Source organism: Pelobates fuscus, chromosome 1, assembly GCF_036172605.1.
Source record: "Pelobates fuscus isolate aPelFus1 chromosome 1, aPelFus1.pri, whole genome shotgun sequence".
In the NCBI taxonomy this organism is placed as follows: Eukaryota; Metazoa; Chordata; class Amphibia; order Anura; family Pelobatidae; genus Pelobates; species Pelobates fuscus.
The window spans coordinates 218,497,221-218,558,785 of record NC_086317.1 but is presented as its reverse complement, the minus strand read 5'-3'; the positions used below and the strand labels follow the sequence as shown (position 1 = coordinate 218,558,785).

Sequence of the window (61,565 nt, the reverse complement as noted above, 5' to 3'; positions counted from 1 at the left end):
AAAAAAAAAAAAAACCTCAATTCTACAATTAACAGTCAGTGTCAGAATCTTGGATCTATGCATCTCCCGACCTGGTCTGTGGACAATGCCACGGTTTCATGGAATCCCCCATAGAGCTCACTGTTGTAATCCCACGCATTTACGAGAGTACAGCAGTGAACAAGCTCCTGGTGGATGAATCACCGAAAGCTGAAGAAATACGTTGGCAGCACTCTTGGGGGTGAACTTCAGACAAGTATAACTGCCTTCTACTTTACTCCCTGGCCACCGTACACAAAATGGAGATTTCACTTCACTTCTTTGCAAAATATGCAACTTTAAAACTTTTTTTTTTAATGATGCTCCATCAGATTTTTGCACCTTCAGAGATATTCGAGTGCTTCATATTTAGGTAATGAGACACCCCAATGTCAAGTATTAGTTCAACATACTAATAGATGGCAATGTCAGGGGGTTAACATTTATATGGCCTGGACCAGTGTCACATTAACCTTCCAGGGATAAAATGATCAAAAATTAATTCACAGCAATTGATTACAATAATTCATTACTGAGAAACATTTCCAAATACCGTAATACAAATGAAAAATGCCACTAAGTAATAAACTTTGTTATACAGTAATCTAGGTTAGATTGACACCATCAATGTTAACATTTCACAATTCTTTTTATGCTGTTGATCCAAAAGAGGAAGAAAAACCCAATTTGAAGCAATTGAAAGTGCACGAAAATCGTAAAAAAAACAAAAAAATCCTTACAAACTCCAATGGCAGCCAGATTTCTCGTTGCATTATCAAGTTGTTTCATTCATTTTAATTTTACACCCCCTACCCCCTCCCAAAAAAAAACACCTCAACACACCATTGCTTTCATTTTTCAAATAACAGGAACTGAAGAAAACAAAAATCTTGCAGGGCAGAGGATTTTATACCTTTATTTTTCCTACTGTAAAGCATATTTTCCTCTGCTACAAGCAAAAATCACATTTCTTGACTTCTCAATAGAGGACCTCTTGTGTATTCCTGCCAGTTTAATACATCTGTATAGCCCTGTCATATCCCCTCTGAGACAAATATAAAAAAAAACATTTATATTCAGGGCCAGTACAAACCACTTTCTAATAACCTGTTTATTAGCAGGGATATACAACAGACAAAGTTTGCTTCTGTGGCTGCAGATGAAGGGAGTCCCTGTAATTTACAGTGCTTTGGTAACAACAAGAGGCTTTTTGAGATTTTACTAGCCTCATATGTCACTGGCACAAAGCAATTTATTTAAGCTAGTTTCAAAAAAGTTATAGAAATTGATGTAAGAAAAAAAAAAATAAAAAAAAAAGGGAGGAGGAGAGGGTTCATCTGGGAAAGGGTAAAAATCACACGCTTGCGGCAGGAATACTGTCCAGATCATGGATCCCATCCTTATCAATAATCCTCACTGTGAATGATGGTAAGCTCAGAATGAAGCGCTTCTCGAGCTGGAAGACAGGGAAACAAAGAGGTGCGTGAACAATCTGCTCTTTCCAAAAGGTGTCAGAATAAATTAAATTAATGCAAGTGATCTGATGAACAAGGCTAAAAGGCTTAAATTAGCAGTCTGCCGAGTTGAAATTATGTGGGCAAACACACAAATATTGTGACTATTCTTAAATGGATCCAGCTCAGAAATTAATAAAGGACATACTCAAAAATGTTCCTTTGTATTTAATATACTGCGCCAATGTTGATGCAGTATGCACTTTTACACTTAAAGGCATAGTGCACTTTTTTTTTTTTTTTTTTATGCTTTATTTTGGTTGTGCACAGGATGAACAAACAGCCGGCTTGTGCCACAACAGCACATTTTTATAGTATTTATATGATCTCTAGAACAGTAGTTTAGATTCACGTTTGGTTTTGAATATGGTAGCATAATGCACATGTCATGGAGAAATAGGTAAATAAGAGACATAGGAGGAGAGCATGGCTTGTGCATAAGAATGTACATATAAGGTTAAGTAATAATAAAATAAAATTAACAGGAAAACAGTACTCATTACTAGCGTATATGTATGTATGTTAGTGAGTTGAATGCTGTAGTCTAGGAGTGTGCAACACATAATGATTATTAGGTTAGGCACATCTGAAGTTTACATGCTATGTTCGTCTGGGGTTATGATTGCAGGCACAACTATATATATTAGTTCAAAGTAATGTTCCAAGGCACAGTTTTCTGGCATTTATATAGCATAGGATAGTCCGGTGTGATGGCTACGGGTTTGGAAACCCAGGTCAACCTATGCCAGTCACCAACATAGCCGAGCCTCGCCATGGGAGGTATAGAGGTGGGCCCGCAAGTGCAGCAGTAGCCATATAGCGTGTGGGGGTTTCCCCAGGTACCTCCAGCGCTTTAACCGGGGTTGCTGCATCGCTGTTGCGTGTTCGGCGTCCTTTCATTGTCGAGTGCTTGCTGGATTCGGGTCTCACGCCTAAGGTCTGTTTCAGCTGGGTAGAGCTGCGTCGTCCTGGGGGTGGGAATCCTCCCTTGCCCCGGAGCCGTGAGAGGGTTGGTGCTTGTAGGCCACGAGCCTGGGAGCCTGTGCGGCCCAGGGTCGCCCCTTGCAGGGTGCTGTGGGGAGCTTTAGTCGGTCGCTTGTGATGACGGTGTGCTTCTCTCCACCATTTATTTATTTTATTTATTTATTATTGCCATTTATATAGCGCCAACAGATTCCGTAGCGCTTTACAATATTATGAGAGGGGGATTTAACTATAAATAGGACAATTACAAATAAACTTACAGGAACAATAGGTTGAAGAGGACCCTGCTCAAACGAGCTTACATTCTATAGGAGGTGGGGTGTAAAACACATTAGGACAGGAATTTACAATCAAATAAGGTGGGCTGCCCTTTAGGAGAGGGCAAGAGACAGGTATGTGAGGTAAGGGTTAGTCTTGGAGGCCATAAGCTTTCCTAAAGAGATGGGTTTTAAGGCACTTCTTACAAGATGCAAGACTAGGGGAGAGTCTGATGGCGGTAGGCAGGCTATTCCATAGGAAGGGAGCCGCCCGTGAGAAGTCCTGCAAGCGCGAGTTGGCCGTACGAGTGCGGACAACGGACAGGAGGTGGTCACGGGCAGAACGGAGAGACCGAGAAGGGACATACCTATGGATCTGTGAGGAGATATAAGAGGGGCTAGAGTTGTTCAGTGCTTTATAGGTGTGAGTTAGTACCTTGAATTGACTCCTATAGCATACAGGAAGCCAATGTAAGGACTGGCAGAGGGGTGAGGTGTGAGAGAAACGACTAGAGAGGAAAATCAATCTAGCAGCAGCATTCATTACGGACTGTAAGGGTGCAGTACGGCTATTGGGGAGACCAATCAGGAGAGGGTTACAATAATCCATGCGGGAAATTACTAGAGCATGGACAAGCTCCTTGGTAGTATCTGGTGCAAGAAAGGGGCGGATGCAGGCTATGTTTTTAAGATGGAATCTACAGGATTTGGCAACATGCTGGATGTGAGGCTCAAAGGTGAGACCAGAGTCAAGTATGACGCCAAGACAGCGCGCTTGCAAGGATGGACTGATGTTGGTACCACAAACTTGGAGGGAGAGCGAAAGAGGAGGATCAGTATTAGGAGGAGGAAAGACAAGGAGCTCAGTTTTTGAGAGATTGAGTTTCAGAAAGCGGGAGGACATCCAGTCAGAGATGGAAGAAAGGCAAGCAGTGACACGTTGCAGGACGGCAGGGGAGAGGTCTGGGGAGGAGAGATATAGCTGGGTGTCATCAGCGTACAGGTGGTAGTGAAATCCAAAAGAGGTAATAAGTTTGCCAAGAGAGGCAGTATAAAGAGAAAATAGAAGGGGACCAAGGACGGAGCCTTGGGGAACTCCAACTGAGACAGGGCAAGGGGAGGAGGTATCATTAGAAAAGGAGACACTGAATGAGCGTTGGGAGAGATAAGAGGAAAACCATGAGAGGACAGAGTCACAGAGACCAAGCGATTGAAGAGTTTGAAGAAGGAGAGCATGATCAACGGTGTCAAAGGCCGCTGAGAGGTCAAGAAGAATTAGTATGGAGTAGTGGCCTTTGGATTTAGCTGCGATTAGGTCGTTAGTAACTTTGATAAGGGCAGTCTCTGTAGAGTGGAGAGGGCGGAAGCCAGATTGAAGAGGGTCAAGGAGAGAGTTGGAATTGAGGAAATGAGACACACGGGTAAAGACAAGTCTTTCCAGAAGCTTTGAGGAAAAAGGGAGCAGGGATATGGGACGGTAGTTAGAGGGGGTGGATGGGTCGAGGGATGGTTTTTTTAGTATAGGTACTACAGTGGCATGTTTAAGGTCAGCAGGGACGATGCCAGAGGAGAGCGAGCAGTTGAAGATGTGTGTTAGAGAAGGCACGAGACAAGTGGAGAGAGATCTAATAAGGTGAGATGGGACAGGATCGAGCGGGCAAGTGGTGGGGCGAGAGGAGCAAAGAAGAGCAGCCACCTCTTGGTCAGTAGCTGGGGAGAATGTCTGAAGGGTAGGAAAGGCATGATCTATGTGTGATTGAGAAACAGAAAGGCAAGGTGGGGAGAATTCTTTCCTTAGCTGTTCAATCTTGTCAGTGAAGTAACATGCGAAGTTATCAGCAGTAAGGTTAGTTTTGGGGGTGGCCACAGCAGGGCGAAGAAGAGAATTAAAGGTGTGAAAGAGACGCCTGGGGTTGCGGGAACATGAACTAATGAGAGTGGAAAAATAGGACTGTTTGGCAAGGGCAAGGGCTGCACTGTATGAACACAATATGAATCTATAATGGAGAAAGTCTGATTGTGTACGAGACTTCCTCCAGGAGCGTTCAGCACAACGGGAGCATCTTTGCAGGTAGCGCGTTGATTTAATATGCCATGGTTGGGGGCGGGTCCTCCTCGAGGTGCTTGTTTGGAGTGGCGCTGCAGTGTTCAAGGCAGATGTAAGAGTAGAGTTATATATGGAGATGGCCTGTGAAGGACAGGAGAGGGAAGGGATGGACAGCAGTTGTGAATCAATGTCAGCTGACAACTGTTGGAGATCAAGAGAATTAAGGTCCCTCCTGAGTTGAGGGGGGTTAGACTGAGGTTTTTGGGTGAGGGGGTATGTGAGGGTAAATGATAAGAGGTGGTGATCAGAGAGTGGATATGGAGTGTTGCAGATATTAGATACTGTACATGCATAAGTGAAGATTAGGTCAAGGGTATTGCCAGCTACATGGGTGGGAGAATCTGCCCACTGCGATAGCCCGAGGGAGGAAGTCATGGAAAGTAGTTTGGTGGCTGCAGAGGTCAAAGGTGGGTTTATAGGAATATTGAAGTCCCCGAGAATTAGGGATGGAATGTTAGAAGAGAGGAAATAGGGTAGCCAGGCAGCAAAGTGGTCAAGGAAGAGAAGAGGGGAACCAGGGGGGCGGTAAATAACAGCAATGTTAGCAGAGAAGGGTTTGAAAAGGCGAATTGAGTGTATTTCAAATGATGGGAAAGAGAGAGAAGGGGGGGTGAGAAGAGGTTTAAAAGAGCAGTGAGGGGAGAGGAGAAACCCAACACCACCACCTTTACATTCAGAGTTTCTTGGGTTGTGGGTAAGTTGCAGGGGTGGCAGTGTCAGAGGGGGAGAGCCAGGTTTCTGTTATGGCTAGTAAATCTATAGAACGAGAGATGAAGAAGTCATGGACAGCAGTGGATTTAGTTATATTGCAAACAGAGCGTGCGTTCCAGAGGGCAGTATTGAAGGAGGATTTAGAGGAAGATGAGATGGGTATGAGATTAGTGTGGATCCTTGGGTTAGTATGTGCTGAGTTTGTTGCGAGGGGGCCGGGGTTAGGAGAGACATCACCAGCAGCTAGGAGCAGAAGGATAGAAAGGAAGTGAAGGTGGGAGTAGGATTTGAAAGTTTTGTAGGAGGGTATGTATGTAGAGGATTTGGGAGGAGTTGGTGGAGATAGGCTGGAAAGGTATGTGTAGAGTGCATGGGATGAATAGAGAGGGGAGGGGAGTAAGGTGGAAGTAATAATTATGGTGTTGACAGGTGAGTGAAAGGATAGGGATATTTTAGTGATGAGAGAAGTTAGTGTTAAAGTCAAAAATAGAAGGGAGAACATTAGAAAAAGTGTATTATATAGATATGTAGATCATATATACAAACACACAAATATCAATGAGTGATTAAACCAATGTAAGGATGCAGTGTGTTAAATAAATTCAGGTGAGGAGAGGTTTAGTGATTTGATTGGTGTGTTAAGGAAACCAGCTGATGTGCACTATCTATAAGTAAGTTGTCGACCATGGGGTGGGATGGTGTGGGGAGGGGTGGGTGGGCAATCTTCCAGAGATGATACCTCTGCTCTGAAGATTCAGCAGGACTTGGTTGCTTGGGAGTGCTGGGTGTTAATGCTGTTTTAAGGGGCCCAGTCTGAAATATAAGGTCTGAGGTTAGAAAAAAAAAAGAAATAAAACACACTATTATGGGTGGGGAGACATGGGGCTATTGAGGTAATTAATTAGAGATGAAAAACTAAAAGGAGATAACATTTGGGATAAAAAGATAGGAAGGATCAGATAGGTGAAAGTCATAAACCATTGTGGCTGGCACCTCTGGGGCATGCCCCCATTTGCTCTCGGCCCGCCAGGGGTCTGGACTTGAGAATTTGGAGCTTGGGTCTTGGAGTTGCCCTGGTGAGTATCCCCGTCCTCCGTCCGCTTCCGGCTCTGACCCCCGCGGGGGTTTTCCGACGTGGTGCTTCAGACGGCATGAGAGCCTCTAGTTTGGCCCAGAAGCAGTCGAAGATGATTGTAATAGAGTCTTTGGTGTGGTCATCGGCTTCTGTTATGATATGGAGAGTACGTTGCTTGTCCGACACTCTTGTGTCGGGATGATCCGCCATCTTGGGGGCCCCCTTCTCCGCTTTGTTTTGGGAGGTCGTCGTGCCTGATGCTTGGTGCGGAGTCTGGAACACTCCATCTGGCGGGGACCGAGATATCCCCCATCGATCCATGGGGAGTGGGGGGGTGGGTGGGTGAGTGCGTTTCTCTCGCTTGATGCGGTCGGCATCTGGCAGGAAGGCGGCCGTCCGTCCCCAGTGCCGCCGCTAGACCTCATGTTGCTGCTGCGGTTCCCTGTCGAGTTAGGTGCCATGGGTAGTATCGGCATATCCACGGCTGCTTCCTCCGTTCAATGAGCTTTGTTGTGGGTAACCACCAGCTTTCAAATTCGAGGTATTCAGCGTTTTTAAGCCCTCGCTGCGGGAGCTCATGCAGTGTGCGACTAGTCTCTTAGCCAGTTCGGCTCCGCCCCCCCACAGTGCACTTTTTTTTTTATGAGAGTGGATATACTCATGAAAGATTTTTACAGTTGCAGCACACCTTAATTTTGTTTTATGCTATTGTAGTTTATTTCATGAGCTATTGCACTTTGATAGGTGCTGCTACATTACTTATATTTTAATTTTGTAAAAGAAATAAGCGCCATTATCACTTGGAATTTTTGTTATTAGCATATGTAATTGAGCTATCATGGACTCCTGTACCACATAAAGTAGTGATTAAGTAAACATACAGTTTTTCTTTAACGAAAAACATAGCTGGAGTTGGAATATTGTAATGATGACTGGACAGAAGGTACTTTAAAGAACGTAGCTGGATGTGAAATCTTTAAAAATGTTACCTCTGCTACGCATTTCTTAAGCAGCTGTATTGCTTCCTCTCTTGTCAAATCTGAAACACAAGATGATCTAAATCACTTTTACATCAATTAAACAAACAAACAATACAAAATAAATACAACTGGTAAAAAAACCAAAACAAAAAAAAAACCACAACAACAACAACACTTCTCTTAAATCTTTTAACCTCAACAACGAGATGTAACCACTGGCGGAGCAGACTCCTTACAACCTACTTCTAAGATCACAACACTTATTTTCCTGTTGAAATGCAAATCTCACTCTACATTAACCAGTTTAAAGTAGTAGTGTTTGAGAATGTAGATGTATGCATACATGTTCATGCATACTACACACAATTGCTGAGTAATGGAAAGGGGTAGAGGTGTGGGAGGAAGCAATGGAAATGGAGACATATTGCGTATTGAAGGATAAAGATACACCTAAGTTTAACCCTTAAAGCTCATTCTAACAATGTACTCCTTTACTGTAAAACAGTATTTTGGCTTAGCAATAATATCTAAAATGTTTAACATTAAACAGATTACTTTGTAGTTGCTTTGTAGATGATAGATCTACTAAAAAATAGGACTACTGCACATATCTTAATTGGCAGGCAGAGTACCATAAAAACATCCATGAATTATTCAGGATTTAACAAACAATAAGGTTTAAGTATGACAACGATATATTGTGTATGTACATGCAACTTTAATTTTCATGTGCAAATTCAAAGAGTACACCAACCTGCACAGTTTTATTATTATTATTATTTTTTATTTTTTTTAAACCAGACATGATTCGGGGGTGAAGCATTCATTTTCTGAATAAATGTTTAAACAAGTTCAATAAAGTTGCTCCGCCTTCTTTCTGTAACATCCCTGGGAAAGAAACATGTTCCATATGTGACCAATACCACTAATAACAAGGCTGCTAATCGGTTTGCTACGCTGGGGAGAAAGGCGTGACGGAATTTAAGGGAAGGGGCTATGAGATGAGGAGAACGTGGCCTTCCTCAGAAATTTATTAGGGGGAATGAGCTGCAACTGCCCTGGGCTACAACGGCTGCTGTTGGGGGTGGTGGAGTTGGCTTAAACCTGGGCCTCTTGCTGGGTAATATTGGTTTTAGACCTTTTGTCATTGTTTTACAAGCCGTGCATTCAGCAGGTATTAAGGTGCCATTTAAAAAATAATGGCTATGGAGCCTGCTGCTAAGAAGTTAATTATTCCAGTTAGTTTTTGGGAGGACAAGTAGATCAAGATATTTATGTAACAGCAAGTGTATGTAGGTAGAGTTTTAGAATTTAAAGGACCACTATAGTGCAAGGAAAACAAACTTGTTTTCCTGGCACTATGTAGTCTTTAGGTACCCCCCACCCTCATGGCCCCCTCCTGCTGGGCTGAGGGGGTTAAAAGCCCTTCAGCCACTTACCTTTCTCCAGTGCTGGGCTCGAAGCTGGGGAACTCTCCACCTCCTGCCGACATCAGCGCCGAATGCGCATGCGTGGCAAGTGCTGCGCGCGCATTCAAACCGCCCATAGGAAAGCATTACTCACTGCTTTCCTATGGACGTCAGTGTCTTCTCACTGTGATTTTCACAGTGAGAATCGCCGAAGCGCCTCTAGCGGCTGTCAGTGAGACAGCCACTAGAGGCTGGATTAACCCTCAGTGTAAACAAAGCAGTTTCTCTGAAACTGCTATGTTTACAGCTACAGGGTTAAAACTAAAGGGACCTGGCACCCAGACCACTTCATTGAGCTGAAGTGGTCTGGGTGCCTTTAAGCCAAATAGACTAGTTGGAAAAAAAAGAGTCTCCTAAATGGTTATTACGGCTTACATTTTGCCAATCTGAGGTAAACAATCCATCAGAAAATGTCTAGTGAATTAGGAGAAAACACTTCATGTCCTATAGAAAGTATATCAAACACATCCTAGGTTTAAAAAAGATATCAAATGATACCCCTGTGAAACTGGTAAGACAGCACAGAAATCTGCATATCAGAATAGCACATATACAGAATAATATGGACATCCCGATTTCGTGTTGAACTTGTTACAAATATACTGATAGAAGTAGCAGAGGGGAAGATACAAGAAGGTGATCATTGTCCCACTCACATGTACATCCGTAAGGAATAATACAATTTGACCACATTCCAAAAAACAAATACAAGGGGAGATCGTATTGTTATGTTCTAAAAAGTGGTCTAAAATACTAAAAGTGGGACAACCACAAAGGAACCAACAGCCACAGTCCACTAGTAACTCCTCCCCTTACAGATTTTTGCACTTTTTAGAACAGAAAACCCTGCTAAATCTTCCCCAAAATCATTTATGAAAACATTTTTTCCGAAATGACTTAACTTAGTTGTAATCTATTCTACAGACCCATTATATGAATTAAGTAAGATGTCTTCTTCTGTGACTACGGATCATAATGTAGTGTTACACATCGATAGCGACTGGCCTAATGGAAATATTTTAGTGTGTAGGTTTGAAAGAACAATTTATCTTTGATATGTAGGAGAGGCATCAGTTTATAGTCACAGAGATAAGGTGTTTCCTGTAACGCCTTAACAGTAGGACAGGGGTTCCTGGACAATACGACTAGCAGTATCGTCTAGGTGATGCCAGTCTGCCTTTTTACGGACAAAGTATAATGGATGACTAGCAGATACTTACTAGTGTGATGCTCTCCTGCCTGCTTTACAACCTGTGTCTAAATGTAGAAACCGGAAGCTGTCTGCCCCGACAGCCTTCAACTACAAGTCTAGGGACCCACATCAATTTATGATGCAACAAAGCTCTACTCTGCAGGATATATCCAGCCTGGAGTTTAGAACAATGCATGAACACACTGGAAGGAACATTTTAATTGTGGTTTTCTCTGCCCCAAAATAAGGATTAGCAACATGTTGGCTTTAAAACAGCGACGACAACAATCAATGAAAAATAAATTTCTTCAAATGTGGATCCCTAAATACCAACCAGACCATGAAGTAGGCTGCTGTTAGATTAATTTTTTTCCTTATTCACTTTAACTTTGGGTCATGTAAAGATATATATCTAATCTAATTGACATGTAATAATCTAAAGCACTGACAAGAAGGTCAGACTTTTTAGATAAGGCTAGAAAAATCGCCTTTATAATTTGTTAAACTCAAACCCTGGCAGAAGCAGTACACAATCCTAACTTTAGCATTGAAAGGGTGTATAATATCAGATAAGTGATTGATTGACACTGCCATTTATAAAGATCCTGGAGGACTGGGGAATAAGGGTGGGGGTGAGACTGGATTCCCACCAGGGGGTTCTCTGCTCTCTGTGTACCCCTGCAAGGTGTGGGTGTTATCACACCAACATCTCAGCGCTGGCATAACATGTTTAGAGGGCTGTATAGCAATGCAAGCACTTTGATCTGACACTACAGTGTAACCTTCTCTGCCCTTACCTCCCCCCAAGTGCAAAACAGCTCAGAAAAAAACCTAAAGAGTGCCAGTCTGGTAATTTGTATTTCACTTTCTGCACACCATGCAAAAAAACAACCTCAAAAGAGTTCCTTCTTTGTCACACATAATAAAATAGCAGTATTATAGACACATGTCAGAGTCTATGATCTCTGAATTTTTGATCATATGAAAAGAGATCTCAGAATAATGTGAACATACTTACTGTCAGGCATTTTACTTTAGACTACCACTCTGCATGTTTAATCACCTTTCTAATACATAATTCCATGTGAAAAAGGACAATGTCTCTTAAGACAAGAACACAATGTGGCAAATGTTTTTTATTTAGACTTTCTTGTTGTGCAACAGGTCATACCTGGTTTATAGTAGCGGTCTAGGATGCTCAGAGTGAGAAAGGCTCCATAGCCATGTGCTGCAAAGGGTGCCTTAGCCAACGCAGCCATATAATCCATGTAGTACAGAGAGGGTCCATCGTGTTCGTCATAACCAGCCAACAATAAGTTAACATGGTATGGAGTCTGCAAGACAAAATTCCATTGCATTATTTTATCTCTGTAAAGGTCTGTGTGCAAAGAGGAGATCCAGCCACACAGGTGCACTGATGCACATAGGCACCAATGTGGGATGATACATTGCTTCATGAAATAATGGTGATGCAAAGGGTGCAACTGGCATACTTTCAATCTCAAAGTTTAAACATTATAAAAGTAATCTACAGAAATTACATATATATTGGATTTCAACATTGATTTGAACTGCAAATAATATAACTAACAGAAGACAGGCAAGATTTGAGACATAAATAAATGGAGCATGTAAACCTACTTATACACATAGGGCAGTAGGTCACATGCACTTTAATCCTACTTTCATCAGGAGCACTGAATTGGTTAAAGGACCACTATAGGCACCCAGACCACTTCAGCTCAATGAAGTGGTCTGGGTGCCAAGTCCATCTATGGTTAACCCTGCAGCTGAAAACATAGCAGTTTCAGAGAAACTGCTATGTTTACAAATGTGTTAATCCAGCCTCTAGTGGTGCTTCCCACTGTGATTTTCACAGTGAGAAGACGCCAGCGTCCATAGGAAAGCATTGAGAATGCTTTCCTATGGACTGACTGAATGCGCGTGCGGCTCTTGCCGCCGCATGCGCATTCAGCTGATGACGACCGAAGGAGGAGGAGAGTCCCCAGTGCCAAGGGAGCCCGGCGCTGGAGAAAGGTGAGTGTTTAACCCCCTTCAGCCCGGCGGGAGTGGGACCCGGAGGGTGAGGGCACCCTCAGGGCACTACAGTGCCAGGAAAACGAGTTTGTTTTCCTGGCACTATAGTGGTCCTTTAACCCCTTAAGGACCAAACTTCTGGAAAAAAAGGGAATCATGACATGTCACACATGTCATGTTTCCTTAAGGGGTTAAGTTAAAATGTTTGTCTGGTTTTTAGTTTGTCTATGTTGTAAACATACTGACAGAGGCAGCACAAGGGGAGGTAAAAGGAGGTGATCCACTCCCAAAAAGTAAAAACCAAAGCAAGAGTTGTTTTGTCATATTAAAATATAATATAAAAAAACAAAACAAAAAAACAAAAACACTTTAACAACAGCTTAATTCTCAGGCAATTCATTTTACAGGTAAATGTGAATGGCAATATCAATTGTCAATATAAAATAAGAAGAAAATCTGTCAGGCACTTGAACCTGGATAACGCAACCCAAGACTTACATTGCCCTGGAGGTTCATCTTTCATGAGACTTCTATTCTTGCTCTCCCTCTCAAAAAAAAAAATAAAAAAAATAGAGGAAGCCCACTTCAGGTTTTTTTGATAATATTCTGAACAAAATTCAGTACACAATTCGAGGTTAAGAGCAAGTTTGATATTTAGGTGACATAAAAACTAGAGTTTTGTTGATAGACTCATGGAACATTTTTCAGTGGTTCAAAAAAATCCCAAAATGAAACTATCCTCCTTCAAAATGTAGGATAAAAGTCCCAAATCTGAAATTGCAGGGAAGCATGTCTTGTTGAAGTGAAAGCACGTTTGCATTTAAAACTAAAGTATATATTCAAACATTTTATTCAAATATATTTAATTTACCGTATATACTCGAGTATAAGCCGACCCGAATATAAGCCGAGGCCCCTAATTTTACCCCAAAAAACTGGGAAAACTTATTGACTCGAGTATAAGACTATGGTGGGAAATGCAGCAGCTACTAGTAAATTTCTAATTAAAATTAGATCCTTAAAAAATTATATTAATTGAATATTTATTTACAGTGTGTGTATATAATGAATGCAGTGTGTGTATGAGAATGCAGTGTGTGTATGAGTGCAGTGTGTATATGAATGCAGTGTGTGTATATGAATGCAGTGTGTGTGTGTATGAGAATGCTGTGTGTATGAGTGCAGTGTGTGTGTATGAGAATGCTGTGTATGAGTGCAGTGTGTGTGTATGAGTTCAGTGTGTGTGTATGAATGCTGTGTGTATGAGTGCAGTGTGTGTGTATGAGAATGCTGTGTGTATGAGTGCAGTGTGTGTGTATGAATGGAGTGTGTGTGTATGAATGCAGTGTGTGTGTGTATGAGTGCAGTGTGTGTGTATGAGTTCAGTGTGTGTGTATGAGTTCAGTGTGTATGAGTGCAGTGTGTATGAGTGCAGTGTGTGTGTATGAGAATGCTGTGTATGAGTGCAGTGTGTGTGTATGAGTTCAGTGTGTGTGTATGAGTTCAGTGTGTATGAGTGCAGTGTGTGTGTATGAGAATGCTGTGTATGAGTGCAGTGTGTGTGTATGAGTTCAGTGTGTGTGTATGAATGCTGTGTGTATGAGTGCAGTGTGTATGAGTGCAGTGTGTGTGTGTATGAGAATGCTGTGTGTGTGTATGAATGCAGTGTGTGTGCATGAATGCAGTGTGTGTGCATGAATGCAGTGTGTGTGCATGAATGCAGTGTGTGTGCATGAATGCAGTGTGTGTGCATGAATGCAGTGTGTGTGCATGAATGCAGTGTGTGTGCATGAATGCAGTGTGTGTGCATGAATGCAGTGTGTGTGCATGAATGCAGTGTGTGTGTATGCATGCTGTGTGTGTATGAATGCTGTGTGTGTATGAATGCTGTGTGTATGAGTGCAGTGTGTGTGTATGAGAATGCTGTGTGTATGAGTGCAGTGTGTGTGTGTATGAATGCAGTGTGTGTGTGTGTGTGTGTGTGAGTGCAGTGTGTGTGTATGAATGCAGTGTGTGTGTATGAATGCTGCGTATGAATGCAGTGTGTGTGTATGAATGCTGCGTATGAATGCAGTGTGTGTGCATGAATGCAGTGTGTGTGTGTGTGAATGCAGTGTGTGTATAATGCAGAGTGTGATGCAGAGCCTTGGTGGGGGGTGGGCATTTTTATTTTTTAATTATTATTTTAATATTTTTTTTGATTCATTACATTTTTTTATTATTATTTTTTTATTTTATTATTATTATTTATTTAATTATTATTTTTATTTTATTATTTTTATTATTATTGATATACATACATTTTTTTGTCCCCCCTCCCTGCTTGCTAGCTGGCCAGGGAGGGGGGCTCTCCTTCCCTGGTGGTCCAGTGGATGGGCACTGTGTAGGAGGGGGCTGTGGGGGCTGCAGAGAGATGTTACTTACCTTCCTGCAGCTCCTGTCAGCTCTCTCCTCCTCTGCCGGTCCGTTCAGCACCTCGGTCAGCTCCCAGTGTAAATCTCTCGCGAGATTTACACTGTGAGCTGACAGAAGAGCTGAACGGACCGGCGGAGGAGGAGAGAGCTGACAGGAGCTGCAGGAAGGTAAGTAACATCTCTCTGCAGCCCCCACAGCCCCTGTCTGTATTATGGCAATGCAAATTGCCATAATACAGACTATTGACTCGAGTATAAGCCGAGTTGGGGTTTTTCAGCACAAAAAATGTGCTGAAAAACTCGGCTTATACTCGAGTATATACGGTATATTCTTCATACATATATATATATATAAAAAAAAAAAAAAAAAAAAAAAAAAGATACCATGTAAAAAAAGATTTAAACACAAAGCTGGTGGCCAGTAACCCTAGATACGAGAAGACTGTTAAGATGTGGACAACTAGTCTAGTCACTTCCTAAGTTGGTGAAATGTGTTGCAGTTGAGCGTCATGACTAGGCAAGAAAGATCCATTGTGATGGACTGACAGGGGTTGCAGTTACAGCCTGTGCTCTATTAGATGTTTTAATTTAATTAGCCACTCTAACATTTATTTATGCCTACACATTTGAGACACAGTCACAATTAACAAGAGGCGGAATAGAAAAAAAAAAAAGCTCATTGTATAAAGAGTGGTACAGGAGATGTCTCGCTAAAGGTTTGTGCGACTCTCGAGATGCCAGCTTTCTGCAAGTGTGAGATGCTTAGGCATAAATAAAAGGGTGTGAGGCGGTTTTAATTAAACCAATACATCTGTGCCAGTTACCATGTCAGACTTCCTCATGACACGCTCGGGTACAGAGGGTGAGCAGCCTTTTTTTACCCTTTCAACACTGAAAACAACAGGGCAACGTAAAGGTGACCACTCTGTTTAGGCCAAGTTTAGAGCCTATTTATTAGAGTGCGGAACCCATTTAATGTATTTTATAACAATCAAGTAAAAACTACAACACAAGCCAAGCAAATTTCTGCATCATTTAATAGACCAACCATCTTGAACGCCTATTTGGTATTACGTCCAAACATTTCTCAACATACAACATATTGAAGTCTCTGCCGCAAGACTCCCAAAATGAAGGCAAGTAAAAAAGCAATGAATCATTGAGAAGTTATGCATCCTTGTTCTAGACTGGTCAGCAGCACTTGGTGCTCTGGTAATAGTTATATTATAGCTGGACAATGAGGAATGAAATGTAAACGATGCTCTTTAATGTCCAGGTTTAATATAAAATTAAGCAACAATTTAGACACTCACAGTTCTACCGTTTTTTTCTGTTTTGTTTTTAAATTAAAGTTAAACTTGAGGGAAGCGTCCAGATGGAGGGAGGGAAAACTATACTGCCTGCAAGGGGGAAGATGTATATGGCTGTGGCCATCGTGCTGAAGAATATGCACAGAATGGACATTAGACAGCCCAAGTCACATGTGCCAACAGCACACAATTAATAACTCTGGATTTGCAGTGCTTAATGCTGAAACACTGCACATTAAGGCTTCTACCACCAGGACCACTTCAAATCACTTAAGTGGTTGTGGCAATAACCTTTTAGGCATCGGTGAATTATTGCAAAATAGTTTGTAGAGCAATATAAATACAGGATTTGTGAGATCTAAATACAATATAATTCAATATATATTACTTGTGTTTATTGCGATCTGATTCTGATATGAGCATCCATTAAAATCTCATCTGTCTACATTATTCTAAACATTGTAGGTAACCATATCACAAGGGTTACCTTTACCCCAACTCAGTCACAATTGAGGATACACATAGATATTACCACTATATGGTGACACAAGGGTGTATGCTTGCATACGACAATATGTAAAGAGTGCTTGTTAAATCGGATGTAAATCGTATCTGGACAAAGAGGTGCCGCAACGGTAGGTGTTTTTCATTGTAAAACTTTGTTTTACGTTTAAGTTTTATTTGGCACAAAACATGGCAAATTACAAGTATCTTAACCACATCTCCACTGTAGAGTTTGTATTCTAAATCAAACTACTATAGAAATAATAGTAAGGAGAGGTATCTATCCCGGTCAATGTTTTTTTTAAATTAGACACTAACAGCTGCCTTTCGTTGAAGTGGTTATAGTGTCTCAAGTCCCTTGGCACTGTCCTGCCATTTAGTGTTAAAAACCGATAGACCCCATCCCCTTCCCCTCTATGCTACTTGATCTACTGAGTAAGTTGAGTGGCTGTGATCGGCTGAGCGCATCAGCTGACCACAGTGCCTATTGCTGGTATGAGTTAATATGGTGAGAAAGAAGTGTGTAATCTCTGCCTTAGCCATAGCTCCAGTGGGGGCTTAGTCAGTGGGTGACCCTTATCGAGCATTAAATTGCTTAAAATTGGTTTCACACTGAACGAAGGGGCAGTGAGCTCCACTATAACAAATTCAATGAGAAAAAAAAAATGTTATAGTGTCTGTGTCCCTTTAAGATGTGTGCTCTAAAACTAGCAGAGGTGAGTATGATTAACCACAAAAGGAATTGTCAGCTGTCCTGAGCTAAACTCTGCAATACAGGCTTTGCTCATTGGCTAGCAAATTCCTACTTTGTGATTTCCAACTCTCCAGCAGCACATATTTTGACTTCTTACCATAGGGGTTGTCAGGACACTGCTGGCACCATAATCACTACAGCAAGGTTTATGAATGTTGTTAATTAAGAATTGCACATACCAAAAACGTATACAACGCTGTATAGTTTACAATATTACCAGAACTTTAAAAATGGTTCAATGTTTTGCTCTTATTAACAAATCTCAAGCATTCTTGTGAGAAACTTCAATAGAATTTAAACCTCAGCCTTTCACATGTCTACACAGCCCAAGTATATCAGGTGACCGCTGTGTTCAATTACTGAGCTAAGCACCCAGAGGCAAGAGTGTATGTGTACGTCACCATTTCTGGCTGACCTAGGTCACTCATTGAACCTGTGATTTCTACATGTCAAGTTCGATCCCAGGGAATCTCTTTGAAACAAAAGCATCTGTAAAAAATTGTATTGTTTAATAATTTAAAGTGATCAAACAGTATGCTACAAACGGTTTAGAAAATGTCAGATTTTATGGATTAATTAACTTAGAACATTTGTCAACAGAAGCAAATAGAAGAGAGTGTGTGTTTTTTTTTTTTTAATGGACACTCTCCTTAACCCCTTAAGGACACATGACATGTGTGACATGTCATGATTCCATTTTATTCCAAAAGTTTGGTCTTTAAGGGGTTAAAGCATTTACAGAGGATAAATTCAATAGTATACTATCTTACACGTATGCCAATTATTGCACATTCCATCCACATCAGAAGCATTTGCATTAACCACTGTAAGGCCAGTCAGTGGGTAAGAAAATAAAGTTGATGGTCTATCACTGCAAGAAGCAGTGGGAGTCTGTGGTAAACAACTCTACTCCCTGAATGGCATGTACATTAAAGGGACACTATAGGCATCAAAACAACTTTAGCATAATGAAGCAGTTTTGCTGTATAGATCATGCCCCTGCAGTCTACTGCTAAATTCTCTGTCTTTTATGAGTTAAATCAGTTTCATTTCTGTTTATGTAGCCCTAGTCACACTTCCCTGACTGGGACCCACTTACTTTAGATGTTTTTATTCTCCTGCTCTGTAAATTGTACTTTAACAACACACAGGAGGCTTCAGCATTCTATAGGATGCTATTAACAGAGCAGGAGATACATCCTTAATTAAACAGAATTTGCAATAAAGGAAGTATAAAGATTAGATGACACTTTATAGGAAGTGTTTAGGAAGGCTGTGCAAGTCACATGAATAGAGATTCACAATCAAAGTGATTTAACTCAATGACAGAGAATTGAGCAGTGAGACTGCAGGGGCATGATCTACACACCAAAACTGCTTCATTAAGTTGAGCCTATAGTGGCCCTTTTCTCCAAAAACTATTATTTTTTTTAAATTTGTGTTTATTTTAGAAATCAGTGTTGACTTAAAACAAAAAGGCTCATTGTCTTTTTAAAACCACTATTAGCTTATCATAAAAAGTACTGTGTGCCCTACTGTTCTCTATCACACTATTCAACAGTCACTACGTGTAGACCAATTTAATTTATTTTTGCTTCTCAACACTACTCTTAATCACTACGCACCCTTTATATTACAAGGTTGTCAAGCATCAAGAACTCTGCGCAAACAGAGCTTGCAATCTATATGTAGAGGAGAGCCTCAGGACCTGAATCTTCCTTCAGTCTAAAAAAAATCTGATATTGAAATGCAGCCCTGATGAAGCAGAGCGTGAAATTCCATTGAGTTCTCAGCTCCAGGGGAGTTGTGGTGACAAGAGCTGCTAAGACATACCGTACGGTGGAACGGCAGAGGGGCGGTGATAGGCAGCGGTGAGACATCTGGCGGAAGGCAAAGTCACAGTGGATGAGAGGTGGGGAAGGAGAGGGAGAAATGTGCAGGAAGGATCCTGCAGAGCACAAACGACACACAGTGGAAGTGACAGGCTGAGTAAAGGAGGAAAGGAAGGTTGCAACACTACCCTAGTCTTCGATTATTAGCTTCTTGGTCCAGCAATCTGGAGTGCAAAGTGGGACACATCTGCTACAGACACCATGCATGACTCATTATTCAAGAGTAAGAAATAGAAATCCCTACATTAAATTTTTTTTTCTTTTAACAGTCAAAAATAACAGAATATATTGCTTCCTGAATGTTGCGGTCTTGGATTTAGTCTCTAATTATTTAGTGGCATAGCATTCTTAAAATTTGAGTTGTTTATGGTGTTAGGGAACCAACATAACTATGATCCAAATAAATAGATTACCACCCTTTACTAAAATTGAATCACTGTTAATTTATGCCAGCACATGACCAAGTGAAAATATTAACCCCTTATGACCAGTGTCAAAATCTGGTCATTTCTAATAATTTCCCAAACGGGGAAAAAAACACTTGTTTAGTAACAGTAGGGCTGTTAAATGAGGAGCAAATTCCATTAAAGAAGGTGGTCTTTATAAACCTCAACAGTCAAGGGACAAATATAGCATTTGTTAGAAAGGGCACAGTGATCAGTGTTTGGTTGAAGTAAGATATCTAAAAGTAAACATTGAATGCAACTTTCAATCTCTTTATGCTGATCCCGCGAGTCCTATCTCTCAGCAGGTACCTCACTGCTTAGCACGTCTACAATCTCTCTACAGGAGTGAGATAACGCTGTCTCAGTTTTGGATCCCCGGAGAGGCAAAGATGGGCTGGGGAATTTACACCTGTGATCTTGCAACTGTGTCAGCACTAGGTAAAGACAAACAGCTACATTAGACAGAGGGAGACTGGCGAACCAGGCGCAACAGGCACAGCAGGACTGTGTGCACATAACGGGCTTTAAATAAACTACGGTAAACGCAAGACCATTGATTTATATACTACAGCAGACACATCCCACATTTTACATATATGCAGAATTAAAAATCAAGTAAAACAAAAAAAAATCTACCGGTAATTCAAGCAACATTGTTCTTCACTGCTCAAGTTTCAAGAGCACTTCATAAAGCATCAGTGTTGCTTTGTTTATAAACACAATAAATTCATCTGTGTGTTACTGATACATACAATATTTTCAGAGAAACACACATGAAAGACTTGCACTTTATATAAATATTTTATGAATAAAAAGAGAAATAACACAATCGACTGGCCAAGCTTGTGGTTTACTGAAAGGGGTAACTTACTGAAAAGAAAAAAAGAAAATAATAATAACCGTCATATTAATCTATTAGCATGCCCCCAAATAGATGGTCATTTTCCCTCTAAATGAGTACTATTTTCTATGGAAACCGAATTATGTTAGCCCTAAAAATCTTCTTAAACAGACTGCACGGACAACTGCATGGCTATATTCTGCAGCACGGGAACACCCCTCAACTACATCCTATTCGCCATCAAATAACTATTTGATGGCAAAAGGCAAGAGTAGCAACTTAGATGGTTTAAAAAAAAAAAAAAAAATGATTATGAGAATTAGGAGTATTTAGAGAACCATGAGGTCTGATATATTTTGATATAAGATATAAATCACACCGTAACAGATCACAGAGTATACCGTCAAAAAAATATCCTCAGCACTGCACCACAAGAAGTTATTTTGAAAAACATGTTACTTCTGGGGGGGGGACCCGATGACATGGCATGAAATAGCTCTATTAGGAAAATGCTGAAAAAGCAAAAGAAAAAAAAAGTCTTTCCTATGCACAACGAATGAAGGGTCATACATGAACATGAATAATTAAATTGACACCTCAAATGCCAACGTCAGGTGCACTATGTAGGTACCATTACCCTGAGTTTTTGTTTGTAAATAATTAGTTATGCTCCATAAAAATCACACTTTCTGCTCCTAACTCATACCCAGCAATATTTTACATTATGTGAAGTTGTACTTCAGCTATTACAACTCCCATAAACTCTTCCATCAGAAAAAATCAATTAATAAAAAAAAAAAGTACTGCACAGAGCAGTGATTTAAATAAAAAAAAACAAAAACTTCAGGCACAACATCTCATAAGGCATCAATCAATAGCTTGGTAAATGGCGGGACTAGAGTGTACAAGGACTTACAGAAGCCCTCAAATGCCACTTCACAGTAATGGCACTTTGATGTATGTGATATGGTGCCACAATGTTCATCTGCTTGGTAGTCTCCAGTGGGCTGTGCCTCCAACAATAACCTTGTTTATGTTTGATAGTGCAAGATCTGTGGCTCAGGGACCAAAATATGGAATATGTAAAAGTATGTCATAGCATTCTGGGAAGAGAAATATGTTCTTATCATATGTAAAAAGAATTTTAAAAAACTGCTCTAAGCTCAAGATAATACATTTCTTTCTTTAAAAAATCGGCTAGCAAGTTGGTTGTAAATAGATTATAAGTAAATATCTGACAAAAAAAAAAATTAAAATAATGTAATTTAAAAAAAAATAAATCTACAAAATGTTTCCAAGCAGTTCCACGCTCTCCATGTGGTAAATGTAAAGGTCTACCAAGGTTGTTGCATTACAAATACATATTGGTTGACAGGATATATTGGCATTAGTGAAAACACAAATGCATGACACCAAAATTGTTACTTTTTGGAGGCAAACACAAGTGTTTAATCTGTTAATGAATATATGAATAATAACTTGACTTGTTCTCCTATAAAGAGGCGAGAGACAGTTTGTCAAATAATTGTAATGTTCTGCAACAAGAGGGACCTCGAATTCTATTTGTGATCTTTGACAGTGGTTTCACACAGCCCACTCCCCACGACATCACCATCTGCAGCAGCATGAAGCTGTGTCTCCGGTACACAAACACATCTGCCTCTGCCAGTGTCCCCCCACTGTGCTGCCCATCTGGAACAGGTGAGGGGAGTATGAGCATAAGAGAAAGATATGGTGAAAGAGGGGGCATGACAATTCTGGGATAGGAGGGTAGTGTTTGGCACTTCCAAGACTAAAGTTGAAAAGATGGAACGTGGCATTGTATTACATCCTGCTAAACGTGTTTGCCAAAACGCGTGTTCAATTACCCTCGTTAGCGGTATTAGTTTTCGGTGTGTATTGCAAATGGATTTCAGCACTTCGGAGACAGGATACTTAGAAATCACAGCTTTACCTGCACCATCTGTTTCTGGGGGTCATGTGAGCATCCTGATCACACTAAACTGCAGAAAGATGAGAAAACGGGTGTGCGAGCAGGCGGAGATGCTGCACTTTTTAAATCAGCAGCCTTCCATACAGAAAGGGAAGTGTTTAGGGAGAAATTACAACATGTCTCAAATAGTCCACATCATTATCACCTCAATGAAATACTGTTGTTGAGTGTACAGCTGTTTAGAAATTAAAGAACAGGATCCAGATCAATTAAACAATCAAAACATTATTTGAAACAGACAAGTAAAAAAAATCTATACTTCAAAATATTTAAAAACAAACTGAAATACTAAATTAGTGACAGTTTTTACATGTAAATATAGTCATTTTATGAAATATGCAGCGTCTCCCACCACCTATTTTTTTATGTGTAGATTAATTATTCTGAAATATGTAAATATATATAACCATGAAAACATGGTAGACACCACCTGGTTCTGAGAGCAGAGTTAGCAGCAACACAATTATTATAGAAACACAAAAGTAACAAAAAACCTAAACAAACCCACTCCAGGAACAAGCATAAGTTATAGTCTACTGCTGAAAACCAGTAGATCCAATATGCTCTCCAAGTACTTGTGAACTACCAAAACATTATTAAAGGAACATTCTAATCCCTTAAACATTTTAGTAAAACATATCAAAGCAGAGTTATGGAAGATTACTATAGAATACTAACTGCTTTAACAACAAAGTTATTGGGTTGGAGCTCCGCCTCCTCTGAGTGGAAGGGGCTAATGAGCATGTGCGTCGAATGCAGCAAGTGCATTAGGCCCGCCCCATAGGAAAACATTGATTCAATGCTTTCCCAAGGGGTTGTTACTAACGCTGGATGTCCTCATGCAGAGCGGACCCTGGCAACGCCTTTAGTGGCTGTACCCACACCACTTCAATGAGCTGAAGTGGTCTGGGTGCCTGTAGCATACCTTTAACCCCTTAAGGACCAAACTTCAGGAATAAAAGGGAATCATGACATGTCACACATGTCATGGGTCCTTAAGGAGTAAGAGACAGTTGATTGTTCTTAGTAAATATACTAGACAAAAAAGTTAAATGACAGCTTAACTTTTATTCAAGAATTCAAAGGTCTATGCAAAACCACCAAAAATAACTAAAGAAAATGTATAATACCATTGATTCCAAGAATCCACACAGCCCACAGAGAAATTATACTTTTTAAGTTACTAATAAAGTATCACTTTAAATCAAAATTTGACACTGTGTGCAGTTGACAATTGTATGATACTTGGACGTTCAGCAGCATTTTATCACAATGCATGGGCTACTCATAAAATATGGTTCAACAAAAATGAAATAAATGGAAAAGTAAAATTGATCAACAGAGACCCCAGGAAACAGATACTCATTTGTTAAAAAGACAAATCATAACATTAAGTGCCCTAAAACAAACACAACCTGGGATACCTCTTTTGTGCTTTCGAGGGCATTTATCTACTAACTAGTGAATATAGTTAAAATGACTTAAAAAAAGTCCCTGAACAAAACACTAAGTGGTGGAAACATTTAGCTTCTAAGATTCCACTGAAATATTGGAAGAGAACAAAATGAATGCCTATAATTCCCAAACTCTGCTGACCATGATTGGAAATATCCAATATTAAAGAGGGGATATCTTTAAAATTTGTCCCGTTCGAGGTGAAGGCATTAGTACTAAGCCTCTTAAGCTGGGACGTTGGTGTTTAGCAAGTCAGTGCACTGGATTTTTTATTAATTGGCCCAAGCTGCACCCTTATAGTGCAAGCATTTGCATGCACATATATTGCAATATATATATATATATATATATATATATATATATATATATATATATATATAAAAATACACACACACACACACACACATATATACACACAATATTTCCAGGATTGGAAAATTGTTTAAGAATTGGAAGCACAGGCATAAAATGCTAGAATCAACAATCAATATGATTTGAAGATGATATACATATACAGAAGGCAAAATAAACTGGAACATAGAGTTGGGTGACAGTATCTTAAAAGTCTTGTCTACTTGACTTTTCATGATCTGTCCAGTCCTGTCTATCTGTTGAGGAGCCAGTGTAATAGTTCCACACAAAATGTGACAAAGAAAATCTAAAAGCCAGAAGTAACCACTTTAGGGTTCATAGCTCACTGGCTGTTGGTATTTGTCCCTAATTTCGAATTCACTTACCCGACTCCGCAGATAATCAGCAAGATTTTTACGTGTGAAATTTGCAGCTGCTGTGGGAGATAATTCATAACCTAAACAGAAAAGAAATACGTTTAAAAAAAAAAAAAAGGTTCTATATAAAATTAAAACTCCAAAGGCACAAAAACAAACAAAAAAAACCCCTTTAATCTTTAATTTAAGAAATGTAAAACCAGAATTTTTTCACATGACTGTATTGCTTTACCATTTCCTCATTCAAATATTTAAACCCCTAAAGAACCACTATAGTGCCAGGAAAACGAACTAGTTTTCCTGGCACTACAGGGTTATTAAGTCCCCCCTATCCTCGTGGCCCCCCTCCCGCTGGGCTTAAGGGGTTAAAACCCCTTCAACCACTTACCTTAATCCAGGGCAGTGCTCCCATGGCGCGGGTGGCCTCTCCTCCCCCTGCCGACGTCAACGCCGAATGCGCATGCGCGGTAAGGGCAGCGCACGCACTCAAACCGCCCATAGGAAAGCATTACTTTCAGCATCATCGCAGTGTGATTTTCACACTGAGAATTGCAGAAGCGCCCTCTACTGGCTGTCAGGTAGACAGCCACTAGAGGCTGGATTAACCCTCAATGAAAACATACCAGTTTCTCTGAAACTGCTATGCTTTCAACTGCAGGGTTAAAACCAGGGGGACCTGGCACCCAGACCACGTAATTGAGCTGAAGTGGTCTGGCTGCCTATAGTGGTCCTTTAAAGATTGCATGCAGATATGTAGTTTAAGGCATCAATCCCATATGAAGGAACATGAAACATCATGCCTTAAAGCAAAACTCCATTTAATCATTTTTTTTGGTAATCTTTTTAGTAGATATACTATTAAAAAACAAACACATGCATGTTTTTTGTGCAGAATCCCCACTCCCCCATACTAAAACCTAAATTGCAAAAGCTGCACACCTGCTTGTTTCCCCTAGCACAGACTTAGTCACTGAGAGAAAAGACAATTATTAAGTATCTCTCTACCAAAGCTAATCGGCTATGGATTGTGCATGCTGCCTAGTGTCAATGACTGTTATTGGCAAGGACAGCATGAAGGCTGGCAGAATGAGAGGGAGATCTCATGCTGCGATCAATCAGCAGTGAGTGGTTTTTACTGTCAACGCAGGACAAATCAGTCTGCTGAAGTCAGCAATTCGGTCCGCTGGGGATCTCTAGTTGAGTTAGGGTTTGTATACGGTTAGGACTGGCATTAGGGTTAGTTAGTGCTAGTGTTAGCTTCTGTTGAAAAGTCAAAGACCCTCTGTTATAGAACTTTTACTAGAGTTTGCCAAAATTAGAAATAGTGTCCAAGTTTGGTGACAAACACAAAAATAGTATCACTTTATCAAATTACATCCCAAGAATTTAAGCAACAGCATATCAAAGTTAGGGAATGTTAATATTTGAGAGACTTGTAGTGCCAAATAAAGATGAACATGTGGTTTACTGCAGCAGAATACAAATGTAGGGTTTTTAAAGTAGTAGTTAAAAAAAAAAAAAGTACAATTCAACATGTACATGGGAAAACAACACAACATTTTTTTTTACCACTAAATTTATCTAAAATAGCCAAGTGAAACGTTTTAAAGTTTCCTATAACAAATAGCTCAAGGGCTCTTTTGCAAATGCAATTCTGAACCAAAAACAGGGTGCATTTGAGATTTATTTTTTAAATCATGATTTAAAGTGGTTCTGTCAACCCCCAATGACTATTTCATGCAGTTAAAAAGGCTTTGTCTATGGAGGCTCCAGCGGTTTCCTCTTGACGCTGGAAAAAGTTAAGTAAAAAAGCTTTTAACAATTTTTATGGCAAATAGTGGAGGTGGATGGGGTGTGACAGAGGTTGTGCATGGCTGGCTGATTGCCCAAAAGGTCAGCTTAGCACGCTCAGCCAGTGAACGATACTCTGCACAGGCAGGCTTAGCTCAGTATAGGAGTTCCTACTTCAGAGGAGGAGTCAATAGGCCCCAGGTTGGTTGTCAAACTATTCTTAAATCGTTTGACTACTTACTGTGGGAGGGGTGATTATGGGTCTTGTATTTGGTAAATCAGGGATTAACAAATCTGGGATATGTGAGTCCATTCAGCCCCTGAAGGGCTGACTGAGATCGGAGGCAGGTAGGGGGCTCAAGAGCGGAGACGGGCAGGCGACTGGCCAGCTCAGGGAGAGAGGAGGCGGTGAGGGAGCTACAATATTCTTGCTCTGCTCCCTCACACACCCTCCAGTGATGGCGGGAGATGGAATATGATATTACTCCAGGGCCAGCATCACTAAACAGCGCTCTAGGCAGCAGAGCAAGAAGATGGTTAGAGCAGCCCCACTAGATACCAGGGAAATCTGATCCACTCCAGTTCTCCCAAAGGTAGGGACAAAAAAGGTAGAGTAATTAAAATAAAACAGAACAATAATTTGTGAGTGTATGTTAAAATGTATGTGAGTGTTGCAGGATCCATCTGTCAGTTTAGGTGACCTGCCTGCAGTCACACAGTAGAGATATTTTTACTCTTTTTTCCCACGCCGTGAAGGTCTCGTGGCAGCTGGCTTAATCACCATGGCTGAGATAATCAGTCCTGACGATCTCAGCCAATCCAATGCCTTCCCATAGGAAAGCATTGGGAGACTATTGCACATGCGCAGCAAAAACACCACGGTGTGCCAATAAGCATTTCCTCACAGAGACACATTGAATCAATGCATCTCTATACGGAAAATTCAGCGCCTCCATGCAGAGCATTGAGATGCTGAACGTATGCACTGACCCAAGACACCACTAGTGACAGTCACTCAGATGATTACTAGAGGTGCGTTACTAAGCAGCAACATAAACCCTGCCTTTTACATTGAAAAGCGTGCAGGGACATGCTATAGACTTCAGAACAACTACACTAAGCTGTAGTGGTTCTGGTGACTATAGTGTCCCTTTAAGAATTATATTTTTGATGCTGAAACACCTGGCTCATAGATTCCAAGCAAATTTGTCAAGCCCTGAGTTAAATAAAGAAGAGGAAAAAAAAACACAAACATAAAAATCAACATTTTGTTTATATGTAATATATAGAGTATCAATAACCAATATTTTGGTATTATTTCTTGAAGGAGGAATAGGAAACTTAGCAGGTTGCAGTCACTGCAAATAAGCAATTAACACTCTAAGACCTGTTACACCACAACCTGAAAGGGGTTGTTAGGAACTGTAATGACAGAAGTTACAATGCAAAATGTATAAACATCACAGATGGACAAAAATAAGGCATTACAGATTACAACACAATAACAGGAAAAACTATATGAAGAGAGAAATAAAACATACCATTTCTCATCTTGTACAACTGAACATTCTTTTGAATGTACTCTGCAAACTGCACTGTGTCTCCAGCTTCCCCCACACAGAGGAGCAGAATCTTTTCACTCATCTTAAACATTTTGTCAGCATCTGAAAAATTAAATGTGAGATTTAAGTTTTTAGGACCAAGCCATAAGTTGGGGGATGTTCCAAACACACACAACAAACATAATAAAAGGGAGTCTGACAAAAAAAAAAAAGTTTAAAAAAAAAAAAAAATGAAAATAAATCAAAAAGGCAAACAAAGCAGGAAGGGGTTTAACTGGTAACAGATTACACAGTAAATGAGGAAGAATGGAAGACTTTATCTGATGCTTTCACTTTCACTTTTAAGTAACACCATGATGTGACAATTATTATAAGACTTGTTTACAGCTACAAAAAGGCCAAATTAAATGTAATCTTTTAGCTAAAATCTACATAAGTTTACATTGTAACAAACATCAATTTATATGTAAGGCTTCCTTCTTTGCTACCTTTTCTGAAAGAGACACTATAGTCACCAGAACCACTACAGCTTATTGCATTTGTTCCGGTGAGTAGAATCATTACCTTCAAGCTTTTTTTGCTGTAAACACTGTCTTTTCATAAAAAAAATGCAGTGTTTACATTACAGCCCAGTGATAACTTCCCCTTCCACTCCTCGGATACCTGTTAGAGATCCTTCCTGGGTCATGGCTGCTTAAAATGCATCCAAACATTCAGTGTCTCCTCCATCTGCATGCAGACACTGAACCTTCCTAATAGAGATTTGTTGATTCAATTCATCTCTATGAGGAGATGATGATTGGTCAGGGCTGTGTTTGAATCATGCTGGTTCTGCCCCGATCTGCCTCCTTGTCAGTCTCAGCCAATCCTATGGGGAAGCATTGTGATTGGATCAGACTACCACTTCTGATGAGGTCAGCAGACTGCTTGTTTTTCTGAGTCTAACAGCATGCAGAGTTACAGCTTCAGGCTTGAATACAGTAAGATTTTTACTATATTTTTGGAGGCATGAGGGGCCAGGTGGGCTAGATGGTGGGTTTAACACTATAGAGTCAGGAATACATGTTTGTGTTCCTGACCCTATAGTGATCCTTTAACTCTTCAACACGAAGCCTTGGTTAAAAATTGGCTGTAAAACTTGTTTGCATACGTAAACTTAATCAGGAAGTCCATTACACTTTTTTACTTGTATGAAGGAATGACAAATTGAAAAATTAAAAAGGTTTTAAAACAATAAACGTGATATATGTCAAAGTATTGTATTACGCAAGACTATACATTGAATGTTTCTTTAGCTAAATAAATAATGTTGTTCCTACAGTTTCCTAGTAACTGGAGAGTCTAATTAATAGGTAAACCAGTATACCATAGGTCTGCAGTTGTCTACTGTACATTTCTAATTAGGTTGCTAGGGTGCCCATTTCAGTTAAGTTGTATGTTGCCTGGATGTTCTGGATTCCCTCTAACCATAACAAAACAATTAAAGCATCATAACCACCACTACAGCATGCTGTACTGGTTATGGTAGCAGTAGTACCCCAGCAATCCCCACTGTAAGTAGTCAAGCCATTTTAGAATGGTTTGACTTTTTACCTGCAATTCGCAGAGTGCTGGATCCTTCCTCGACTACCTCAGCACGAGAAAAGTAAGCTCCTGCTTTGAAGTCCAGTGGACCCAGGTAAGAAGCCAGAATGAGGGTACATCTGGCACTTACTAAAAGGAAGATTGTGCTATCACCTCCAGGCACCAAAAACACTTCAATCAAATGAAGATGCTATGCCTCCTGGAATGCTAATAAATAAACAATAGACCCCCTAGAAAAGATGATCTTTGCACAAAGTAACAACAATTCTCTAAAACCATTTGAGCTTGACTTCTAAGTATTTGGCTAATGGAAACTTGGCCTTCTACTTTTAGCTTAAAATTATGTAGCCCATGAATTAACAGATTTTCACAACTAGATGATGCCTAGAAGATCACTACAATTTGTATTATCTGTCAGCATATATTCACTCATGTGGTATGGTTCAGGTCGGAAGGGTTAGACTGGTATAGCCTATTTAGGTGAGCGTTTCCACTGCAAGTAGGACCGCCAGGGGGCATGCGGTGTTTAGACCAAATGCCTAGCGAGTAATTTGCCATGAGCATTGAAGATTTCCTGTCCGCAAATCAATGGATTGTATAGTGTGACGCCAGTAGCTCCGCCCTAACCGTACTGTTTCCGATGGACCTACATCTGAAGGGGAACCAGGAATGGTGCGGTTTGGTTGTATGGGCCACTTTCATAATGGAAACACTCAAAATAGCATAACAGACCGTACCGCCCTGTACCGCTCAGTGGAAACGGGGCAAGTGGGGATTTCATTGTCCCTCGGAAATCTATAAGGTAACAGAACCTCTCATAATAGTGCACATACGTCATGATACTGCATTTTGGGATTAAACAGCACGTATTGCCGATGTGTACGTATTTCAAAGCTGGCATTACTGAAATTTGTATTGTATATGGACACTTAATAAACCAGTTAGAAAAATCAATAAACTTTCAGGTATGTTTTTTGCTAGCACACAGCATACATTATATCTATACAACAATGTCTATGAAGCAGCACCATGACATGTTTGTTTCTGCATGACAGGTAGATTTTAGTACTATAGATGCCTATTACTCATCGAATAGAAAAGTGCCTGTATATCTGTCCTGTACAAGCTACTGTAGTTTTAGTCAGAATTCCAGAGTTTTCACTGGTGATCTAACACACACCAAAAGAAAATGATATATAGGGAGCACTCACATGTCTCAAAATAGTCGTGCAAATTGTGTTTTTATTCGGACCCTATATTTCATTTTTTGTATACATATATTATTATTATTATATCTATTAGTGTGCATATATTATATACAGTCTATCTCTGTATCCCAAGTCCTCCCTAGTGGGCCCCCAGCAGCATGCATGGTGCATGAACAGTCACTGTAGTGTCTGATGATGAAGTCCCGGCTCCCGCTCACCATGCTTCATCTGGATGATGCTATTCGCGCACACCGTGTCGGCCGCTACCAGCACGTAGTCCGAGCCCTGGATCCCGATCAGATACTCCATTCAGTCGGCTTGGTCTGCGCTTCAGCACTCGGTTCCTCGTTGCGGCCTGTGGACGTTACACAGCAAATCACCTCCAGGAACACCGGCAGTGACGCTCTGACGTCATCGCACTTCGACGGCGCGGCAGGGTTGACGGGAAATGTAGTCTTTACAGGAAGTAGCGCAGGAAACAGCGAGCCGAGCACGTTGTAGCACAGAGCGTGCATGGCGCTGGTGGCGGGCAGTAAGGGGCTGTTACACCCGGTGTTATAACCCAGGGTAATAGGAGAATCTATTAGCGATGGACAGGCGTGTTAAAATAGAGTCACAGCTCATTTAATCTAGAGGGCAGCCTGGCTCTGACTCATGGCAAATGGACAAAGGGGGACATTTTAATTTGAGGGATGGGAGGAGGTAGGGCTGATATGAGACATTTTTGGTGGACCTAATAGTTTTTTCAGCTGAGGTGTAGTTTATAATAAGAACAACGTGTCTATACTTTAAAACAAGAACACTGTGCCTTAGTCACACAGACTGATTTCCAAACACATGTATTGCCTTTTAAGACACATTACTGTGAGTATTATTGCTGTGAAGGTTTGTTATACGCTCAGACACACCAACAATATGGAGGTCCTAACAAACTGAGCTCTAAATAGGGGCACCTGGGAGGTTTGTTATCTACTGAAGTGAGAATAATAAAAAAAAAAAATCAAATGTAAGGCCAAATAGCTGACCTGGAAGCATATATGAGTTATGGCTGAAATGTATGGCTAGTACAGTCCTAATTTATGGATCCAGTCCCGCCGCCGCCCTACTTCGGTCTTTAGCTCCCTGATGTCCCTAGATGTGGATTTGTCATCAGGCAGCACAGCGCAAGTGTATCTTTAGATGCGATCACCATGTGCAGCGAGCACTAGGACCATGCAGGGAGAGCTTAAGCAGTGCTTCTTGCCTGGTACCAAAGGCTAGGGGCTAGATAACCTGTCACTGGTAATGCCCGCTAAGGTCCACACCCACCTCATCCCGATTCTATATCTTTCATTGTTTAGAGGTATGCTTTATTGACTAACCCAGTTTATGTGCACTCTACAGTGTCTTATTCTGGGTTTCAAAGACTGATATTATGCCATAAACTCTTGTTCAGCAGAAATTTAAGGGATAAGTAGTTTATCCCCACCCAGTTTAGCAGAGCCGAGTCACCTGTGGTGAGAGGGGTAGGGATATAGATAAGTACAGAGATCCTCACAAATTATATAAATGTCTATCTCTCAATGTGCCTTAGAGGGCACCTCAACCAAACTGCCGTTATCAGCAATTACTATACTGAGTTAATAGTCCCTATACAGAGAGGGCGTAGTTAACACTAGCCGTGACAAAGATATTGTTTTATATATATATTTTGTTATTGAGTAATTTAACAAATATTAAATGCAAGTGGGGGAATGGAGGTATATGCAGAGGGACACAAGTGGGAGAAATTGGGGTAAATGTGGAATGATGAAAGTGGGAGTGTAATACAGCAGAGGGACAAGTAGGGGGGATGCGGTATGATGAGAGAGATAAAAGACTTGTGTGAGATGCAGAGGTATACAAAGAGGTAGATGTGGAGAAGTGCACTAGTGGCACACATCATTATCACATGGTCATTCTACACATATGCTTCCACACATGTACATGCCAACCCTCCACACAAATATATACCTACATTCATACACACTCAGTGATTCACTAATGTCCACATTATAGTGAACTGAAATTAGGATGAGAAAATGAAAGCTGAAAAAGCCAAGCTTTGACAGTTTAGTCAATAAATCCCACTGTGAAAGAGAGAGCAATATTAAATTAAGTTATATTGCCCCTCCCAAGATTCAGTTCTGGAGGCCCTCTTGGGTTTTACAAGCCCAGTATCTTGATACTTGGAGATACCTGCATAAAAGCCTGGTGGTGGTTTGAAAGTACATAGCTTTGGGACTGGAGGTAGAATGTCTGGCCTTTGTGCTTTCACTGCCGGCTTTTAATATTTCTTCATAGTAGATGCTTCTTTCAAATAGTTTTAATTGAACATTTTTTTTTATAATACAATGTTCAATAAAAAATGGAACATATAAAAAAATGGAACATATTAAAAAATGAAACACGAAAACTGGGGCATAATGATACAGTATAATTATCCAGTAAACGGAAATATAGTAAGAAAATAAGTTACTTATCATAGTGCAACATAACTTTTAATGTCACAATTTAAATATCCATACCTGGTCAGGTGGGGTCACGTATGTAAGTTATATTTTTGTCTGACATCTTTTTCCTGACTATCCCAGTCATACAGTAGAAAATTGCGTCTGTCAGATGGTGGTCTAAGTGTGATTTCACATCTCATTCTCAAACAATAGATTAAGAACTTTAATTTCTTTAATTGTAGCTTTTGTAGATGAAAACAAATTGGCTATGCGTGGTCTGTGAGGTGAAGGCAGCCATAATATTTCCTTAATAAGGTGGACAAGTCTTAACAGCCTCCAGCTTAAGCCATTGAGGGCTTTCAGTGTCAAGATTAAATTTAAAGGCAGCAGCAGCATTGGTGGCGTGGAAGCATTGAATAAAGTCTGGCAAATCTATACCTCCACTAATCATGGGGTTTCGTAGTATAGCTAATTTTATTCAGCTCGTTTTTTTATTCCAGGTGAACGTCAAAAGGGCAGAATGAACCTTCATAAAAAATTACAGTGCAATCCTGAGGGGGGGATAGCTCTAATAAAATATAAAAATTTTGGGAGTACATTCGTTTTAATAACATTTTGTCTACCTACCCAGAAGCTTTCAAGATCACATCACCTCCTACCCAAGTTACAATCATACATCTTAGACAGTGTCCCTCCAGTCAAATGGGACAAAGAAAACAAGGACTTGAGTTTTACCAGTGTGTAGCTTATAATACGTAATTTCCCCAAATTCCTGCAGGATTGACATTAGAGGCGAAATCTAGAACATCAGATCTCTCAAAGACAGCATAATGTCATCTGTGAAGAGACCAATCTTATGTTCTTTACCCCCAACTGCAATACCTTCTATCTATGTCCAGTTGCGTATCATTTTGTCCAAGGGTTCCATTGCAAGCACGAAAAGGAGTGGTGACAACGGATACCCTTGTCTGGCCCCTTGCGACAATGCAAACCTATCAAATCTATTGGAGAACAATAAAGAGCAAACACTAAATCGTGACATAACCTCCCTTAAAAAGCTCCAATTCATTCTATCAAATGCCTTCTCTGCATCTAAAGAGAGGAGCATGGAAGGTGTTCTGTTATGCTTAATTTGATGAATCAAATTAATGTATCTCCTTGTGCTGTCCGGGGCCTGACGGTTTAAGACAAAGTCTACCTAGTCTTTATTAATAAAGGGAGAATTTGCGCAAGTCTGAGAGACTATTTTTGAGTAAATGTTTATCATTAATTAGGTGTGGGACAAAAATGTTGATATTTTTTGTCTGATGTGGGCTGAGTTTTATATTAGGGTCTAAAGCCAAATTGTATCATTTTTTGTAGTAATTTGTGAACATATTACTAATTTTAACGGGATGGGCAATTTTTATGCCTTCATCATTTAATATATGTTCTGGACTGTGACATTTTAAGTCGCAACTTAGAGGCAAATAATGATGAGGCCTTATTTCCTTGCAAATAAAAGACTTGTTTCAGTCTCTTCAACATCAGAGCAGTATATTCCAACTGCAACGTATTACAGATTCACTTTAACCTCAGAAATCTTTGCAGCTAAGGATAAAGAAGGCTCAAACTTATTTGCCAGATTCAATTTATATAATCTTTCTCTCCCAGATTTTTGGATTGAATTTTCTTCAGGAATGATGCCCTCTAATTGTAATGTGTTCTTAATACCGCTTTATGGGCCATCCATAGTGAAGTAGTATTCAAGTTTAGGGTTTAACTGAAAATAATAAAATGTATTTTCAGCAAGCGCCTTGTTTTCTGGATCATTAACCAGATAATCACTAAGTCTCCGCGATCTGTCTGGAGATGACTGAACGGACTCCTCCAATTGTAGAGCAATCGGGGCAGGATCTGACCAGTTAATGTCTAAAATAGCAGAAGCTATCACAGAGGGAATTGTATGTTCACCTGTCATATTACAAAACGGCCTCCAGAATCAATAATCACTTCTTAAGAAAATAGAACGTCAGACTTTTGTTTCTTTACCTCCTTGAACAGCAAATGTCTCTTATGTAGTCTATTAAGGCCACTCACATTATGAGAGTAAAATTTCAGAACCTTTTACTAAGCTTTAATGGTTCGTAATCAGAAATAGTAAAAAGCGACATGTGAGAGACCCCAACACACCAAACATTAAAATCAGAAGACAGAGGTCGCCCAAGGAGCAGACAGTATACATGCCCCACTTGACTTTGAGTAAAATTGCACCAATTAAATAAACGGTAACAATACGCCTAAATTAACACATACCGTTCAAAATTATAATCCAGTTAACAGATATGCATAAATATTAATTAACAGAAAAAAAACAAGGGGAAAAAAACATGGATCAAAAGTCCCTTAAGGAACAAAAAAAATTTAAAATAAAATCAGAAAAACTAAATTAAAACATAGAAAGTACAAAATAAAATATATACAGTCGTTAATGTCTCAAGTGAAATTAAAAAATATCCCATCTTCAAAATTATACAGGACTATTAGAGGGAGAGCGAATAGGGACACTAGGAAAATTCATATATTTAAAATAAAGTATTAAAAAGGTAAAAGAAAAGAGAATAATTCAATAAAAAACAGAAAACATTAGTGAAGGATATTTTGGGAGTTTAACAAAAACCTAAAAAAGGGAAAAATTGCAAAAACAGTCTAAAGTTGTATAAACCGGACTGGATCTTGAGGACATCACTGTGGCATCATGTCTATCCTACATATCTGTGGTGTCCTAGTAGATGTTTCTGGCACAGTTTGAAGAATTAAGGGTAGAACAGGGATGGCCAAAAGGTATATCCCCAGATGTTTTATAATTACAGCTTGGGAGTTTTTTTTTTTTACAACATCTGGGGATCTATCTATGTGGCTCCCCTGGGGTAGAGGTTAGTTTTCTCGATTTTGGAAAAGCCCTACAAGTTTAATGGATTCAAGTTCCAGCTGTTTTTTGACCCCTGCAATGCCCCAGCTTGCATTTATAAAGCGCCAAAACATTCTGCATCACTGTAGAATTGGGTAAAAAGACTGTATATTATGCATAGACCTGTATAAAAGGTATATAGGGCCCTACCCATGAGCTGAGATCTAGCTATTAAAGCGCTTGTATACACTGGACAAAACTATAAACGTAACACTTTTGTTTTTGCCCCCATTTTTCATGAGCTGAACTCACAGATCTAAGACTTGTACACAAAAGGCCAAATTCTCTCAAGAATAAGATTTGATATCTGAAGGTCATGGAAGGTCATGGAATGAAGAGAGAGGGACATGTTTGGAAAATGGAGTGAAGGAAGCACATGGGGTAACTAAGGAAGATGCACAGCATACTGATGTACACCTCTCTATCTTCTGCACCACCACAAAATCCAGCACTGTTCTGATAGAGCTTGGATCCACCCTTGTCACGAACTTGTCCAAATGGAAGTGGAGAAAATATAAATTCTGTATGGAATGCTACAGGTTACAAATTAGATGCTAAGATGAAGTACAGTTTTACAAATATGGTGAATAGTGTGATGTTTTTAGCTTTGAGACTGGCCGACTAAGAGGACCAAGTGGTTCATTGCTCAAAAGGTGTCCACTATATTAAAAAAAATACTAATAAAAATATATATATATATATAAAACACAACAATTTCTGGCACTCATCCCAAACAAAAATAATCTAGATAGTAACTACCAGGTGCTTCTCTGTGCAGTTATATAAATAGGACAAATTGAGAGCACTCCATGGATTTGGTGAATAAAAAAAATGTATTAAATAACACGCATAAAAATCAACGTTTCGACCGTCTAGCGGTCTTTATCAAGATGCTGTGACTAGTGTTGTCGCGAACCCGAAATTTTCGGTTCGCGAACGGCGAACGCGAACTTCCTCAAATGTTCGCAAACCGGCGAACCGCCATTGACTTCAATGGGCAGGCAAATTTTAAAACCAAAAGGGACTCTTTCTGGCCACAAAAGTGATGGAAAAGTTGTTTCAAGGGGACTAACACCTGGACTGTGGCATGCCGGAGGGGGATCCATGGCAAAACTCCCATGGAAAATTACACAGTTGATGCAGAGTCTGCTTTTAATCCATAAAGGGCAGAAATCACCTAACATTGACACCTGTCCTCAAAGCCCCTGATACACACTGACACAGAGCAGAATAGAGACTGTTACCCCTACATAGGGTCACTTGGCAGATATGGCGGGGTCGTGGGAGGGGGAGGATGACTTTAACCTCTTCCCCTGTTAGATTCCCGTTGTGCTGTGACATCACCCTTATACGCTGTGTAAAGCATACCATTTAATTTGATCAGCATGGCCACTTGAGTTTTTATAGTTTTCACGCTGCTTGTAGTTTATATATGGTTCACAAAAATCAAACAAACGATAAAGTAAACATGTAAGGATTCAGAATATTCTTTCAAACCCTTACACATTGTGTGTACGTACTTTTTGTCTTAAGTTTGTGGCTTTAAAGAGGTTCACGTTGTTTCTATGATGTGCATAACATGTTCTTGTATATGTTTGTTAAATTTTTCCTGGAATTGTAATTTTTTAATCTGAATAAAGATAGTCAAATCCCTGATACACACTGACACAGAGCGGAATAGAGACTGTTCCCCCTACATAGGGTCACTTGGCAGATATGGATTGACACCTGTCCTCAAAACCCCTGATACACACTGACACAGAGCAGAATAGAGACTGTTCCCCCTACATAGGGTCACTTGGCAGATATGGATTGACACCTGTCCTCAAAGCCCATGATACACACTGGGGGAGCTACTGTCCTCCCCAACCCCTGCGCGGTGGGTGGGGGCCATAAATCAAGGTCACCTCTTCAACAGGCGACAAGATTTGGCCCTGTAAAACTCTCCTGGATATTATGTACAATTTCTATGGATATGGCATTGATTTATGTAACAGGGAGATGGAAGAAGATGCTTGGTCGGTCCTCTTACTTGAAATTTGGGGCACTGCGCGGGCAAGCTAATGTGCCACCAGATAGGATTGGTGAGTTTAGTATTGTTCTGATCAGTTTAATACCTTCCGCGTCTCCTATCAGTGGACGTGTAAATGGCAGCGATTTTTAATTGTGGAATCACCTCCCCTTTTTAGGCCAAGGTGGGAAGATGCTTAGACCACTGGTATATTGGTGCCATCTTGGAGGATTTTTTTTGGGTTTGGTTTTTGAAGCCACAGTGCTGCACCAGTGGGCCTAAAAATTAGGCATGTACACATGCCTGAAAAATTTGGTATTGTTGCAGCCGCTGCTGTAGCAGCGGCCAGAAAAATTGATGTTTGTTTCACAGGCAGAAAGTGCCCTAAAACATGGCGGCTTGAACCCTAGTTGATGGCGGATAAGTCACGCAAGTCAAACGTCATTCAGAGCTAAAATACAGCAGCGTGTGGACCATTTTTAGCCCAAGGCAGCTCATCTCATCAGGCCTTTTTTAAGCGAATGTATCGCCCAGTGTCAGTCCCTTCGGGATCCATCCCTCATTCATCTTAATAAAGGTGAGGTAATCTAGACTTTTTTGACCTAGGCGACTTCTCTTCTCAGTGACAATACCTCCTGCTGCACTGAAGGTCCTTTCTGACAGGACACTTGAAGCGGGGCAGGCCAGAAGTTCTATCGCAAATTGGGATAGCTCAGGCCACAGGTCAAGCCTGCACACCCAGTAGTCAAGGGGTTCATCGCTCCTCAGAGTGTCGATATCTGCAGTTAAGGCGAGGTAGTCTGCTACCTGTCGGTCGCGTCGCTCTCTGAGGGTGGATCCCGAAGGGCTGTGGCGATGCATAGGACTTAAAAAGGTCCGCATGTCCTCCATCAACAACACGTCTTTAAAGCGTCCTGTCCTTGCCGGCGTGGTCGTGGGAGGAGGAGGAGGATGACTTCCACCTCTCCCCCTGTTAGATTCCCGTTGTGCTGTGACATCACCCTTATACGCTGTGTAAAGCATACTTTTTTAATTTATTTTGCAAATGCTGCATCCTTTCCGACTTGTTGTAATTCGGTAACATTTCCGCCACTTTCTGCTTATACCGGGGGTCTAGTAGCGTGGACACCCAGTACAGGTCGTTCTCCTTCAGCCTTTTTATACGAGGGTCCCTCAACAGGCAGGACAGCATGAAAGACCCCATTTGCACAAGGTTGGATGCCGAGCTACTCATTTCCCGTTCCTCCTCCTCACTGATGTCATTGAAGGTATGTTCTTCCCCCCAGCCACGTACAACACCACGGGTACCAGATAGGTGACAACGAGCACCCTGGGATGCCTGTTGTGTTTGGTCTTGCTCCTCCTCCTCCTCCTCAAAGCTACAATCCTCCTCTGACTCCTCTTCCTCACGATCCTCTTCCAGCGTTGCCGCAGGTCCAGCAAGTGATGCTGATAAGGCTGTTTCTGGTGGTGATGGTGACCACAACTCTTCCTCTTCCTCTTCCTCTTCACGCTCATCTACAGCCTGATCCAGCACTCTTCGCAGGGCACGCTCCAGGAAGAAAACAAATGGTATGATGTCGCTGATGGTGCCTTCGTTGCGACTGACTAGGTTTGTCACCTCCTCAAAAGGACGCATGAGCCTACAGGCATTGCGCATGAGCGTCCAGTAACGTGGCAAAAAAATTCCCAGCTCCCCAGAGGCTGTCCTAGCACCCCGGTCATACAAATATTCATTAACAGCTTTTTCTTGTTGGAGCAGGCGGTCGAACATTAGGAGTGTGGTATTCCAACGTGTAGGGCTGTCGCAAATCAAGCGCCTCACTGGCATGTTGTTTCGCCGCTGGATATCGGCAAAGTGAGCCATGGGCGTGTAGGAACGCCTGAAATGGCCACACCTTCCTGGCCTGCTTCAGGACGTCCTGTAAGCCTGTGTACTTATGCACAAAGCGTTGTACGATCAGATTACACACATGTGCCATGCACGGCACATGTGTCAACTTGCCCAACTTCAATGCCGCTATCAAATTTTTTCCGTTGTCACACACCACTTTGCCGATATCCAGTTGCTGCGGAGTCAGCCACTTTTCCACCTGTGCGTTCAGGGCGGACAGGAGTGCTTGTCCGGTGTGACTCTCTGCTTTCAAGCAAGTCAAATCCAAGACGGCGTGACACTGCCGTATCCGGGATGTGGAATAGTACCTGGGAGCTGGGGGGGTGCCGTTGATGTGGAGCAAGACGCAGCAGCACAAGAGGACTCAGCCGAGGAGGTTATGGAAGAGGATGGAGTAGGAGGAGTAGAGGAGGTGGCAGCAGGACTGCCTGCAATTCGTGGCGGTGTCACCAACTCCTCTGCAATGCCACGCATTCCTTGCTTGTCAGCCGTCAGCAGGTTTACCCAATGCGCAGTGTAGGTGATATACCTGCCCTGACCATGCTTTGCAGACCAGGTATCAGTGGTCAGATGGACCCTTGCCCCAACACTGTGTGCCAGACATGCCATGACTTCCTTTTGCACAATCGAGTACAAGTTGGGGATTGCCTTTTGTGAAAAGAAATTCCGGCCGGGTACCTTCCACTGCGGTGTCCCTATAGCTACAAATTTTTTGAACGCCTCAGACTCAACCAGATTGTATGGTAAAAGCTGGCGGGCTAATAGTTCGGACAAGCCAGCTGTCAGACGCTGGGCAAGGGGGTGACTTGGTGACATTGGCTTCTTACGCTCAAACATGTCCTTGACAGACACATGACTGTGGGCAGATGAGCGGGAACAGCTCAAGGCGGGAGACGGAGTGGCGGATGGTTGAGAGGGGGCAAGAAGGACAGCAGTGGTTGACGTGGCTGAAGATGCTAGACCAGGAGGAGGATGGCGGCTTAGAGTAGGCGTGCTGCTTGTACTCATGTGTTGATCCCATAGGCGTTTGTGATGTGAGATCATGTGCCTACGCAAAGCAGTTGTACCTAGGTGGGTGTTCGACCTCCCACGACTCAGTTTCCTTTGGCACAGGTTGCAAATGGCATCGCTGTTGTCCGAGGCAGACACACAAAAAAAATGCCACACTGCTGAGCTCTGCAATGACGGCATTCTGGTGGTGGACACAGCATGCGTTGATTGGCGTGCTGTTGGGCTGACCCCGGGTGCCAATGCATGCTGCCTGACTGTGCCACTAGCTCCTTGCGACGACCCCCCCCTGCTTCCAACTCGTCTCCTCCTCCTCTCTGTCTCCCCATCTGAACTTTCGCCCTGTTCTTCTTCTTGCCGAGCGGGCACCCACGTGACATCCATGGACGCATCGTCATCATCAACCGCTTCGCTTGTATCTGACAACTCAGAAAAGGAAGCAGCAGCGGGTACAACATCATCATCATCATCACACCGTACCTCCGTGTGTTTAATGCTGCCTGCCTGAGACATATCCCTGTTATCTACATCCTCTAGCAATAATGGTTGCGCATCACTCATTTCTTCAAACGGGTGTGTGAATAACTCCTCTGACATACCAAGTAAAGCGGCTGTGGTGCTAGTTTTGGTGGTGGCGGCAGGCGGGTGAGTGGTAACTTGAGAGGTGCCTGAAGCTAAGCTGGAGGAGGATGGTGCGTCAAGGTTCCGAGCGGAGGCTGTACAAGATTGGGTGTCCTGTGTTAGCCAGTCAACTATGTCCTCAGAACTTTTCAAGTTCAGGGTACGTGGCTTCTGAAAACTGGGCATTATTCTAGGGCAAAAGGGAATCACAGCACCACGACCACGACGGCCCCTGCGGGGTGGCCTGCCTCTGCCTGTCATTTTTTTTGGGATTAGTGGTACTATGCGTGCAAGCTACTGTGAGACCAGATATGATTGGCAATGTGAACTGTAACAGTTCTGCAGAGCACACACTGTAGGCCTGACACACCCGCTTGAAGACAAGTAACTGCTATTTAATCTATAACAGTGAAAAAAAAATTTTGGTTTTAAAAGCACGCTATAGAGACACCAGATATGATTGGCAGTGTGCAGTGGAACAGTTCTGGAGAGCACACGCTGAAGGAAGGACTGACAGAGCCGCTTGAAGGACACTGACTGGCTGCTATTAGCTTACACTAGAAACCTTTTTTCTTTGTAAAAGCACGCTATAGAGACACCAGATATGATTGGCAATGTGCACTGGAACAGTTCTGGAGAGCACACGCTGAAGGAAGGACTGACAGAGCCGCTTGAAGGACACTGACTGGCTGCTATTAGCTTACACTAGAAACCTTTTTTCTTTGTAAAAGCACGCTAAAGAGACACCAAATATGATTGGCAACTGTCAAAGCACGCTGGCACAGGTCTGCAGAGCACACGCTGAAGTAGGCCTGACACCCAGACGCTTGCAGACAACTAACTGCTCTTCTATTACAGTGAAAAAAAATATTTCTTTTAAATCTAAAGCTTAAGCTATTGTAAAAACAGATATGAGTGGTGGCACTGGGCAAGAGGGCACAGTATCCACTGTGAACCTCACACAGAAGCTGGCAGGCAGGCAACTGCTCTTCTATTACAGTGGAAACAAAATTATTTCTTTTAAATCTAAAGCTTAACCTATTGTTAAAACAGATATGAGTGGTGGCACTGACTATGCAAATGAACAAGGCATCAAACCTGACACAGAAGCTGGCAGGCAGGCAACTGCTCTTCTATTACAGTGAAAATAAATTATTTCTTTAAAATCTAAAGCTTAACCTATTGTAAAAACAGATATGAGTGGTGGCACTGACTGTGCAAATGGGCAAGGCATCCAACCTGACACAGAAGCTGGCAGGCAGGCAACTGCTCTTCTATTACAGTGAAAACAAATTATTTCTTTTAAATCTAAAGCTTAACCTATTGTTAAAACAGATATGAGTGGTGGCACTGACTGTGCAAATGGGCAAGGCATCCAACCTGACACAGAAGCTGGCAGGCAGGCAACTGCTCTTCTATTACAGTGAAAACGAATTATTTCTTTAAAATCTAAAGCTTAACCTATTGTAAAAACAGATATGAGTGGTGGCACTGACTGTGCAAATGGGCAAGGCATCCAACCTGACACAGAAGCTGGCAGGCAGGCAACTGCTCTTCTATTACAGTGAAAACAAATTATTTCTTTAAAATCTAAAGCTTAACCTATTGTAAAAACAGATATGAGTGGTGGCACTGACTGTGCAAATGGGCAAGGCATCCAACCTGACACAGAAGCTGGCAGGCAGGCAACTGCTCTTCTATTACAGTGAAAACAAATTATTTCTTTAAAATCTAAAGCTTAACCTATTGTAAAAACAGATATGAGTGGTGGCACTGACTGTGCAAATGGGCAAGGCATCCAACCTGACACAGAAGCTGGCAGGCAGGCAACTGCTCTTCTATTACAGTGAAAACAAATTATTTCTTTAAAATCTAAAGCTTAACCTATTGTAAAAACAGATATGAGTGGTGGCACTGACTGTGCAAATGGGCAAGGCATCCAACCTGACACAGAAGCTGGCAGGCAGGCAACTGCTCTTCTATTACAGTGAAAACAAATTATTTCTTTAAAATCTAAAGCTTAACCTATTGTAAAAACAGATATGAGTGGTGGCACTGACTGTGCAAATGGGCAAGGCATCCAACCTGACACAGAAGCTGGCAGGCAGGCAACTGCTCTTCTATTACAGTGAAAACAAATTATTTCTTTAAAATCTAAAGCTTAACCTATTGTCAAAACAGATATGAGTGGTGGCACTGACTGTGCAAATGGGCAAGGCATCCAACCTGACACAGAAGCTGGCAGGCAGGCAACTGCTCTTCTATTACAGTGAAAACAAATTATTTCTTTTAAATCTAAAGCTTAACCTATTGTTAAAACAGATATGAGTGGTGGCACTGACTGTGCAAATGGGCAAGGCATCCAACCTGACACAGAAGCTGGCAGGCAGGCAACTGCTCTTCTATTACAGTGAAAAAAAATTATTTCTTTAAAATCTAAAGCTTAACCTATTGTAAAAACAGATATGAGTGGTGGCACTGACTGTGCAAATGGGCAAGGCATCCAACCTGACACAGAAGCTGGCAGGCAGGCAACTGCTCTTCTATTACAGTGAAAACGAATTATTTCTTTAAAATCTAAAGCTTAACCTATTGTAAAAACAGATATGAGTGGTGGCACTGACTGTGCAAATGGGCAAGGCATCCAACCTGACACAGAAGCTGGCAGGCAGGCAACTGCTCTTCTATTACAGTGAAAACAAATTATTTCTTTAAAATCTAAAGCTTAACCTATTGTTAAAACAGATATGAGTGGTGGCACTGACTGTGCAAATGGGCAAGGCATCCAACCTGACACAGAAGCTGGCAGGCAGGCAACTGCTCTTCTATTACAGTGAAAAAAAAATATTTTTTTAAAATCTAAAGCTTAACCTATTGTAAAAACAGATATGAGTGGTGGCACTGACTGTGCAAATGGGCAAGGCATCCAACCTGACACAGAAGCTGGCAGGCAGGCAACTGCTCTTCTATTACAGTGAAAACGAATTATTTCTTTAAAATCTAAAGCTTAACCTATTGTAAAAACAGATATGAGTGGTGGCACTGACTGTGCAAATGGGCAAGGCATCCAACCTGACACAGAAGCTGGCAGGCAGGCAACTGCTCTTCTATTACAGTGAAAACAAATTATTTCTTTAAAATCTAAAGCTTAACCTATTGTCAAAACAGATATGAGTGGTGGCACTGACTGTGCAAATGGGCAAGGCATCCAACCTGACACAGAAGCTGGCAGGCAGGCAACTGCTCTTCTATTACAGTGAAAACAAATTATTTCTTTTAAATCTAAAGCTTAACCTATTGTAAAAACAGATATGAGTGGTGGCACTGACTGTGCAAATGGGCAAGGCATCCAACCTGACACAGAAGCTGGCAGGCAGGCAACTGCTCTTCTATTACAGTGAAAACAAATTATTTCTTTAAAATCTAAAGCTTAACCTATTGTTAAAACAGATATGAGTGGTGGCACTGACTGTGCAAATGGGCAAGGCATCCAACCTGACACAGAAGCTGGCAGGCAGGCAACTGCTCTTCTATTACAGTGAAAAAAAATTATTTCTTTAAAATCTAAAGCTTAACCTATTGTCAAAACAGATATGAGTGGTGGCACTGACTGTGCAAATGGGCAAGGCATCCAACCTGACACAGAAGCTGGCAGGCAGGCAACTGCTCTTCTATTACAGTGAAAACAAATTATTTCTTTTAAATCTAAAGCTTAACCTATTGTTAAAACAGATATGAGTGGTGGTACTGACTGTGCAAATGGGCAAGGCATCCAACCTGACACAGAAGCTGGCAGGCAGGCAACTGCTCTTCTATTACAGTGAAAAAAATTATTTCTTTAAAATCTAAAGCTTAACCTATTGTAAAAACAGATATGAGTGGTGGCACTGACTGTGCAAATGGGCAAGGCATCCAACCTGACAGAAGCTGGCAGGCAGGCAACTGCTCTTCTATTACAGTGAAAAAAAATTATTTCTTTTAAATCTAAAGCTTAACCTATTGTTAAAACAGATATGAGTGGTGGCACTGACTGTGCAAATGGGCAAGGCATCCAACCTGACACAGAAGCTGGCAGGCAGGCAACTGCTCTTCTATTACAGTGAAAAAAAAATATTTATTTTAAATCTAAAGCTTAACCTATTGTAAAAACAGATATGAGTGGTGGCACTGGGCAAGTAGGCACAGTATCCGATGTGAACCTCACACAGAAGCTGGCAGGCAGGCACCTGCAATTACATTACACAGGAAAAAAAAAAAAAGCAGCCTGATGTTATAGCCCTAAAAAGGGCTTTTTGGGGTGCTGTCCTTACAGCAGAGATCAGATGAGTCCTTTAGGATTGTAGTGGACACTGAATACCCTAGCCTAGCTATCAATTTCCCTATCTAATCAGCAGCAGCTAAACTTTCCCTCCTCTCACTAAGCATGCAGCTTCAGAATGAATCGAAAATGGATGCTGGGAGAGAGGTTGGAGGGTGTGGAAGGGAGGGAGTGCTGCTGATTGGCTGGAATGTGTCTGCTGACCGAGAGGCACAGGGTCAAAGTTTGCCCAATGATGACGAATAGGGGGCGGATCGAACTGCGCATGTGTCCGCCCGCCGCGGCGAACGTGAACACGCTAAGTTCGCCGGGAACTGTTCGCCGGCGGACAGTTCGGTACATCACTAGCTGTGACATGTAAAATTTTCCAATAAATACATTAACAAGTGTTAAACTTACCCAATCACCAAGTGCACCCTGTCTATCCGATCTGCTGAGTGAATAGAGCCGCAAAGCGCGGACTGGTGTGTGACCTGCCGTAAAGTGACATGATGCAAACTCACCCAGTGTTGCCTAGATACGGCAAAGCTGTTCAAAACTCATTAAAATCAATGCGGAGTAGGTATAAACACTATATATACTATATAATCTTCATGTATAATCATGGATGTCTTTGCACCTTCATAAATAAAGGCTGTAAACTCTGAACAGCGAAATAAACCTAACAAATACGAAAAAGCGATCTAATGTATATGCATCTGGATATTGGTAATGATATTGAGCGGACTCGAACTGCTGCATGTGTGATGAGTGACGAAAATGTATGAAACAATGTGTGTGCTGTGAAACGGACAAAGAATAGCTGATGTACTAGTGCTGCGTGATCTAGAAATGTCAGCGTGTGACAGCCGGGGAAAGTGTGTAATGCTGACAGGATCTCTAGCGTTAATCACTGTGAGATGAGACCGTCAGCGCTACTGTGGTGAATGAGCTGCGGTCTGAAATGACCGCTGTAATAAATGTGTGAATCCACACAGAAAGTGCTTGGGATATGTGGAGGAAACACTCAGCATCCAGAAATGCTGTGTGATATGTAAAAAAGGGGGGAGTAACGATACATACTCAAACGGATAAGAGTGTGTGTGTGAGTTAAAAATGACAAACACTAAGTGATACAAAGACACTAAATGTAGTAACCAATGAAAAATGTAGTGAACTAGAAAGTGTGAAAAAAGACTAATACTAATGACCAGTATAGGAAGAAAAGTCATATAATATACTAAAAGAAATATCTAATAAAGATGCACTGCTGAGATGGATGATAAATCTAATAGAGTCCGAAAATAGCCTCAATATTAAGAGCAATATAACATGAAAAACGATAAAAAGGATAACAATAAATACGGAAAATTTTATCATACTTACCGTAATTTTCTTTTCCTGGCTATTATTCATGGCAGCATCACTTATGGGTAGCTCCGCCCCAATCAGGAACAGGACAGGATAAAATCAATTAATCAGACCAGGCTGGGTATAAAAGGTCCCTCCTCCTTCCATCCCACAGTCTAGTCCTAAAGCAAAAAACAAAAACAAGGGGGGGGGTTCGTTGATGCTGCCATGAATAATAGCCAGGAAAAGAAAATTACGGTAAGTATGATAAAATTTTCCGTATTCCTGGCTAATCATGGCAGCATCACTTATGGGTAATACCCAAGCTTCACCATAGGGTGGGAAAAAACAAGACAAACACATTCACCAGATGATGCTGAAAATTTTCTTTTTAATCTATATAGATTCAACAGAGGACAGAACACCTCTACCAAAGAACGTAGAGGCAGAAGCCAAATCCAGTTTATAGTGTTTGATGAAAGTGAGAGGAGAAGACCACGTAGCTGCCTTACAGATGTCTTCAGATGGAACCTCTGCCCAGTTAGCCCATGATGTTGCTAAGGCCCTCGTAGAGTGTGCTTTGATCCTACTAGGAGGAACCAGGTCTTTTAACTGGTAAGTCTTGACTATGGTATTGGAAATCCAACGTCTCAAGGTGGAAGTAGAGGCTGCCTCCCCTCTCCTGGATCCAATCGGTAGAACAAAAAGCTGTTGAGACCTCCGAAACTGACTAGAAGCTTCTATGTATTTAAGCAGGCACTGCCTGACATCCAATTAATGAAGTTTCACTTCCTCTGGCGTAGAAGGAGAAGGATAAAAGGAAGGAATAAAAATTTCCTGTAGGATGTGGAAATTCGAGACGACTTTAGGTAGAAACTCTTGTCTAGGTCTCAAGATCACCCTGTCGTGAAACACTTGAAAGTGATTTTCATCGCAGGAAAATGCATGAATTTCAGACATGCGCTTTGCCGTAGTGACAGCTACCAGAAACAATGTCTTATATGTCAATAAGACCAGACCCAGCTCATCTAATGGAGCAAAGGGTTTTTCAGCCAATGCCTCCAGAACCATAGGTAAATTCCACGGAGGAGAGTAGTTCCTATTTGGAGGTCTTATGCGGATGGTAGCTTTAAAAAATCTGGCAATTAGAGGATCAGATGCCCAGGACTTGTAGCAGAGCGCAGATAAAGCCGAAGCTTGGACTTTAAGAGTGCTAAGACTCAGTCCTTTATCCAGACCTGTATGGAGAAAATGTAGAATATCGATGTTAGACGGCTGAAGAAAATCCACACTATTTAGTAGAGACCAGGAACGGAATACTTCCCATATCCTATGGTAGCAGGAAGAGGTTGATACCTTTCTGGATTTTAGGAGCGTAGATGCCACAGCTTCAGAGATCCCTTGAGCTAGAAGTCTCTCCTTTTCAAGAGCCATGCCCCCAATTTCAGCTGGTTGGGGTTGGGATGAACTGCTGGTCCCTGAGTCAGGATGTTTGGGCTGAGAGGGAGAGGCCAAGGAGGTTCCAGGCTCATCTTGTTTAGAAGGGGAAACCAAGGTCTGCGAGGCCAGATAGGGATAATGGCAATGACCTTGAGGCCTTCCTTCCATACTTTCCTCAGTAGCCGGTAAATCATAGGTAGTGGAGGGAACGCGTACCCCAGATCGAATTCCCATGGAAGAGACAGGGCATCCTGTCCTACAGCTCGGTGATCTGCATGAAGGGAGTAATACCTCCTCACCTGAGTATTCCGGAATGAAGCCATCAGGTCGATCTGGGGTACACCCCACCTTAGGGTGATTAAGTGAAACAAATCCGGGTGCAGTTTCCATTCTCCTTGGAGAATCCTCGTTCTGCTGAGGTAATCTGCCAAAAGATTCTCTGGTCCTGGAAGATATACCGCTTTTAGGCCTTGTAACCGTAGTTGGGCAAACTTCATTATCGGGGATAATTCCATCAGAAGAGAATAGCTTCGAGTGCCTCCCTGATGATTTATGTAGGATGCCACAGCTCTGTTGTCTGTATGTATCCTTACCCAGGCATGCCTTATAAGAGGACGAAACCCTATTAATGCCTTGAGAACAGCTCTCATTTCTCTTAAGTTTGAGTAAAGTTTTGACTCCTTCCATGACCAAGCTCCTTGAATCCAAGAGTCGTTCAAGTGTGCTCCCCATCCCAGGAGGCTGGCGTCTGTAGTTATGGTCATCCAGACCGGCTCTTCCAGGGGAAACCCATGGAGAAGGTGTTCTTCTCTTGTCCACCAGTGTAGTTCTTTTGAAATCCTCGGGAGAGAATGAATCTTCTGATCCCAATTCTCGGAGCTTTTCTTGAATTGTAGGAGGAAGTGTCTTTGAATGGGTCGCATCCTCCATTGGGCCCATTTTACTAGACCAATCGTGAACGTAAGGGACCCTAAGAGGCTCATGAATTCCCTTGCTGTGACAAAGGACTTTAGGCGCATGCTTCTGATCTTTTTTATTATACGATCTTTCCTGTCTAAAGACAGAGATACCAGGCCATTCACTGAGTCTATATTTGCTCCCAGGAATATCATCTTCTGAGAAGGCACCAATGAGCTCTTCTTGGGGTTTATCAGCCAGCCATGATCTTGAAGGCATTTGATGGTCATTTCCGTATGGACCTCTACTATCTGGCTGGAAGGACCTACGATTAAGAAATCGTCTAGATAATGAAAAATCTCGATGTTCTTCGTTCTTATAAAGGCCACCAGAGAGACTAGAATCTTCGTGAACGTTCTGGGAGCCAGGCTTAATCCGAAAGGAAGACCCTTGAACTGGAAATGATTGCCCGATATCCAAAACCTCAGAAACCGGCGATGACTGATGTGAATCGGAATCTGATAGTAGGCGTCCTTTAGATCGATGGAAGTCATCCAGGTCCCTATCTTGATGTTGGGCAGGATCGTAGAAATAGACTCCATCTTGAACGTTCTTGGAACTAAATAAGTGTTCAGAACTTTTAGGTCCAAGATCAGCCGCCACTTCCCTTGAGGTTTTGGGGCCAAGAATATAGTAGAGTAGAGGCCTCTGTGACCTGATTCCGCAGTAGTTGTAAGATGATGTCGTTCAGAGCAACTTCTTTTCTTCCTTTTGCCACTCTTGAACGGACAAAGGAGGTTAGAGATGGGAATTCTTTGAATTCTATCTTGTATCCTTCTTTGAGGATAGAAAGAACCCAAGAATCTTGAATACTTCTGGCCCAAACCGGATAAAAGAAGCGAAGTCTGCCTCCTATAACATCTGGCTGGGCCAGCAAACGTTCAGAAGCTTTTATTAGCTGGTCTAGATCCTCTTCCTCTGACAGGTTTAGATGAAGTTGACTGATAGTTTCTCCAATTAGAGTTCCTGGAGTATTCTCTTTCGGGCCTGTATGCTCTGACGTCTCGAAAGGATCGGTCTCTGAATTTTTTATCCTTCCCGTAGGAAGCCCCATATCTTCTTTTCCCTTGAGGTAGAAAAGCTTTTCGTCCATCTGCTGCTTTATGGATAGCATCTTCCAGTACTTTGCCAAAAAGAAGGTCGCCTTGAAAAGGGAGCGCACATAGAGAGGCCTTAGAGGCGTAATCTGCCCCCCAAGAGTGAAGCCACAATGCTCTCCTGGAGGCTACAGACAGCGCCATACTTTTAGCTACTATTTTGGTGAGATCCAGGGAAGCTTCCGAACAGCAATCTGTGGCCAGTTTAAAATCATTAAGACCTTCCAATAGGCGTTCTCTACGCACTCCCCCAGAGATGTCTTCTTCTAGATTATTCACCCATATCTTAAGAGCTCTGGACAAGGTGGTAAGGGCAATTGCTGGGTGTAAAGCTGATCCCAATGCCAGGTATGCCTTATTCAGGTCGGGCGTCTAATCGCTTTTCCATTGGCTCCCTTAAATATGCCATTGAGTCTATAGGAAGAGTCGTTCTTTTTGCCATGTGAATGACCGCTGCGTCAATTTTCGGAATCGACATCCATGGCTTGCAATCCTCAGGAGCATACGGGTATAGTCTAGGAATTTTATTCGTTAGTTACCTTCCTCTCAGGTCTATTCCATTCTTCAGCAATGACTTCCTTGATGGCCGAATGCACTGGAAAAGAGGGTCTGTTAGGTTTCAGATCTTCAAAGTATCTGTCGGACTCCTTCTTCTCCTTGCTCTCTTCAGGGATTCTTAACGTGTCTCTGATAAGACAAACCAGTTTATCTACCGACCTTGAATCCAGTGATTTTGAGTCATATTCATCCTCTTCTTCCTCAGAATAGTCTTCCATCATATCAGACTCTTCTTCAGATTCCACATAATTCTCTACTCTGGGACGTTTGGAGATAGACATCTTATTAGAGGCTTTAAACCCTTCAGCAATAGCTTCCGATATCCATTTCTTTAAGTCCGTCTGAGGGGAACTGTCTTTCGCTGCTTCCGTCGGGCAAGATCTGCACAAATTATTCCCTGGAGGAGCCACTTGGTTGCAGTTTGTACATCGGTTAGATTTTTCTCGATATTTTCTGGGAGATAATTCTTGAGATTTTTCTGGGCTGAAATAGAGGCCAATATGAAACATATTATAGGCCTGTAGTGGCACTCTTTTCCCCCCTATTATAGAAGAATATATGTGGCTCACCTATGTCTTCTAGAGCGAGATCTTGAGGCAGAGGGAGAAGCCATCTAGAAAATAAAACACTTATTGCAGAACCAAATTAAAATAAACTGAAAAATTTAAAGATTGGAAAAAAAAATTAAAGTAGGATTTTACCTTAAAAACCAGATTCTGGAGGAAAAAGGCAGCTTTCCTTGTTACCAGATGCTCAGGGAAGATACAAGGATCAATTTTGAGCGATTTCAGAATTTTCGTTTTTTTGGCGCGATATACCTTTAAGCGCGCAACTATCCCGCGCATGCGCAGTACCGTCGGCGTCCGGCGGCCGCTTTGCGCATGCGCCGGCAATCCGAACACAGAAGAGCAGGATCGGAGGATACACAGACCCTGCCAGTCAGTCAGAATGAAGGTAAGGACCAACTGACCGAGAAAACAGATAGATGATCCGATTTTAGAGCAAGATATATCTTGTTCTCTCCATAAGAATACAAGAAAGAATATACAGGTAAAAAAAAAAAAAAACTTACCCTGGCTTCTCCAAAACACTGACCTCAGATCAGGGGGGGGGGGGGGGGGGTGGATGTCATAAGGGGAAATTTTTAAGGCAACAGCCGACCCCACATCATAATCTCCTAATATTGATCTCTCCCATATAGTACAGAAACTAATCTGTACTAAACTCAGTTAGTCCTGCCCGTGCAGGCTGTTTACTGAGTTCTTCAGATGAAGAGAGGCTGAACTTCATCTGGAGGCCCATGGTACACATGGGAAGGTGGCCCAAAATAAAATATCCTGTGTGTCCTGAAAGGACAGGAAAAAAGACTGTGGGATGGAAGGAGGAGGGACCTTTTATACCCAGCCTGGTCTGATTAATTGATTTTATCCTGTCCTGTTCCTGATTGGGGCGGAGCTACCCATAAGTGATGCTGCCATGATTAGCCAGGAAAGGACATTTAACCTCTATAAATTGTTGATGTTATGATAGAGCATGCAAAGAATGAAAAAAAATGGTGCTGCATCCCCAAACCACCGCTTAAATATATCCAAAAGAAATTATATTATTGAAATTCCATTCTATAGACTCTAAAAAGGAAATTTTTCAAAATTATCCGATTACTATAGAGACTCAGGTCCTTTGCGTGAGGGTCTCATATGTTTAAACTGACAGTCCCATACCAAGCAGTATCAGCGGATGTTCAAAAAACAACCAAAATAATTATATTCATTCAGTCCTTTTGGTTGAACTGTGTCCAAATATTTAATCCAGAAAGTCTCCCTTTGTAATAGTGACTTCGATCTGTCACCCCCTCTGATTAGCGGTGGAATGTGGTCTATCGCGATGAATTTCAGGGTAGGTAAGTGATGTTGAAATTCGAGGAAATGCTTCACCACAGGTTTATCAGTCTTTCCATCACGATATGCTGTCATTATACCTGATCTGTGGACGCGAATACGATCCCTCACTGTAAGGTCCGTCTTTCCTACATAATGTTTGCCACAAGGGCATGAAATGAGATATATCACATGATCACTCCTACAGGTTAACCGGTGTTTTATCTGGATTCTCTTGCCTGTATGTGGGTGTGCAAAGGAAGTTCCTGTTAGCATGTGCCCACAAGTGACACAGCCTGTACACTTAAAGCAGCCTTTCTTGGTATTAGGTGTCTGTGGATTATACTGACTTGGTGTGTCCGTCCTTACCAGGATATCTTTCAGGTTTCTATTCCGTGAATATGCGATTCTTGATTTTTGTAAAAAAGTCTGATTCAGTGTTTTATCAGTAGATAAAATGTCCCATCTCTTTTTGATCCTTTGGGAGAACCTCTGGCTCTCTGAATGGAACAATAGAGGGATCGTGATTTTAGGAAGATTGTGTGGCTGTTTAGTAGGTATGCCCTTGAAAATATTTTCCGCTTTTACCTGGCAACCTTGTAACACTTTGTTTGTATCCCCGTTCCAAAAAAGATCTGGTCATTTCTTCTAGTTGAATCTTACATATGTTTTCTTCTGAATTATTTCTATACACCCTCAAATATTGAGAAATAGGCAAAGACTCTTTCAAAGCTTTAGGATGAGCGCTGTTCGCATGCAAAAGTGTGTTGCGATCTGAGGGTTTTCTGTATAACCTATAACCAATGGAGAGAAAAAACGGGTCGCAAGAGTATTCTGAGTATTCTGACAGCAGCTGAAATAGCCTGCCCTTCGGTGGGTCCCCGCTCAGAACTCAAGCTGGTTTTAGCTCATCTTGTGTCATTACAGAGAGAACATATCTGAAGCATATCAGACTGGTCCCACCCATACGGGCAGTCCAGATCCGAAATGCCAGCAAGTTCTCTCTGCACGAGAGATACAGCAACCCCAGACGATCGTTTCAACCTTGTTAGGCATCATCAGTGAGGCATAGCTGATATCTCTCTAGGCACCGTGAGCAAGGGGTCCACGTCTGGATTACCCTTTAAACTTATGGAGAGAAAAAACGGGTCGCAAGAGTATTCTGAGAACGGAGAGCAGCTGAAATAGCCTGCCCTTCGGTGGGTCCCCGCTCAGAACTCAAGCTGGTTTTAGCTCATCTTGTGCTATTACAGAGAGAACATATCTGAAGCACATAAGACTGGTCCCACCCATACGGGCAGTCCAGATCCGAAATGCCAGCAAGTTCTCTCTGCACGAGAGATACAGCAACCCCAGACGATCGTTTCAACCTTGTTAGGCATCATCAGTGAGGCATAGCTGATATCTCTCTAGGCACCGTGAGCAAGGGGTCCACGTCTGGATTACCCTTTAAACTTATGGAGAGAAAAAACGGGTCGCAAGAGTATTCTGAGAACGGACAGCAGCTGAAATAGCCTGCCCTTCGGTGGGTCCCCGCTCAGAACTCATGCTGGTTTTAGTTCATCTTGTGCCATTACAGAGAGAACATATCTGAAGCATATCAGACTGGTCCCACCCATACGGGCAGTCCAGATCCGAAATGCCAGCAAGTTCTCTCTGCACGAGAGATACAGCAACCCCAGACGATCGTTTCAACCTTGTTAGGCATCATCAGTGAGGCATAGCTGATATCTCTCTAGGCACCGTGAGCAAGGGGTCCACGTCTGGATTACCCTTTAAACTTATGGAGAGAAAAAACGGGTCGCAAGAGTATTCTGAGAACGGACAGCAGCTGAAATAGCCTGCCCTTCGGTGGGTCCCCGCTCAGAACTCAAGCTGGTTTTAGCTCTATAACCTATAACCAATGTTACAACCTTTCCGGTAAATCTCCACATCCAGAAATTGAATTTTATCTGTACTGTGTTTCAGACTGAGTTTGATGGTAGAATCAAGATTGTTGAGTCCCTCAATCATGTTCTCCAATTCCCCTGCCGTGCCTTTCCATAGTATGAAAATGTCATCCACAAACCTGTGGTACTGTATCAACTGTTCCTTATATGTAGATAGGATACACTTGTTCTCATATGCAAACATGAAACTGTTGGCATATGTTGGAGCTATGGCCGATCCCATCGCTGTCCCCGTCTCTTGAATGTAAAAACTTTTCTCAAAACTAAAGTAATTATTGGATAATGTCAGTTGTAATTCTTCCAACAAAAATTCAATGGGGGGACCTTCATAGATATCTGACTGTGAGAGGAGTGTTCGCATGGCTTCTATGCCCATTGTATGTGGGATCACAGTATATAAATTCTTGACGTCTGCCGTTGCAAAGATGTACTGGGTATCGGTTAATTCGCAGCTGGTGATTTTGTTCAGGAAATCCTGAGTATCCCTAAGGCATGTAGATAATCTGGAAACTGTGGGTTTGCAGTAGAAATCCACATACTTGGCAATGGGTTCCAATAGTCCTCCTCGAGCGGATACAATAGGTCTCCCAGGTGGCTTCCTTGCGTCCTTATGTATCTTAGGGAGTGTGTATAGGATCGGAATCTTGGGGTGTATGTTGAGTAGATATTCCGCTGTACTGTAATCCAACCACTTTGCTGCTGATCCTAGTTTTATCCACTCCTGTATTTTAATGCTGATCTTATTTGTGGGATCAAATGTTAATTTTCTATATGTCTTAGTGTCAGACAGTTGTGTTAGAATTTCTTCCCTATAGTCGTTATAGCCCCTTTGTCCGCCGCTCGAATTACAAGTTGATCATCCCTGCTCAGATCTATGAGAGCAGTCCTTTCTGCCCGGGTTAGATTATCCGGTTTCTTTTGTTGTTGTGAGAGTATTGTTTCCATGTCTGTTTTCAGAATAGTGGAAAACGTTTTGATGGAGTGGTGTATATTTTTGGGCTCCCATGTACTTTTCAATTTGAATTGTGGGGGCGAGCTTGTTGTCGCTGTGTCGCGAAAAGCTTGCATGCTTAAAATTCTATTCATTTTAAACAATTCCATGTCAATTTTAAATTCATCTGGTTTGGAAGTGGGGACAAATGTGAGTCCTTTAGACAGAACTTGATTGTGAGCGCTTGTCAGCGTTTTAGAAGATAAATTAAAAACAGGATTTATTTCCTTCTGGTTGGTGGTTTGGATCTGGTGTTTATAAATCTTGTTCCTTTGTCCTCTTCTGATAGGTCTGCGTCTTTTGAACCTCTCCTTGGACGTGTGAATTTGCCAGGGGGATCGTTTGTGTGTTGTTCTCTCCCTAAAAAAGTCGACGATTGTGGTGTATCTCTTGTGAAACATCCTTGGCTCGACATGGTCCTAGTGTCTGTTTCAGAGGTGGAGTCCGCTGAACTTGTGTCAATAGATAAGAATTGTGGCTTACGTACTCGTTGTCTATTTCGTTGGAATGGTGGTCTGCGACGTTCTCCACTAATCCAATGGTATACCTGATGGTGGGTTTAATCAAAATTGACTTTTTCCACCTTTTTCTTTTTGAATCTTATGAGATCATTTCTGTAACGCATAATTTCGTCCTGTAATTTGACCATGTATTGAGTAGATGTAGCTGCATTTAAAGTGGTAACGTGAGACATTTCAAACTTGTTGATAGACTCCTTAGTGAAAACTAATTTGTTTTTCACCTCCTCCACCACTATAATCATCCAATCGAGTGAACATTTATTGGCTATGCCAATCCATTTTTTACAAAATTCTGGGTTTGGTTTTGTCTCCCAATAGTAGGGGAATTTCTTACCCTGAATCCCCTTGGAATCTGTTTTGCTCTATAATAGTCTGAAATGAAAATTCCATGTAGATCCAGGTCTACTTCACGTCTTTTTAATTTCATTAAATCGTTGTATAAATCCTTAATAGAATCCGTATGAGACAAGTCAGCGGTGGTATTGGGCCATAATATGCTTTCGGCTTCTTGTGCTGAGATTTGAATAGTTTCGGCTGTATCAGCCAGGGCTCCAGCCCTCAACAAAAAATCCTCCATATTAATCCTTGATAAACGGGTAACACTCCAAAAAAGTGTAAGTTTGACAAAACTTTCTAAGTTGGAGGTGCTCAGAAGGTGTGGCACAACACACCAAATATATATAAAACACAACAATTTCTGGCACTCATCCCAAACAAAAATAATCTAGATAGTAACTACCAGGTGCTTCTCTGTGCAGTTATATAAATAGGACAAATTGAGAGCACTCCATGGATTTGGTGAATCAAAAAAATGTATTAAATAACACGCATAAAAATCAACGTTTCGACCGTCTAGCGGTCTTGATCAAGATGCTGTGACATGTAAAATTATCCAATAAATACATTAACAAGTGTTAAACTTACCCAATCACCAAGTGCACCCTGTCTATCCGATCTGCTGAGTGAATAGAGCCGCAAAGCGCGGACTGGTGTGTGACCTGCCGTAAAGTGACATGATGCAAACTCACCCAGTGTTGCCTAGATACGGCAAAGCTGTTTCCGCCAGCGGAAAAGTAGAATAACTTAAAATAGTCCAAAAGAGTCTCACTAGAACAACAATGCTTTATGGGATATAGATGAGTAGTTGTTTAAGTAGGGGTGCGTCCTAGTGTCTCAGGGTATTCGCATATGTGAAAGATACAGGAACAACCAGTAGTGCGATACGTTTAAAATCCAAAGGGTAAAATACAAGTAGAAGGTAGAAAACTCACATTTAAAAGAGCTATGGCCAGCTCTGTGTGAAGAGCGTACAATGGTATAATTCCCGTTGCTGGGATGTGTAAAGGAAATGCATCTATCAGCGCTGTCTGGTCATCCGAAGCTCCAGGGGAAATAAAAAGAGGCGACAATAGTGCTCTCAATTTGATAAAAGTAACTAGAATAACACTTACAGGTATAGAGCAAAAAAAACTGCTCTTTTAATAAAGCGTTGGTGGTATGATCCCCACCTTGGATTTCTTTAAGTGCAGGAACAATAATAAAAAGCCAGGAAAGTAAAAATAGTAGAAGTGCATAAACATACAATAAAAAGAGAATTAGCACAGTAAAGTAACCAAAAAACCTTTAATTGATCTAAAATACACAATTTAAAATAACCATTACGCGTTTAACCAAAAAGGCTTTCTCAAATGGCATAAAGAACATTTAACATGGCTAGTCGGAGTTTATATAGGGGAGAAATTAATACAAAATTGGCGCCAAAATTGCGTCATACGCAGTCATCCAATCAGAAAACATCATTTTATACACTATAAAAAGGGCAAATCGTGTTATATATTAATAGATATAGGGTTGCAGATCCCTACTGTCATGTTAGATGTTAACGAGCATTGGGTGAGGAGTTTCGGCTGCTTGTTAGATTGCCAGGCTGCTAGGTATGATGGGAAATGTAGTTCCCAGTGTGGAGATTGTGAGGTCGGCAGAAAAACAGCATCTGCCGACCTCGGAATTGGGTGAAAGTTACAGCATGGGGCCCTGAGTATTACAGCATTTAGCAGACACAATTAAAACTTATTTTGATAGTGAGAAAAGTAATTTATATATAATTAATGTAAGGAACACGGGGGCCATCTTGGTAGGGGAAGTAGTTATAGCAAACACCTTTTGCCAGGGGAGTGGGTTAAGTGGCCATGCTTGGTGGGGAAAAAAACTTCACTAATGTAAAAATACAATAAAAGTGACTATATAAAAGTGAGTAATATGGATTAGAGATTACAATAGTTATTGACATTAAAAGTAATAAAATAAAAGGAAAATATACTTAAAATAAGTATTTATTAAATAAGAAAAATCTTGAAGAGGTTTTTATGGTAGGGGTGTTCTAAATCATAATCCCGTGGGTAAAAACTATAGTTAGAATGGCCCTAGGATAACATGATATGCTCAAGGGGGGCTGGTAAAAGTGGTAATTAAGCTAAAAACATCATATATTATTAAAATCTTAATAGTAAGTCACAACAATAGAAATTCAGACTAACATAGTTGGGTAATACATAGGTAGAGGCACATAGGTAGGTAATAAATAGATATGGAAATATATGCATGAAACATGGTGTACATAGTTCGATAAAATTACACAGATCGAAATCTACGTCAAGACCAGAGGGGGTTAATGTTTTCAAGTTGAACACCCATTCTATTTCAGCTTTGCCCAGAATGGTCTTTATGTTCCCACCTCTCCATGGAATTACAAATTTTTTAATACCTAAGTAATTTTATGTCACTATTGTGGAGGCAAAAGTGTTTGGAGACTGAGTGGTGTAGGTAACCTTTTTTAATGTTTCTACAATGCTCACTCAGTCTAGTTTTGAGATTCCTAGTGGGAATACCTACATACGAGAGGCCGCACAGGCACTCCAGCAGGTAGATAACTTTTTTTGTGTCACAGCTGATAAAATCCCTAATTTTATATGTTTTATTAGTTATATTAGATTTAAATGAACTAGTTTTAGGTGGAACAGAGCGGTCGGTGTTTTTACAAACAATACATCGCATACATTTATAAAATCCACTGGCATTGGAAATAAGAGGTGGTATTAGGTTTAATCTCTTGTAAAACTGGTGGTTAAAATAGATTAAAAATTAGGGGCACCTCTAAAAACAATATTGGGTTTATCTGGCATAATGTTTTGTAGTACTTCATCCTGTTTAAGTAAGTGGCAGTGTTTTTTTTTTTTTATTACTTTTTTTATATAACCACTTTTATTGTTAAAATTAAAAATGACCGGAAGGGGCATGGCATTAGTGGTTGGTTTGTTTTTGTATGTTAGGAGGTCTGTTCTCTCTTTTTGCCTGATATTATTTATGGTGGTGTCGAGATGAGTTGGTGAATAGTTTTTTCAATGAATTTATCCCTTAGAAAGTTGGCCTGTGTATTAAAATCTTCTAGTTGGGAGCAGTTCCTACAGAGACGTAGGAATTGACTTTGTGGGGCACTTTCCAACTAGATTGTTCAATGGCTGTGTTGACTCACTTTAAAAAAAAAAATAAAAAAAAAAAATTTGTTTGAATTTTGTCATCTTTAATAAAAAATGTTGAACTAAAAAGTAAAAATTCTTTGCTGTGTTCACAATATAAAATACCACTATTGTGATTAAGATGATGAATACAATAATTTAAAAGGTCTTCTGTACCCTCCCAGATAAAAAATAAATCGTCAGTGTATCTGAAATAGGTGGCCAGGTTCGCCCGCCATGGATGGTCGCCCCATATGGCCGTGGATTCCCTATCTGCCATAAATAAGGGGCGAATCTGGTCCCCATAGCATTCCCTTTCTTTTGAAGATGAAATGAATTGTAAAACCAAAAATAGTTATTTAAAATGATATTGATTCCTTCTAATATAAAATCAATTTGGGCGGTAGGGATTCTTTTCTCTTTAGTTAAAATGTCTTTAATTGCGTGACATCCTATGTGATGAGGAATTATGGTGTTTAGGGACACATGTTACTAGAATAAAATTGTATTGCCATTTAAAGTTGTTAAGAAATTGGAGAAATGACAGAGTCTTTGAGATAGGATCGCATGAGTTTTACAGAAGGTTGTAGGAGTATGTCAATATATTCTGATAGGTTACATAAAGGGGAGTTAATGGAGACTCATCCAGGCTCTATCAGGCCATTAAAAACAGGGGGGGAAGAGTCAGCGCTAAGTAACAGAATAAGGGGCAGTGACCCAAAAAAGGGAATCCCTCAAGACCCTAATAAAAACAAGGTGAAAGATGTGAAGGGGGTAAGGGCTGCGCACAGAGTTAGTAACAGTAGTCTAAGAACAAAGAAAAACATACCAAATTGTTTAAATGGAGATAAAACAACAAGTAGGCCTAGGTAAAAGATGGTAGAATGTCTTGTAAGACAACAGATAAAAGGGTGAGATCCTCAGGAGTTGATCCGCCCGGATAATAAAATATTTAGATGAGTCATATAAAAAGTCATATAACAGTCTCACAAATATTTTAAGATAAGGTAGGGGTGCAATCCTCAGGAGTTGATCCGTCTGGATGGTTAAAATATCCGTATATGTGGAGAGACAAAGGGAAAACACGACAAACAGCCGATAGTGTGATATAGTCTAATGGTAAAAACGAGTAAAAATAAGATGATAAACTCTTGAGAGCTCTAACCAGCTCTGGAGTGGAGGGCGTTTACTGGTATAATCCCCGCTAGAGGATACAGTGGAGAGGTGCATCC

The 61,565-nt window shown here is 41.3% G+C and overlaps 1 protein-coding gene across 1 annotated transcript; it reads right to left on the bottom strand.

Moving 5' to 3' along the window:
* Positions 1 to 906: 906 nt before the first annotated feature.
* On the bottom strand, positions 907 to 31,246 carry PSMB2 (proteasome 20S subunit beta 2). Its single transcript, XM_063444481.1, has 6 exons — positions 31,045 to 31,246; positions 28,014 to 28,136; positions 24,691 to 24,761; positions 11,479 to 11,641; positions 7,656 to 7,705; positions 907 to 1,474 (listed from the first exon to the last, which is right to left on the bottom strand). The coding sequence occupies exons 1-6, from the start codon at positions 31,133 to 31,135 to the stop codon at positions 1,373 to 1,375; spliced, it is 600 nt and encodes a 199-aa protein (XP_063300551.1). The 5' UTR covers positions 31,136 to 31,246; the 3' UTR covers positions 907 to 1,372.
* Positions 31,247 to 61,565: the final 30,319 nt, after the last annotated feature.

Excerpts from the sequence above, each read along its gene's own strand:
- PSMB2 (XM_063444481.1), bottom strand. The coding sequence starts at position 31,135 with ATGGAGTATCTGATCGGGATCCAGGGCTCGGACTACGTGCTGGTAGCG. Across the intron at positions 7,706-11,478 it reads AGACCGCTACTATAAACCAG|ATTTGACAAGAGAGGAAGCA; the intron begins GTATGACCTGTT and ends CTTGTGTTTCAG. Across the intron at positions 1,475-7,655 it reads TTAAGAAATGCGTAGCAGAG|CTCGAGAAGCGCTTCATTCT; the intron begins GTAACATTTTTA and ends CCTGTCTTCCAG.